This window comes from Schistocerca serialis, chromosome 2, assembly GCF_023864345.2.
Source record: "Schistocerca serialis cubense isolate TAMUIC-IGC-003099 chromosome 2, iqSchSeri2.2, whole genome shotgun sequence".
NCBI classification, from domain to species: domain Eukaryota; kingdom Metazoa; phylum Arthropoda; class Insecta; order Orthoptera; family Acrididae; genus Schistocerca; species Schistocerca serialis.
This window is the reverse complement of record NC_064639.1, coordinates 827469494-827541582: the sequence shown is the minus strand read 5'-3', so window position 1 is coordinate 827541582 and position 72089 is coordinate 827469494. Positions and strand designations below refer to the sequence as shown.

At 37.8% G+C, this 72089-nt stretch overlaps 1 protein-coding gene across 1 annotated transcript; it reads left to right on the top strand.

Annotated features, from left to right (window-relative positions):
• The first annotated feature begins 54516 nt into the window (after window positions 1-54516).
• LOC126458087 (signal recognition particle 9 kDa protein) lies at window positions 54517-70496 on the top strand. The gene is made up of 3 exons (XM_050094904.1): window positions 54517-54741; window positions 55410-55478; window positions 69650-70496. Exons 1-3 carry the CDS (start codon window positions 54670-54672, stop codon window positions 69773-69775), a joined length of 267 nt encoding a protein of 88 aa, XP_049950861.1. The 5' UTR covers window positions 54517-54669; the 3' UTR covers window positions 69776-70496.
• Window positions 70497-72089: the final 1593 nt, after the last annotated feature.

Genomic DNA, 72089 nt, shown 5'->3' with positions numbered 1-72089 from the left:
ACGAACATAAGTGTTTTGTAACAATTCCTATGTATTAATGTATGTATAATTCTTTCATGAAAACTACACCACTGCGAACAAACTGAAAGAGTAAAGACTGATTCTACAGAGGAATTGCAACAACATAGCCTGGAGCAGCTGAAATTAGAACCATGCATATTAACTGTAAGACTACAGTGTAGTTGGCCTGCCAGTAAAGTATGAATTTTAGTGAAGTCATCTCATGTCACTAGTGTTGTGTGTAGTTTAAAGATAGTTGTTTGTGACAGGAGAGATTGGAATGTAGATAGAATTTTTCATTGTGTAGTGTATTGTGTACCAGTTCATATATTTTGTGTGCAACGAGTAAGACGATAGATATTGTATCCAACTTAGAAGCCATAAATATGGTCAAACTACACAGGCAACATGAATACTGAGGAACATCAGTTAACCAGTGCAGTAAATGTAGAAGCGAGTGCTTTGGACAGCACAAGCAATCAGTTTGAGGAAATACCCTGTGAAAATGTGGGGGTGGGGGCACAGGAAGTGTTGCCACCGTCCACCAGTCCCCAAGCAGACGTAGAAAAAGAAGTAGTACAACCACCAGCAGAGCAGGAACCAGATATTGGTAATCTGCATGGTGGATATTCGATTCAGTCTACGTTAGAGCGCATGCTAAATTATCAGGCGAGTTAGCGCATCAGCAAGCTGAGCGGGACCGCCAGCAATGTGAGCAGGACCACCAGCAAGCGGAAAAGGACAAGCAATTGGAAGCCTTTTTCTGTCAACAAGCTGAGCGTGTCCAACAAGTAGTACAGTCTTTAGAACCCGTGCAAAAGGAGATAGCAAATATGAAACAAACCTATGAGTCAATACCTAAAGCTGTACAGGACTTGACTGCGCAAGTAAATAATCTGCAGTTAGCGAATACTACCATTGTAGATGAAACGGGCATTTTATCTAACAGAATCGAAAAATTAGAACAAGATTCTACACAGCTTGCCGAACACAAACTGAACGAACAAACTACTAAAATTGAGGCTGAGTTTAATTCCTGGTTAGAAGCGAAAGACTATGAAATCGAGAAAGAATTGATTCAAAGGTAAAAGCAGCTTTTGACAAGAAGGACTCTGAATCTTTTAGCGCTCTAATAAACAGCCAGGTACAGAGTGATGTTCAGACTATCAAACAAATACTAAGTGATGATATTCCGCATTGGCAGATGAATATAGCTAAGCGGGTATCACACTTGGAAAAAGGTTTAGCCGATAGTAACAAACGTGCCGAAAATGAAGTGTATCGCCAGTAACCAATGTTTTTGGTAACGCACTAAGGTATGCGCGATGCAATAATGAGGAGTCTTCGTGCGACAATGCGAATAGCTGCAGCTACAGATCAGAGCAGGCAGCCCAAGTACCAAGCGCAAATGCGTACAATTCAAAAATATTGGTCGAAGAAAGTCTAATTAAGAACCGACAATTCCAGACTTTCTCTACCGAAAGAAACTCAGTACATCCGGTAAAAATGGAAATGTCGTGTGGCTAGGGCCTCCCGTCGGGTAGACCGTTCGCCTGGTGCAGGTCTTTCGATTTGACGCCACTTCGGCGACCTGCGCGTCGATGGGGATGAAATGATGATGATTAGGACTACACAATAACCAGCCCCTGAGCGGTGAAAATCTCCGACCTAGCCGGGAATCGAACCCGGGCCCTTCGGATTGACAGTCTGTCACGCTGACCACTCAGCTACCGGGGCGGACAGTACATCCGGTAGTGTTCATTAAAAGTTTCAGAAACATCTTGCCAAGCGCATGGAATGAAGCGCAGAAAATACAGTATATCATGTCATATACTCAGGGTGACGCAGAATTATGGGCTACTGAAGTAGCGGACAGCTGCATGACATGCGGGATTTGAGAAGGCATTTTTAGCAAAATATTGGTCGCCTTGCATCCAAGAGCGGCTTAGGAAAGAGGTCTATAATCCTGAACCTTATCCAACTCGCCCGCATCTCGTGGTCGTGCGGTAGCGTTCTCGCTTCCCACGCCCGGGTTCCCGGGTTCGATTCCCGGCGGGGTCAGGGATTTTCTCTGCCTCGTGATGGCTGGGTGTTGTGTGCTGTCCTTAGGTTAGTTAGGTTTAAGTAGTTCTAAGTTCTAGGGGACTGATGACCATAGATGTTAAGTCCCATAGTGCTCAGAGCCAATATCCAACTCGTCTTGGAAACCTGAGACGATATTTTGAAAAATACATTGAAAAGCAGATTAGATGGGTAGATCACATAACTAATGAGGAAGTATTGAATAGGATTGGGGAGAAGAGAAGTTTGTGGCACAACTTGACCAGAAGAAGGGATCGGTTGGTAGGACATGTTCTGAGGCATCAAGGGATCACCAATTTAGTATTTGAGGGCAGCGTGGAGGGTAAAAATCATAGGGGGAGACCAAGAGATGAATACACTAAGCAGATTCAGAAAGATGTAGGTTGCAGTAGGTACTGGGAGATGAAGAAGCTTGCACAGGATAGAGTAGCATGGAGAGCTGCATCAAACCAGTCTCAGGACTGAAGACCACAACAACAACATTGAAAAGACGCGTACGAGCCTATATCGTTGAGAGACATTGTTAGGCTACTTAAATCTCATTTACCTACCCACATTAAGGAAAAGCTAATTCACGTTCCCGAAAACGACGTGGAACATTTCCTGTCAGTACTAGATTCGATTGACCTAATAAAGGAAGACGTGAAGTCAGCATGCGAACACGCAAGAAATAATGGCTCCGGATGCACAAACGGCAGAAATGGTAACGCACCGAAGCACAACCATAGAAATGGTGGGGGCGGTGGTAAAAGGCGCGAGTATCAGCCGAGTAATAGCAACAACCGAAATCAAAATGGTTATGGTCACCCGTCAAATAATAAAAGAACGTAGATTTGACGGTAGATATGATTCCGGACAAGCCGGAGTCAACCGCTGGAAAAATGCGCGAAGTCAGTGGCACGACAATTACAATGAAAACAATCGTAACTGGAATAATAATCACCGAGCGAACCAAGACCGACAAAATAACGAGAGGTACGATAACAACTGACCACCGCTGCAAAACACGCCTATTGCGCAGCCGTGGCGGCCAGCAAATCAAAATGTTCATATTATAGAGGTCACGGACAACAACCGTCCAAGCACCTCGCACGAAAATAGTCCAACAAACTAGAATCGGTCACGATATGCTCTCCGTCGCTGGCCGTGGGGTGGAGTGAGAGCCTCACTAATGATAGTATACCTGGAATCAAAATGCTGCGTTATAATGACGGAATTAGTATGGAGCACGACCCCCTAATAGAACCGCACGAATGTGCAAAGAATAATGAAAACATACAAGCAGTCCTAGAAGCAAAAATCTACGATATTGCTGTAAACATAATCACTGACACAGGTGTCTCGGTCAGTGTGATGAGAGCAGAACTGTATAAAGCACTTTGGAAGGGACGAAATATACCGACTTTCCTAGTGAATAACTGCAAGGTGTCTGGAGCCATAAGCGCACAGAGCCAGTTAATTAAGCGCCAGGTGCAGGTAGAAATTTGTAAAAAGGGCGTAGCCATAGTGAGCTTGTTCCTTGTTGTTAAGGAGTTAAGGGTATCCTGCATTCTGGGGGTAGATTTTCTCGGTGAGAGGGACACAGTGGTCGACCTCTCTGCAGGAAAACTAAGCATGCTTAATAAAGGCAGAAGGGTTGAATTGTCAATGATGCGATCGAAAGAGGTACTTGTGCCATGTTGTAACAGAATAAATATCAAGGGTAGGAATCAGTGTGTACTGTACTCAGAAAATAATTCAACAACGACGGATCTTTACTATCCAAATAAAGAAAGTAATGATTTTGAAGTAAATGTAGATACATTCCAGAATAAAGTCCAAGAATCTGAAAGTTTAAATAATATTCAAAAGCTGCTTTGAGAATATGCAACGGTATTTTCAGAACGACCAGGGGTAATTAGGGGTTATAGCTATCATATCGAGGTAACGCCCCACAAAACTTATTGTCGAGCGTCTTACCCCATCCCATGGTCGAGAAGGGAGGCAGTGGCAAAAGTGATCCGAAGAATGTTAGAGTGGGATATCATTGAACCCTCTCTCTCTCCGTATAGCAGCCCTCTTGTAGTGGTGGCAAAAGCCAATGGAAAAATTCGTCTGGTCTTAGACGCACGGGACATCAACAAGATTATTGTACCCGTAAGAACATGTCACGAAAATTTAGATGAGCAAATACAGAAATTTCACGGTTTGCAATATTTAATCTCGATTGATTTGCAGAGTTCGTGTTGACAGATCCCACTTACGCCACAATCGATTATAATACACAGCATTTATGTTCGGAGGGAGAAGTTATTAATTTAAAGTACTCCCCATCGGATTGAATGTAAGTGCCGGAGTGTTTATTACCGCACTAGACACGGTACTAGGACCAGACCTATTAGAACGAATTACATTATACGTTGATGACTTGGTAACCGCAACCGCTGCCTGGGATGATCATATGGAATTAATGCGTAGAGTTTTAGAAAGATTTAAACAGGTAGGTGTGACAGCAAACCTCGAGTAATCGAAATTTGGGGGCAACAGAATTAAATTTCTAGGCCATATTGTCACGCTGCACGGCATCAGCCCAGACAATAAAAAATTAGAAGCAATTTGAGAATTCCTGACACCAAGATCTAAGAAGCAATTAAAGGCATTTATTGGACTTACATCTCTGTTTACGAGATTTGTCCCTGAACAGTTACTAAATGATGAATCACTATTAAATTTACCGCAAAAAAATGTGCAGTGGGTCTGGACTGATAAGTGCCAGCAAGCATTTGAAGCTATCGGAATGGATCTACATTTTGCAACACCCAGACATGTCAAAAAACTTTTGTCTTGCAATGGACTCGTGTTCTTATGGCTTGGGCGCGTGTCTGTTTCAATAGGAGGAAGGCAGCGATTCGGCTGCAATAAAAATTATCGGATTTGCTAGTAAAACTTTGGTAACTAGCTGCAAGGGAGCTCAGTCAGCGACTGAACTGGAAGCGCTCGCAGTAGTCTGGGCTGTAAAAAAGTTTAACTATTTTCTATACGGAAGGGAAAACAAGGTTTACAGTGATCACCAGGCATTAAGTAATTTAATGCCCTGCGAGTTATTGCACCCAAGATTAAAGAGATGGATGCTAACCTTATAGGAATATCATATAAAAATAATGTATATAAAAGGTCGAGCCAATAGCAGATGCTTTGTCACGACTGCCGGAGGGCTTGCCAGAGTTAGCTGAGATGTTAGAACAATCAGCCAAATACGAGTGCTTCTAGTGCAGGACCACATGCATAGGTAGGATATTCTACGTATGTGCAAGAAAATGCATGAATTAGAAAGAACTGATTTTGTGTGGGGAGAAATCATTAGCAATATCAAAACCGGTATCAACAACAAAGGCCAACAAAGTTACAGAATTGTGAATAACATTTTGTATCATAAACGCAATGTAATAGATGTATACCCAGTCAGTCAGTCCGAACAGTAATATGGCACACGCACTTGACATGGGGCCACGCAGGAATTAGAAAGTGTGCGGAGCTCATAGCGCGATACTGCTACTTTCCAAAAATAAAACATCAAGTACAGGCAATAGTGAGGACTTGCATTATTTGCCAGAAAGCAAAACATAATAACAGATCGAGAAAATTTGAACTCCATCCTGTAGTCCCGCAACAAGCACTCCAATTAGTATCCTCGGATATAGCAGGACCGTATCCCATGGCTAGGGGAGGTATGAAGTACATACTAGCAGTATTTGACATTTTTCTTAAGTATGTGGAAATTTTTCCAATCGAATCAGCCATAGTTAAGAGCACAGTCAGGAGGATTAATCAAGAATACATACCTGAGGTAGGAAAACCCGAAGCCAAGATTACCGATAATGCGACCTACTTTACTGGCCATACCTGGAAGAACTACTTAAGAGAACAAGATATACAGCATATCCTTGTAGCCAGATTCCACCTCAAAGCTAGTTTAGTCGAAAGAAGATTTAAAGAATTAAATAAGTTCTTCAGGATCTACATTTCAAATCGACTTTCAAAACGGGCTGAGTTGATCCCGAAATTCGTAGAAATACAGAATCTAACATCCTACTCCAGTACAGGATACCCCCTATAGATATAATAAAATAAGATAATAAGACACTGAATGAATGGTTTGTGCCTCTTCCGAAACTACCCACCAAAGTGGAGACAAAGGAGGAGAGAGTAAAAAAGGTATGGGATAACCTAAACAGCTGTGCTGCAAAGAGGAAGAAAAAATATGTTCGGGGTGGAGGGACACCCAGAAATATAATATAGGAGACTTGGTACTAGTTCGTAACCACCCCAAATCGTCAGCCACAATGAAACAGAACAGTAAGTGGCAATTAATACATTCAGGACCCTTTGTAGTAGTAAAGGTGCCACATGGATGTAGTTATCTGTTGGCACGTCCACAAACTGGACAAATCAAAGGACTATACCCACACAAAGACGTGAAATTATTTATACAATCATTTGTAAATAGTAGCTGTAAGAAAATTTCACATTTGTGTCTGAGAATATAAGTGTGTTAAGTTTTAAGTATGAATCTGTGTATATTCAGTTCTGAATAGCAAGACGGTAAAGAATATTTATGGTGTGAGCAAGGCTCACAAGAAAGTGTAATAATGCACTAGATAAAGACTTGCCTAGAAACAGATTAGTGTCAGCAAAAAAATATTTCATGCTCATCAAGCAGTGAACAGTTTCTTGTTCATAAAGTATAATACAATTTCTTGAGTCATTTTTCATTACTGTGTGTATAAATAATTGATGATTAATTTGCATGCAGTAATATAATAGATTTAGTTGTATTAGGTTAATGTAATACCTTGAGAGGATATTTATTTAAATGAAAGTAACTTTGATTCATACGATGATTAGGTATTACCACCAATAGTGATATGAGAGTGACACTTGAATAAGTTCAGTCTAAACCGAACCCATTTTATATGTAGTACACTTTGTATGTACCAGTACTTCAATTGAAGCCAGTATATTTCATACACATCTTTGAACATTGACTGAGCATTATGCAAATTGACTCATTCTATGCGGAAACTACTCTGTAGTCCCGTAGGTCAGATTATTCATGCAAATTTTGTCACCAAAAATAAAGTATTTATTGAACAATATGCCCAAGTCCAGTTGATATCCACATGATAAGATCAGTTCACTAGAGTAGTGATAACTTGGCAAGCTACACAGAAAAAAATAATGTACAAATCCATACACCTTCATGCAATTGCAAAAAAGTTATTTATGCATTGTAATAATGTTAAGAAAAGTGCAATGGACACTGTAAATGCAACGAACTCACAATGAGTGAAAATAATTGTGTAAAGAAGGGGCAACATGCCTTCCAGATAGACTGTGTGTATACATGCGACCTTGCAGACAAACGGAATATTGTGTGTAGAAGGGACTGTTGGAACTGCATCAATATATACGTGGAAGTAAATCGAATTCTGAGTTATAAACTGTTATAATGCTATGCTCAAACAATAACAAACTTACCGTGTGTAAGGAAATAGGTAGTAATCCGTTCAGAGACGATAACAATAAACATCGCTCGACGGAAACAATTAGTGTGTGTGAACTGAAATGATTTCGCGTGCTGATAGACGCTCTGACAGAGCATCGCCCGTGAAAACGAAGTAAAAATGTGTGGTGCAACTTGCGCGTGATAAACTCTTAGCAGCAGTGTCACAGTGCAATTCGGTTGGCAGGCCATGAAAACCGTTATCAAACCAAAACATTCTGTGCAAACCAGCGAAACGACGGCTTACTGGTCAATAGACGTTTTTTTCATATTTGCAATATAATTTGACATGCGTAAATTGCCCCAGTAGGACATCTACAATGAACAATTAAGTGGCAGAATTATAACACTACTTTGAAATATCTAATGTACAATACTGTACTTTCACCAAAACATAAACTTGAGCATTACCACAGGTGTGGAGTTTCATAAACGTACAGTGTCGAAATGGACCGATGGCAACATTTTTTGACGAATAATTCTTGTGTTTTGCGCTTCCGTTGTGAACACTTGACAAGTGTCACACTTCATTCGTGAACTGAGAGAACTATGTTAAACTGCGAAGCGAGCGAAATGACCATGCCTCCGGCGGAGTTTTCCCAGGTTTTCTGAACGCACATAGCCCAGAAGCCGGGAGCCAAAACTGTAGTGACCCTGGGACTAGGTATACCGTCAGCTCACAAAATGGAGGAGTGACATACATTCCTCAAGAAAGCATTGGACATACGAACAAACTACTGTGTGAACATTGTGAACAAACTGAGCTTGATGTTCAAAACACCAAGTGATATACAATGACTGTGTTGACGTCAATGGCAACATAATGATAAACATTTGCCAATTTTAGTCATATGCTGCCAGGGGGCATTGTGACGTCTTCGAAACAGACAATGATAATTCAAAGAGATAACAAAGATGCCTATAAATACAAAAATAACAAAGATTGCCTATAAATAGTGGAGGTTAAAACATTACTCTCTCTGTCTTCTTGTAACCGTTAAAGTTGTAAGAGCCTGTGACGCTCGCTTGAACGCTTAGGTAGCCTTCGTTTGTCCTTTGATCGAGAAAGACGCCATTGGAGGCTGATAATTGTAAAAGGTATGTATGTTCAATTTATGTTGATTTTTTGAATATAGAAATTGTTAAAATGATTACCTGTAATGATTTATTGCTAGCTTGCCTAAGATTTCATTCCACATTCTTAGCACTTTTCAGCATATTAGGAATTTTTCATGGCACAGAGCTGTGCAGCGATCACGGGAGCCGCTGCCGTGGCAAATTCAAATTAAACTGAATGAAAGCAGTTTTCCTGCAATATAGCAGGAACATAATGATGCATTAAAAAAAATGGCTCTGAGCACTATGGGACTCAACTGCTGAGGTCATTAGTCCCCTAGAACTTAGAACTAGTTAAACCTAACTAACCTAAGGACATCACAAACACCCATGCCCGAGGCAGGATTCGAACCTGCGACCGTAGCAGTCTTGCGGTTCCAGACTGCAGCGCCTTTAACCGCACGGCCACTTTGGCCGGCTATGCATTAAAATTACCTCTTTCAGCTTCCTGGAGACTTCAGAGGGAAATCGTGGTTTTCATTATGTCATTTTCAGGTGGGCGTGAGCAGGTGCTATTATCTTATCAATTACATAAATAATTCATGAGTGATAAAATTTTACTTGTGTGTGATCAAAGACTGCTGTGCAAAACCTGTTCTGGCTAATAACATAATAATCAAATTTAATTTTTTTTGTTTCATGCTCTCATATTAGTCATGGCAGTTAATAGTGTTCATATATTAAAAAAAAGATCCACTGCACCTTTAAATTTAGTGAACATAACATACTATAACTTCCATATAGGTAATAAGAGTAATTTTCTGTGCATTCAAGAGATGAAAGTAGCTAAGGGCATTTTTTTCATAATTAGTTACAGTAATGATACCATGTTCCATATATAAGAAGCCAGATCAGTGTAATATAAAAATAGTTTGCAAATTAAAGATCGTACATCCACAGCAGTTAATTTTCAGTGTTGTGAGTATCCCCACATAATAGGTCAAAGTTCATAAAGTTAAAATATTTTCAACTGCAGAAACTAGTAGTGAGAATCGTATTTTATCTGTTATGCTTGCAGCAATAAGCAATATAAAATTAATTAAAATTTTATGTCATATAAACTGCATATGAAGTAAAAAGGGTGTGCGGTGGGGATTACACGACACTCCCTAAGCACTCTGTCTTCAAGTCACAAGTTGCCCATAGGGACCATTCGACTGCCGTGTTATCCTCAATTGAGGATGCACATAGGAGGGGAGTATGGTCAGAACACTGCTCTCCCAGTCGCTATGATGGTTTTCTTTGACCGAATTCGCTACTATTTAGACAAGTAGCTCCTCAATTGGCATCAAGAGGCTGGGTGCACCCTGAAAAATGGCAACAGTGCATGGTGGCCCAGATGGTCACCCATCCAAGGGCCGGCCACACCTAACAGCACTTAAGTTCGGTGATCTGATAGGAACCAGTGTATCCACAGTGGTAAGGCTCTTAGCAATAAGCTTCCTATCTCCCTCGTGTTTTTGTCAGTTGGGTTGCTCAATGATTGGTGTGCTGAGAGTAATAGATTGTTTTATATTTTCCTCTGCTATGAAATTCTCCCTTGATTTAGAAGTAAACTGAGCTCCATTATCAGAAAGAATAGCCTTAGGATTCATACATTCCCAAAGTATTAATATTATACTTTTCCTGATTGCTTTCTTTGTGGCATATAATTATATAAATTTAGAAAAGGTTACCATAACAAAAAATGTAACTGTAATATCATTTTGGTTTTGGCAGCTGCCCAAACAAATCAACTCCTACCAGTTCCATCTGTTTTTCCAGAACTCTGTAAGTATGATGTATCCTCTGCTAGTCTGGTTACTGAACTTAGCACATTGACATCTGTCACAAGTGGCTAAAATTTTTCTGACTATTCCAGTGAAGTTGTAGAAATATAAATTTTCTTGAATCTTTTGGATATGTTTCACAGTGTCCAAAACTGTAATGTACATATTTCATCATACTGTCTATATACTGTTCAGGCCAACACAACTACCATTTAGCACTATATGGACTGTTTCTCCTAAATGACACTTCCTTGTCCACCTTTTACTTTCCTTTCTTTCCTGACCAACTTTTTACAAGTTCCCAGCTTTCATCAGAGTTTGGTTTCTCCTTTCTTCGCTCCAAATTCTCCCAATCTCTTTTTCATTTTAATTCCTTTCTTATACATATTTCTAAAATATATCTGTCCTTGATTCCTGCTTTCTCCATATTCAGTCCTCAATGGTAATTTAGATTATGTATCTGCTATAAAATTTTACTTCTCCTTTATGTATTTAATTGAAAATCCAATTGTTCCAAGAAAAGTGCACAACTTCTGATTCTACTGTGATACTTACATTCCTGCAGATAATTTAAAGTCTTGAGATCAGAATATACAATTATTTTGTGTCCCAGTAAAGAATGTCTAAATTTTATGAAAGCCAATGTACTGCTAAGAGCTCCTTCACAGTCACAGTATGATGCTTTTAATGCATTTTTAGTGTTCTGTTTGCAAATGGGACAGAATAATGTACTACTCAACCACCTACTACTTTTTCTTGAAATAAATGATATCCTGTTTCACTCTTACTAGTGCCTGTCATACCACAAAACAATAATATCACATTTGGCGTGTTCAAAATCCTGCTGTAACAGAAATGCCTTTTTTATTTCATTGAAAGCTTGCTGGCACTCATTACTCCACACCAAAACATATTCTTCTTTGAAAATTTATTCAGACAAGGCGATTCCAGTGCGGTATTCTTACATATTTTTTGTAAAAATTAACTAATCCAAAGAATGGTTTTAACTACTTTTTAATTATGAGCAGAAAATTTTACTTCAGTATAAATCGTATCACTACCAGGCAAAATTCTGACGTCAATAACGGTTGACCAAGAAATTTCAACTCCTTCACAGCAAATTAACTCTTTTGCAATTTTAAAGATTTACCTTCTTACTTTTTCTCCTTACTTTTCTTAGATTAGATTTAGATTAGATTAGATTAGATTAGTACTAGTTCCATGGATCATGAATACGATATTTCGTAATGATGTGGAACGAGTCGAATTTTCCAATACATGACACAATTAAGTTAATTTAACAACATACTTAAGTTAATATAACAACTTTTTTATTTTTTGTGTTTTTATTTTATTTTTTTAATTTTTTTAAATTTATTTTTTAATATTATTTTTGTTTTTTTGTTTTTTCTTAATTTATATCTAAAAATTCCTCTATGGAGTAGAAGGAGTTGTCATTCAGAAATTCTTTTAATTTCTTCTTAAATACTTGTTGGTTATCTGTCAGACGTTTGATACTATCTGGTAAGTGACCAAAGACTTTAGTGCCAGTATAATTCACCCATTTCTGTGCCAAACTTAGATTTAATCTTGAATAGTGAAGATCATCCTTTCTCCTAGTATTGTACTTATGCACACTGCTATTACTTTTGAATTGGGCTTGGTTGTTAATAACAAATTTCATAAGAGAGTATATATACTGAGAAGCTACTGTGAATATCCCTAGATCCTTAAATAAATGTCTGCAGGATGATCTTGGGTGGACTCCAGCTATTATTCTGATTACACGCTTTTGTGCAATAAATACTTTATTCCTCAGTGATGAATTACCCCAAAATATGATGCCATATGAAAGCAATGAGTGAAAATAGGCGTAGTAAGCTAATTTACTAACATGTTTATCACCAAAATTTGCAATGACTCTTATTGCATAAGTAGCTGAACTCAAACGTTTCAGCAGATCAGATCATCAATGCGTTTCTTCCAATTTAATCGCTCATCAGTGGACACACCTAAAAATTTGGAATATTCTACCTTAGCTATATGCTTCTGATTAAGGTCTATATTTATTAATGGCCTCATACCATTCACTGTACGGGACTGTATGTACTGTGTCTTATCAAAATTCAGTGAGAGTCCATTTACAAGGAACCACTTAGTAATTTTCTGAAAGACAGTATTGACAATTTCATCAGTTAATTCTTGTTTGTCAGGTGTGATTACTATACTTGTATCATCAGCAAAGAGAACTAACTTTGCCTCTTCATGAATATAGAATGGCAAGTCATTAATATATACACTCCTGGAAATGGAAAAAAGAACACATTGACACCGGTGTGTCAGACCCACCATACTTGCTCCGGACACTGCGAGAGGGCTGTACAAGCAATGATCACACTCACGGCACAGCGAACACACCAGGAACCGCGGTGTTGGCCGTCGAATGGCGCTAGCTGCGCAGCATTTGTGCACCGCCGCCGTCAGTGTCAGCCAGTTTGCCGTGGCATACGGAGCTCCATCGCAGTCTTTAACACTGGTAGCATGCCGCGACAGCGTGGACGTGAACCGTATGTGCAGTTGACGGACTTTGAGCGAGGGCGTATAGTGGGCATGCGGGAGGCCGGGTGGACGTACCGCCGAATTGCTCAACACGTGGGGCGTGAGGTCTCCACAGTACATCGATGTTGTCGCCAGTGGTCGGCGGAAGGTGCACGTGCCCGTCGACCTGGGACCGGACCGCAGCGACGCACGGATGCACGCCAAGACCGTAGGATCCTACGCAGTGCCATAGGAGACCGCACCGCCACTTCCCAGCAAATTAGGGACACTGTTGCTCCTGGGGTATCGGCGAGGACCATTCGCAACCGTCTCCATGAAGCTGGGCTACGGTCCCGCACACCGTTAGGCCGTCTTCCGCTCACGCCCCAACATCGTGCAGCCCGCCTCCAGTGGTGTCGCGACAGGCGTGAATGGAGGGACGAATGGAGACGTGTCGTCTTCAGCGATGAGAGTCGCTTCTGCCTTGGTGCCAATGATGGTCGTATGCGTGTTTGGCGCCGTGCAGGTGAGCGCCACAATCAGGACTGCATACGACCGAGGCACACAGGGCCAACACCCGGCATCATGGTGTGGGGAGCGATCTCCTACACTGGCCGTACACCACTGGTGATCGTCGAGGGGACACTGAATAGTGCACGGTACATCCAAACCGTCATCGAACCCATCGTTCTACCATTCCTAGACCGGTAAGGGAACTTGCTGTTCCAACAGGACAATGCACGTCCGCATGTGTCCCGTGCCACCCAACGTGCTCTAGAGGGTGTAAGTCAACTACCCTGGCCAGCAAGATCTCCGGATCTGTCCCCCATTGAGCATGTTTGGGACTGGATGAAGCGTCGTCTCACGCGGTCTGCATGTCCAGCACGAACGCTGGTCCAACTGAGGCGCCAGGTGTAAATGGCATGGCAAGCCGTTCCACAGGACTACATCCAGCATCTCCACGATCGTCTCCATGGGAGAATAGCAGCCTGCATTGCTGCGAAAGGTGGATATACACTGTACTAGTGCCGACATTGTGCATGCTCTGTTGCCTGTGTCTATGTGCCTGTGGTTCTGTCAGTGTGATCATGTGATGTATCTGACCCCAGGAATGTTTCAATAAAGTTTGCCCTTCCTGGGACAATGAATTCACGGTGTTCTTATTTCAATTTCCAGGAGTGTATTAAGAACAACAAAGGACCCAAGACTGACCCTTGTGACTGCTTATTTCAACTTTCTGCACTCTTCCAGTTAGGTACGAATTAAACCATTTGTGCACTGTCCCACTCATGCCACAATACTTGAGCTTGTCTAGCAGAATTAATAATTCCAAATGCTTTCCCACTTTCCTGTGATAAAAATATCATCTACATTGATAAATTTTATTGTAATTCTTTCTCCACAAAAAAACTAAGCTGCATACAGATTTTGCAACATACATATTTAATCCAAAAGACAGAACACAGTATTGGTTGGTTGGTTGGTTGGTTGGTTGTTTGGGGAAGGAGACCAGACAGCGAGGTCATCGGTCTCATCGGATTAGGGAAGGAAGTCGGCCGTGCCCTTTGAAAGGAACCATCCCGACATTTGCCTGGAGCGATTTAGGGAAATCATGGAAAACCTAAATCAGGATGCCCGGACGCGGGATTGAACCGTCGTCCTCCCGAATGCAAGTCCAGTGTCTAACCACTGCGCCACCTCACTCGGTGGAACACAGCATTGATAAAATGTACCTCACTATAGAAAAGCTGGCTACTTTATGGAATTGGGTTCAACTGATATCTGATGAAATTCCAAGGTAAGACCAAGACTAGTCATGTAAGCTTCATCTTTAAATTTGTGCAATAATTCATCTATATTTGCAGGATGGTCAGTTTCTCTCTCTACTATTTTGACTAAGTGTCTCGAATCTAATACAAGTCATATTACATGTACATTCACTGTACACCAAGTAATCCTACAGGATCAAATAAAATTCAGTTCAGTTCCTACATTTCTTTTACATGTCACAACAAGTGTGTTATTTTAATCACTACAACTTCTTTACGTAAAGACCCCAGCTTTCCGTCTTTTGTAGTTCCCTTTCTACAGCCTCTCTTTTTGAGATATGTATGCCATAAGGTTTAATAAAAATGGTTAATGTGGTCTTGTCTTAGGTTTGCACTGATAATTCTTCTCTCTTCCAGGTTTCCCATAAAATACAACACAACACTCCACAAAAATTTCCTTAAAACCTCATTTCTCAAAGCCCAAGGCTTTAACTTCAACTGAGCTAAGAAAATGTTGTATATCTCCCCTCTGTTTAAGATAATTCTCCTCTTCTTCAGTGTATTCTCTGTCATGTATATACTCCACTTACCCCTGATTTGATTAATGCTATTTACACTATGTACAATAATCAGTTTTGTTTGAAGGGAATTTCACTTCTTAGTTCAGTAGAACTTACTTTCTTATTTGTCCAACAGAATCCTACTTTAGCTTTTAAAATCCAATCCATTGAAAAAATAATTTCCTCCCTCAACTTGGAAGTCACGAAGCAACCTTGAGCAAATAGTATGTTGTTACATCTGAATGATAGTAATATTTATTTGTTCATTATTATACTACTGCATTCTATCCAGCAGATCCTCTAATCTTGTTCCCTCTTACAGTTAACTCAACAAAATCTGAACTGTGTGTTCAATTACACCTTGACTATTCTCACAACTTTTAATCATCACACCTTTTCACTAATTTCACTGTAGTTATCTAAGACACCCTCCTTACCCTACCCTTCTTACTATTACTATCTAACATAACTTTTTCTCCCCTAGGCACATGTTTGTCAGATTCACTAACCTCGACAGTAGAAACAGTAATTTCAACTGTTGCATCTGAGGATTGTGTAACCCAGATTCATCAAAGTTGCCATCAGGTCTCTCCTCACCCAGTGAAACTTCATTGCTTGATACACTGTAAAGGTTTATTAATGAATCTGCTTCTAGTTCTATGTCTACATTGTGGGTACCTCTTTTCTGACTTTTCCCCATCCCTATTAATGTTCACTGACTTCCAAAATTTCCTAACAAAATACAATCTATTCATTTCACATATATCGCTATCTCACTGTCTGTAAGATCGTTATTTTCTCCTTCTCTTTAAATATGATAATTAGCCTGATTTCATCTATTTTCCGTTGCTCCATACTGACAGGTTCAGAATGAGATTATTCCCATTCATTATCCCTATACTCATATTTACTGTTGGTAAACATCTATTATTTCCTTCCCACAATTATCTTGCTTTTATGTACTCTACTCTCATTTGTGTTTCTATCATTTTCCTGTGATATTCTTCTATTCCCTCTTCCCTGATGATCATTTCCATTTCCTACTTCTCTCCTACCATAATTAGCTATTTTGATTCTAGCTGTCCACCTTATGCAGAATCTCATCATTTCCACTTTGGTTTATTTATACCTGTCTCTAATGTCCTGTCTAGTCTATCTACATATTTCGAAACTTATTCAGTTCATCTAGCCTATAGACAAAAACTCCATCGCACTTTTCCTTGTAATCTCCACTTTAACGCTTCTGTTTGTGTAAGATCATCAAATGGTTCAATTAGGTGGGTTAATCGTCTCAAATGCTTCTCACAAAACTCTTTCATACTGCCATCCCCTTCTCCCTAATATGGCCCATTTAGCAATTCACTTTTATCATAGGTTGTTCAGTTTCTACCTAGAATTTTTTCACAAACTGCTTTCCAAAATCACAGTAAGTCGTATCTGGTTAGCCCAAGAGAAACCAGGTGGATCATGTTCATTATCTCCTGAAAAACTTTTAATTGGTACATTGTCCCACATACCACTACTGTTACAATTGAAACTTTTGCTAACAAAACTTCCTTCCAATACACCTACATTTTCCACATTATATTACATGCACCCACAATGGTACTTATAACTTTTTCCACTTTGACAACTTCAATATTAATTATCGAAATATGTTTATCTGTTTTAATCTCTAAAGTATTGAACTTATATCCAAGGTTTTGATTATTTGGAGCCATTTCAGTTATTAATAAATGGCTCTCTTGTTCATCACACTGCATGTTATTTCAAAGGCTCTGCCAATTTTCTCGACTGTTTTGCAAAAACAGACATAATGTCTTACAGGATAACAGCAATCAGTGGTTTTATAATGTTACTTAAAATCTGTCTTGATTGCAAATTTTTTATTCATATGACCGGTTTTGGTTCATTCAGAACCATCTTCAGATCTGTAAAAATAATGATACTAATTTACTATTTCACGGAAGCAAATCTTTTTCATCCTATCTAATCAACACCAAATGTACCAGAACGTACCTGATATTTCAGTTACAGGAGTAACCCGTCCAAATCCAGCAACTTTCACATGCTATGTCACATAAAATTGCTTGGCAGAGTGCACGTCATTTATATTAATTATAACACTATTACCGACAGGTGGCGTCTGGTACATTTGTTACATTTCATTTGCACATACTGTATTCAGTAGATCTTCTTTTATATTAAAATACTTAATTAAAATTGTAGATGTCAAGCTTAAAATCTGTACTTATCAGAATTAAAAAACAGTAAAATTATCATTTTTATACGATCTAAAAAGCATAGGGCGATTTATATATGTATGGTGCTGGTGTGAACTTGTTTTCTTCTCCGGTCTGCTTCCGTGGTTCCGCCATTTCGGTGTTGTGCCGCGGTCCGCTCAGTCGTCTGGTCCATCACCGCGGGCAAAAGGGCCGCATAGGAGGACCACGTTAACGACGCCAGGCGCTGCACGCGTCTTCCAGCTTCTCCACTGCGCACCATCTCTTATCCCTCAGCCTGGATCTCCACACGCAACAGTTGTCATCATAGTAGGTCGTCATAAATGCTAAAATAGGCGTTATGATTGAATTCGCTTTGCTTGTTGAGGATTAAATCTGGATCTTTATTTTTGTGGGTGTATATTTCAATTTTCTACGATGTATCCAAAGCATCTGAGTGTGTGAATCATAGTATTCTTCTAGAGAAATTGAAGTTTTATGTGATTGATGGTACAGTCAAACAATATATAATGTAATATCTGACCAAAAGAAGGCAGAAACGTTGTAATTAGTAATTCAAGCAATATAGTCTGGGACATTATTCTGACTCGAGAAAAATCATTTATAGGCAACCCAAAGGCTGAGTCATAGGTCCGCTAGTTTTCCTCATATATGTTACTGATCTTGCATCTAATACACAACAACGAAAATTGTTTCTTTTTGCAGATGACAATAGTGTTGCGATCAGTCCAAGCATGCATACAGAAACAGAATAAATAGGAAACAATGTTATTAAAACTATGATTGACTGGTTTTCAGCGAATGGGTTTACCATCAATTTTAAAAAGACACGACATATTCAGTTCTTCATCTCTAGATGAACTACATCAATGATAAGTGTAAATGTGGTGAGGAAATAATAAATATTGTGGAAACTTCAAAATACTTAGATATCTGTGTTGATGAGAATTTGAACGAAATAGAGCAGACTTTGGAACTTGGAAAACAACTTAATTCAGGCATATTTGGCACTTAGAATTATTTCAAAGCTTGGGGAGAGGCAAATCAGAAAGTTCACATATGTTGCATATTTTCATCCAGTAATTTCATATGAATTAAGGTTTTGTGATAACTCATCTTTAGGAAAGAAACTCTTCATTGCTCAAAAATGTGCTGTAAGAATAATATGTAATGTTCACACATCATCATCTTGTAGACGTCTGAATTGGGATCCTAACTCCTGCTTCACAGTATATTTATTCGCATGTGAAGTTGAATTTATGTAATACTCTCCAGTTCTAAAGGAACAATGATGTACATAATTACAATACCAGTATAGAAAATGGCATTCATTACTCCACATTAATGTTGTCTTTAGGATAAAAAGAGGTGTGAGTGTCTGCAGCTAAAGATTGTGATAAATTTCCCAGTGATATAACATGTCTGACAGACACCAAAATAAAATTTCAAAACTAACTGAAACAGTTTCTAGTTGACAGCTCCTTCTACTCCAAAGGAGAATTTCTATTATTGTAATGTGTGAAAGGTGGTAGGTAGGAATTACTAAACTCACATCTGTATAATAAAAAAAGAGAGAGAAACACTTTACAAATGTTCGACATGTAGACATATTTGCAAATTAATTTGCGTTGGGTTACACATCACTATGAATTATTGTGCTTATGATCTGTGGAACGCGAAACTAACTAACTGACATTGTTGTTCAAAAATACTTCTGTCTTGCTAAGACTTCTGTCAAGTATCAAATTTCATTTAAAACCGGTTTGTTCTTAATTGTCCTGCCTTTCCATTTTATAAACTATTAAAATTACCTCTCTGAGATGCGAAAAGTCATTTCAGGGGAAATTGTAGTTCACACCTATGTCCTTCTAGAGGAGTTAAGTCATTGTTGTATCTTAGAATTAAGGCAAGAACAGCCCATTGTGTAGGAAATGGTATGCTCTTATGTGTAGATGTTGCAGGCTTCATGGACACAGCATATCAGCTTGGCAGAATAATGATGGAGTGGCACCACTTGCTCATGACGACACCTACTTCTGGAATGCACATCCCAAGGGTGTCCTATGGCAATGGAACACAAGCTACGAATTATCCATAAAAAGTTATAAAAACGTTGGAAATTATACTATTCTATTAATACTAATAAATTGCGCAACAGGAGATGAGATCTTCTTTTGTGAAATAAGATGTACCTTTGTAACAAGAAGAGAAAATAAATGTAGAGTTAATTGAAGAAAGGTTTTTATCATTTAATAAGTTGAAGATTACAAAAACCTTTATCTTTTAACTTTACAGGACAGCCTAAACAGCCAGGAGAAGACGTTTGATGTGACACAGCACTACAGAAGAGAGTAACTGGTTTGAAGGAAAAGCAATACAAGATCAAGGAGATGGATTTTTATTTTGTACATGATGGCTTTTTATTTTCTTACATTATGGAACACAAGTGAGAAGACTAAATTTAGACTTATTCCACATCACATCATTACGATTTATCATGCATATCAGAAATGGAACATTAAATTAACTAATTGTCATTGCTGTTCAAAACTATTTCTGCCCTGCTAAAACTTTCTTCAAGCTTCAAAATGTCACTGAAAATTGATTTGTTGATAATTTTCCAGGCTTTCCATGTTGTAAACTATGTGAATTAACATTCTGAGACTACATGCAAGCTAACCACTATTTTTCACTACTTTACAGAAAAAATTGAAAATTATAGTCCTTATCTTTTTAGATGTTCACAAACTCAATTAATGCCAATCATTTACTTTGCTTTGGTTTCCTGTCTGTCTGTATAGTCACATTCTTGACCAATAATTTAATTACTGTTGTCCACATTCTCCCACACAATTTTGTTTTTTGTTCTGTTTGTGAAAATATACTTCTATTTCTTTGACATAGATGTGGAACTGAGAAAAAAATTGCTGTGACAGTCTTGATGATTTCAGAACATCTCAGCTCCCACACCATATTATACCGTTTCACTTTTTCTGGGAATAGTCTTCAATATTGTATTTAATTTTCATATCTGCTTTTTGTCAAACAATTAGTGCAGCTCTCCAAGAATAAATAATCTTTTTTCTTTTGGAAAACATCTAGTATCCTCATACAGCATTATCAAGACATTTTTGTGGTACATTAATTATTAAATGACATATCTGACACATTAAGTTAATCTTTCATTTATTTATTTCTATAAATCATACACATATCATCACAAACTCTCATCTAGGACTAATTTGAGATGACTACTCCCACTGGTGTTTATACATCATGCAACAATTACAAAAGCCTTGTATGTATTGTTTCATCTGTAATTAGGTAAATGTACAACTGCAATTTATGTGCATTCTTAATACTGATTACAGAATATAGTATAACATAGATGCCAACAAGTTTCATACAATTAGTATGTTGAAATAAATCGGTCTTTACACCAAGATTCCATAAAATGTTCACTGATAACGATATATTGACTAAATCCTTTCATTACTTTCTAATTACACCTTGATTTTTGATGATAGCATGGTTTTGGTGTGTTGGCATTGAGTTCTATCACTATTACTACGGCTTTTGTATGCTGTTCTTAGAAATCATATTTTCAGTGTGTGTTTCCATTTGGTCCAATATGTTTTGAGTTTGTTGTACAATAGATCCATAAATTAATTGGATTTGTAGATTATGTCATAAATTAATTAGTTTTCATAGATTTAGTAATTGCAAGACAATACAATTGGAAGTGATCTATGTATATAACCCCGTATGAAGGAAGTGTGTTGGATATTTTCCTCCATAGCACAGGCAATTAATGACCCAGTGATACACAGAGTTGTAGAATTTCAACATGTATAATTTATTTTACACAGCACGATACACAAACATCTTACAATCATAGTCGCTCAGTCCAAACTAACTGTTTTGGGAGCAGACACTTCACATTGCACTGCCATCAATGGTCAATGATAGTCTTTGGGGCACTAACCCCATAGAGCGCTCTCCCCACTCTGAGTAGGGTGGAAGGCACTGAAGGAGGAAGGAGAGAGGAGGGCCTGTCAACAACCGATGAGTGGTGTTTGTAGCTGCAGGTTCTGAGCGAGTTCATGTGACCAGCAGTCCCATGGCTGGCATTTCTGTGAAATGTGACTGGATCATTTCTCATTGCTTAGAGGTGATGTAGACGCTGTTGGTAGAAAAGTGGTGATCGTCCGCATTGGCAGCTGTTGATTGGAGACAGTGCAAAGGTGATAGGGAGCGAGCTGTGGTGGAAGGCATAGCAGTCAGCTGTATCATGTTGTGGTGGGGCCTAATGACACTTCCTCATCTGCCAGAGACTGTGACATGTCAGCTGTGTGCAAAAGTTGCCACCCTGTCTGGGTCACGTTTGTGATGTCAGTCATGGCAGTGGTTGGCAGGAAGACTGTTAGCTGCCCTGTCTATGAGAGATACGATGACAGTGCCACAAAGTCTACTATGTTTCGTAAGCAAAATTTACAGATACGTTTAGTAGCAATGGGTGTAGTCATCAAATCTGGCATTTTATATGTGGCTTCTCTATTTTACTGCTACTTATTCATGCTCAAATTCTCTAAAGTCCATGGTGGATATCAGCTGGTGGTGGTGGTAGAGAGCTAGTGGCAGGTGTGTCACATGAGGTGTTATCTTTTGGAGATGACTCATGTCGTTGGAAAAGTGAAGGGTCCATGCAGGCTTTAATTTGTGGGTAGACACGGTTGTTATCTTGTTGTTTAAGTTTGATTCAGATGTGTGGCTACGCTCTTGCAGTATCCGAAACGATCTGTTATAAGGTAGCTGCAGTGCTGGCCATACAGTATCATCTTGTATATATCTTTTGACTTTCTGTACCATATGTGGTAGATCAGATGAGCCAGCGGTTGAAGTAGGCAACACAAACTCGATTAGCAACGTCAGAATCTCTGCTAATGTTGCCTTTAAATCGTCCTTGCATGCCATGCCGACTCCAAGAAGCGCCTACAGGGAGAGCCTCTGTCCATTCTCCTCCACGTCATTCACCATGGTGCCATCGTTCCACCAGGTTGCTGCTTTGGGGGGTAGTAAACTTTGGATCGATGGTGAGTGAGCGATAATGCACAAGTTGTACAATACATTAAAAATTGAAGATTTAAATTGGCAGCCCTGATACATATTAATGGGAACCAAATTGGGTATAACGAAAGTGGAGGCTGTGAATTCCGCTGTAATATTAGCAGTTGGGACGGTCTCTGCCGCCGTCCACGGTGGCCGAGCGGTTCTAGGCGCTCAGTCTGGAACCGCGCGACTGCTACAGTCGCAGGTTCGAATCCTGCCTCGGGCATGGATGTGTGTGATGTCCTTAGGTTAGTTAGGTTTAAGTTGGTCTAAGTTCTACGGGACTGATGACCACAGATGTTAGGTCCCATAGTGCTCAGAGCCATTTGAACCATTTTTGGTCTCTACCCAGCAGGTTATGCAGTTGATCACTGACAATATGTACCCATATGCTTCCGATTCTGGTAAGGGTTCCACTAGAGAGAGGTATACATATTGGAATCGCCCACATGGAACTTGTCGAGGTGAGTCTTTACACGCCAGCCTACTTTGCTGTGTTGACAGTCTTGACAAGCCCAGATTAAGTATCTCTGCTTATTTAAACAGAGATCGCAGTTTGGTTCGCATTGTGAAATAGTTTAAAAATATAGTTGTATTACAGACAGTTATACTTTGAGCGGTGTCCATTATCGTTGATAGCCTTTTGCCAACCAATTACGCAAAAGTTTCGTTTATCTGCGCTGTGGCGCTTCTATTTGGATTTTATGACTCTGCGTAACAGTGTTCTGTAAAATTGTGATTGTGGTGATGCAGCATTGTAATTTCCTTGTTTTCGCGAGCTGTTAACTGCTGACATGACAACCATGTTTCCCAGAAAGCTTACCCTAAGATTTGGATTTGACAAAGCAACCCGTAATGTTCAGCCAAGTTCACTAGAAATTCATGACTGGATCGTTGACGTTATTGGCATTACTTCGGATCAGACCCACACTGCTTATTATGAGTTGGAGCAATACTGCTTTTCTGTGAAGCTGCTTTCCCCGTTGGTGCTGGAACGGATTTTGCAGAAATTTGAAGGAAAAGCTACATTCCGCCATCGCGATAATTCGGTGAGTACAGTTACCATTTCAAATGCTGATGTCCATTATAAACAAGTCAGAGCATTTAATTTGCCCGCTGAGGTAGAAAACTGCTACTTAAAAGACGCATTATCTAAATACGGTGACATCAGGCAAATTCGTAATGACCGATGTTCAAGCCAGCATAGATTGCAATGTTTTAGTGGTGTTCGTTCTGTCGATATGCATGTCAAACAAAACATTCCATCTCATATTTTGGTTTGTGGCTACAAAGCGCACGTTATATACAATGGACAGACTTTGACTTGTCATATATGCCTGGCTGATCTTGTGACTGAAAATCAGATGACGGGTGGTGAAGTTTCCAGCATTACGGGGAATGTAGACGACGGGCGACAAAATACTCTTGAAGCATTTCCACCTTTACTCGGGAAAGACACTGTAGACAATCCGGCTGGAAAAAAGTAGTATAGCCACTAACAAGAGACGTCGAACTTGTGATGGCAGTAGCACAAATGAAGAAGATATCAACCTGTCGCTGAAAGCTGTAGGTGACATTCAGAAAACAGTACTGGAAACTGTTTCAGACAATATTGTCAGCATAGATTCGAACTCTGAGTTAAGTACATCAGTAGACAAATCGAATACCCTACCATCACCCGAACAGGTCGAAGTGACATCACAGTCCCATTCTGTAGCGCTGGACGCGCCAGTAGATCGCAATGCGCTGGGCTTGGTGACGCCACAACCCCGCGCTGCAGTACCCGTACGTCAATCAATGCATACAGATTCACTCGCGGATGCAACTGAAAGCAAACGTGACGAGGTAGCGAGTGATTGTCAACAACAGGCGACGTCACAGCCCAAATCCCAAGACGAAGAAGCGGAGTTTTACAGCAATAACACACAAACAGTAAACGAAAGTGTTCATAGAAGTGATGGGGCATTGGAAGAATGTTTGCAAACTGCTTCCGCGCCGCCTTTGGCAGACGAGATGGTGGCACACGACAGCCCCTCAGATCCACTGACACCGCCCTCGGTGGAAAACTACTCAGAGGGTGAGCGGAGCAGACATTCGGTGATGGCCAGTGTCAATGCAAACCGCAAGAAAAGTAAAAAGAAAGGTTCTAATGCAAACCGTGACGGTGGCCTCCAGTCAGATTCTCAGGAAGTTTCCGGCATGGAGTGGCATGAAATGATAGACTAGTGGGAAAAGGTCACTCCCCTATGTTACAGTCATATACGATTACCACGTTAAACATTAGTAGGATACAGTTGGATGTTAAAATAGCTGCTCTGAAACAGTTTCTGTATGAGTCAGCGACGGATATTGCTCTCCTACAGGAAGTGGTATTCCCACAATTAAATTTTTCCAATTACGTTGATTCTTACAATATTTCCACTGAAACGAATGTTGGCACGGCCATTTTAGTTAGAGAAGGCATCCCCATACATGACGTTGATAAATTAGAATCAGGGCGAGATATTGGAATAAATGTAGCGGGAGTTACTATAGTCAATTTACACGCTCCTTCTGGTAGCAGTAATAGAGCTGCAAGGGCCACATTGTTTAATGGAAGCGTAATTTATTTACTGAGGAAAAACCCGCTCCAACTTATAATAGGGGGAGGTTTTGATTGTGTATTGAGTCGAAAGGATCAAATCCCCAACTTCAATTACTCAACTGACTTGAGACGTCTTGTTGTTGATTTAAAATTAAAAGATGCGTGGGAAATAAAATACCCAACAATGGTGAACTTCACTCATATTATTGCGAATTCCTGTAGTAGAATTGACAGAATTTATGTATCGGAAAATTTAGCAGATAAAGTACTGAAAACAGAAACTGTTCCCGTTATTTTTTCCGGTCACAGTGCCTTGTTGACCTGCGTAAATTTAACACCACAACCTACCCGAAGAGTAAGAAGCCAGTGGAATCTAAATATATCGTTATTATCAGAAGATGCCCTAACCAGGGCTTCGGAAATGTGTCCCCGTTCACTGAACAACTTTCCAAGTGTGATAGAGTGGTGGACCCAACGAGCGAAACCGAAGCTAAGGAAAGTTTTGATATCTTTTAGTATAGATATGGCCAGAGAAAGGAAACAGACTGTAGAATTCTACTACAGCGTGCTCAGGGACCTCTACAATCATTCAGATGCAATTCCTACAAGATTAAAAGACATCAAGAAAATAAAAGCAAAGTTAATAAGTCTGAAACGTAAGGAACTGGAGGGACTTAAAATAAAATCCAAAGCAAAGTCAGTCACTGATGATGAGACTGCTGCATTGTACCACCTTGTCAGACACGCCAAGAATAGAAGAAGAAGTTTCATGGATGAACTCCAAATAGATAATGGTACTATAATCACCACACAGAAGGAAATAATTAAAGAGATCTCAGCGTACTATGAACGTATGTATGCGTCAGGGGAAACAAACGAAGAAGAATACGATGAGCTCTTTGCTACATATCTTCCACGAATATCGCGAGATGATGATGAGAACATTTCTTCACACATTACCAAGGAAGATGTATTAGAAATCGTGTGCAGCTCCCCTGCTAGAAAATCTCCAGGACCTGACGGACTGCCCATTGAATTCTATAAACGATTTTGGACTCTAATAGGAGAAAAGTTCACCGAAATTGTCAATGAAGCCTTACAAGGAAAGCCAGTGCCTGCAGAGTTCAAACAATGCAAAATCGTGTTGATCCCAAAGAACAGAGGCCGCAAAAAAATAAACAACCTACAGCTGATTTCGCTTTTAAATTCAGATTATAAAATTATAGCTCGAGTAATTAACAAGCGCTTTACACCATGCACTGCTGACATCATAGGCCAACAGCAGACGTGTGCTTTTAGAAGGACGATTTTACAAACTGTGGCTTTGTATCGCGATATCATTGTGCTAGCGCAGGCAAGTAACATAAAATGTGGACCGCTTTTCATAGACTTCCATAAGGCATTTGATCAAATTAATCACAAATACCTGATAGAGACAATGTGCCGAATCGACTTCCTGCCAAAAACCATCGACATCATCAAGAACATGGCAATGGGTGTTACTGCACAAATCTCCGTTAACTGTCAACTGACAAAAAAAATTGAAATAAAAAGGGGTGTTACCCAAGGAAGCCCCTTATCCATGCTCCTGTTCGTTATATCGCTGGAACCTTTCTTGAGACAGCTACAGCACAGGCTGACAGGCATTACAATTCAAGGGACAAAGACCGTGGTAGGTGCTTACGCGGACGATGTAGGCGAAATCATCAGAGACCAAACAGATGTGACACAACTGGAGATTATACTTGCAAAATACTGTTCCGCATCAGGTACAAGGGTAAATGAAAATGAAAGTAAATTTCTAAATATAAAGCGGCTTGCTAACTTGCGCATTGAGTGGGCGAACCATGTTAATGAACACAAAGCTCTTGGAATGGCATTGACAACGTCCCTTTTAAAAATGATAGCAATAAATTGGCGGGAGGTGGCAAAAAAAATCAAGGGAGCTTTGATTGAAAACTGTGAACGTAGCATAGACCAGTTCCAGAGAATACTGTTCATCAGCATGTATATTTTATCCAATGTCTACTACATAGCACAGGTTCTCCCCATTCCATCAATGGTGGCGAAGACGATCATGTGCACCTTAGCAAAGTTCTTGTGGAAAGGGGAATTGTTTCGAGTGCTGGTGAAGACAGCAGTTTTGGATCCAAGCAATGGAGGAATGGGTCTAACCGACATCAAGTCTAAAGCGATGGCATTGTGTGTCAAACGAACTTGGAGCATAATGTGTAATGATCCAGGGTGCATTACAGCAAAACTATACTATATTGTCAGGCCAGAAAGTGTAGAGCCGCCGATAATTATACAAAAAATAAGTTTTAAGCTGAAACACATTAGGGAGTATTATCGTGAACTAAGTTATCTCAGCAAAAAGCTTTTAAACTCCAAAAACGTTACAGCAAAGGCGATTTTAGGTGAATAACGGAAACATGAAATGAAAAATAACATAGAAACCAAATATGCTGGAATAGCATGGAATGTGGTCTGGAAAAACATCAGTAGTGATGTTATTTCGTCTGACGTGAGAACAGCGTGGTACAAGGTAGTCAATAACATCATCAGTACTAATGAGCGTCTCTTTGCCATCGGTTTAAGTGACACAAACCTCTGCACCAAATGCAACCTCGTTGATAGTGTGCCTCATCGTTACACTTGTGGAGATCGGATTATCAACTGGAGGTGGACCAGGGAGAAAATTGTTCAAATAACAAGAACTTCAGCAAACAATGTACCGACTAACATTTTCTTCAGGCCAGAGGAAAGTTACTACCCTCAGGCAAAAAATTATGCAGTGATTTGATTAATGGGCAAATATACAAGTTATGTTTTTAACAATATTGGGAGTGATGAACATATTGAATACAAGATGTATATGGAAAATGAATTCGAGAAAATACTTAAATATCAGAATCAGAATAAGAAACATGGTAACATGCCCCGAATTGTCTTCAACCGAATGGGTATAGGTTAGGAACTGGATTCCTAGTAGAGAGGGAATGGGTTGGATCACGTTCCTGACCCTAACCTCACCTGAAAGTCACACATGAAAAATAAATCAGTAGTACAGCAGATACAAGAATATGGCGAGAAACATCTGGTGTCTGATGTAAGGAAGATCTTGAACTCCCTATAGATGCGTTTAGAAGGCTGGAACTGACAAAAATAACAAGGCAGTGAAATATTTTGCGATGTTGCTGTTCGGGACTTCTCTTCTGTCCATGTAATTTACCCTGGAAGGAACACACATCAAGGATTTACTGGATGATTAATTTGGGTCTGGGAAATGATGATGAGGAACCGGCTGCAGAAGAAGAAAATGTGCATGCTGATCTGCCACGAGTTGAAGGTGGCAGTGAAGGTGCGAAATTGTGCTACTGCTAAAGACTAATTTTTTGAATGCCGTAATTCATGACTGCAACTATCTGTGACCTTATTTATGTCATTTCATTGCAGCCATTTTTGTTACTGTTTTTGGTGAATTAAAAAGATGACATGAAAAAATCGATCTACATTCAATTTTGATATTAATGTATTTATTCTTGATGTTAGTTGATTCATCCTTGAGCAATGTATCAATTGTCTGGTCACATTCCTGATCTTTGTTGAAGTCGAGGGTGAGGGAGATGGTGCTGACTTACAGCAAGTAATACACGATGAAGTTATCTGCTCCATGGAGGTGGCAGCCATCTGTAGAATACTATGCAATCAGATAAAGATATCGAAACTGTCTTTGGCTGACCATATGGCGCTGAATGGCATCTGCTAGAGATTTATGATTTGTAGAGATAATCACGTGATGGCCCTCAGTATCCTCAAAAAAAGTATCGTAAGACCTAGTAAACCATGAGTAGTTTGGATCACAAGCTGGCCATGTTGTCTGAGAGGCTGTAAGCTTTCTGGAGAAAAATCATAGAGGATGTGTATCGCATACTACTTTGTGCTGTCGTTGGTCGTAATTGTATCTTATGCCTCTGGCACCCTGTGTGGAAGAGCAAGCACATCTGCAAATGCTGCTTGTATTCCTGGTGTCCATAATAGTTTACACTTGCTCTGCTTGTGAGGGCCCCTGAGGCTAGATCCTCTGCAGCACATGGAGATGTCGTCTATAAAAATTAAGGATCCCAAGAATCGTCGAAGGTCATTTGTGCAAGGAGATGGCAGCAGTCGAACCAGTTATGTGCTGTCCAGTGTCAGCTTAGCCCCTCCACATTGACTGAATGCCCAAGAAACATGACCTCATGTTTACGTAATTGTGACTTGTCTTCATTTATGGTCGCCCCTGTGTCATGGAGGGAAGTGGGAAAGCGTTTGAGGTGAACTTTTGTGGCTCTGTTGATCGTGGGAAGAAACTATAATATCATCTAAATATGCATAGCAGCAGTCCAGTTTAAACAATACCCCACCAATGAAAAATTTCTAGGTCTGTGTTGCATATGTGAGGTCTCATGCTGTCACCAGAAACTCATTAACATGAATAACGTGATGATGGCCTTTTTAGTAACATCGTATGGATGCACAGGTGTCTAGAAATCTGACACTTTACAATCAGTCACAGACAAAAGCAGTTGTCCCCTCAACCGCATGGTTGAAAACCTGTATGTGTGGTGCATGGTAACTGTCATAAATAGTGTGTGAGTTAAGTGTTTTATAGTCTCCAGTAATCGAATAGACCATCTTTCTTACCTACTAATTTAATGGAAATGCTGTCTGATGGATGTACAATGCCTCTATGCAACATGTCATTCACTATAATCCCGTTCATCACAAGAATAAACCGGAAGTAAACATTGCACTACGTATTCTTCCATGTTTGCTGGAACCTCATTGGATTTCCGTTTCATGTGGGACTGCAACCAAACTGTCTCGAGCACTGTCAAGTACGATAATAGGGGTACATTTTGTGCTGTACATCACGCGCACATTGACTTAGCGATTATACAGGACAATGTTATGTTGGTAATCTGGCTCCTTGATTCTTTTGTTTGTATACGTCGAGTATGACGAGTAGACTGTATTTGCTCTTGATGTTCACTCTCTTAAGTGTGCTACATGTTATGTGTTGTTATCAGAATATAAGTATTATGAACAATCTGTTATTTATCTTTTTCAATGCCTAACCTTGCTCTGCTAAGAGGTTATGGGCTCAGAATAGTAAATCTGTGCAGTGAAGTATGTTTGTTGTGTGGCTAGGAAGATAAATAACTGAAGAGGCGTGTTAGGTTATGTGCCCACGTTGTGTGTGATACTTGTTTTGATTTGTGTTTTGTCAACTTCATCAGTATTTGAACTCTCGTTTTTCAGAAGGAATCAGTCACGTATTGTAGTGCTTTGAATTTGAGTGTCTGAAAATGGCTTCAGATGTAAGTTTGATAAAAACCACTTCTCCAGTAGTAGACAAACTGAGAAACAAGGATGATTATAAAACATGGAATTCGGAATGAAACCCATTCTAACGCACGAGAAATTATGGCATTATACCATAGGTGCAAATACTGCTACAACTGCAAAGAAGGATATAGATGCATGGACACTTATTCTTTGCATGCACACGTGGAAAACACAACAAAAGCAAAGGAAGCTTGGAATACCTTGGAAAACCTGCTTGCTGGTAAGAATAAAAGCAGATGGATGAATCTCTGGGATGTTCTGCTGGATACTACATTATCCAAATGCGAAGGAAATATTCAAAATTACGTTACTCACATTTTGGATGTAGCCAACAAACTGCAGAGCATGGGCAAACCAATTGATGATTGGCTAATTGCACTGATTATGCTTAGAGGTTTACCAAAAGTTTGTTTACCATACCGGATGAGTATACAGTCCAGTACAATGGATGAAAATTTCACATCAGAAAATATCAAAGCAAAGTTGCTGAATGGTAGAGTGGACGAATACTTCAAATTGGACAAAGATGACAGTGATAATGTCTTATTTACAAGAAATCACAACAGGGTTTCTCAAAAGACAAGCAAGCAAAGAAGAAAGTGAAATGTTTCAATTGCTGGAAGTATGGTCACTTCAAGTCCGAATGTCCTCAGAAGCAAGAATCGTCAAAGAAAGAATCAAAGGGAACAGAAAAGTCATTGTTTTGTGCACTTGGTATGTCAGATTTCAACCAGAATAAGTGGATCATTGATTCCGGAGCATCATTACACATGACATCAAGAAAGGAATGGCTTAAAGATTTAGAAACAGAAAGTACCAAATAAAAAAATTATTAAGTGTGCTGATAATGTTGAATTAGTGAGTGAAGGTAAAGGTGATGTTATTGTCAATTCATCGGATATATCTTCAATAAAGAATAATAAGGCAGAGGAAGAAGAAGAAGTCAGCAGTGCTGAAAGTGACAGAGATCGAGACCCACACTACATTCCAGATGCTCAGTATGTAGCAGACACAGAAGAGACTGAGGTGCAGCCGATGGACCCTGATGTTTCAGAAGAGGATCAACCAGTCAGAAGGTCAGACCGTGTACCCAAACCCAAGGAGTACCCAGATTATGTCACCTATTTGGTAAGTGATTTTTCTGGTTTGAGTGAAGACCCTGTGAACTTCGAGAATGCCATGCTGAGAAGTGACAAAGAAGACTGGATACAGACCATGAAAGAGGAAATTAAGTGTTTCCAGAACAATGGTGTTTGGGAACTTGTGGATTCACCAAAGAGTAATAAAAGTATTGTAGGTAACAAGTGGTTATTTAAGCTGAAAAGGAATTGGGATGGTACAGCACTCCACCATGCTAGACTTGTTGCTAAAGGGTTTACACAAAAATATGGTATTGATTATTGTGAGACGTTTTCACCCGTTGTGAGACATAGTACTCTTAGAGTACGTACTGGCAGATTAAAAGTGTCTGTTGGACCAGTATTCAAAAGTGGGACCTTTGCCTTTGTGTGTAAATGCTATATGGAATGAGCTATCAAAGCAAGATTCACAACACGTCCTCACAGTTCACTTTTGAGAGTACCTCGTCTCCTACCTTCCAAACTTCCTGCATACTTTGTGGGGCCAACACTCCTGGAAGAAAGGATACCTCGAGTACTATCTGTTCCTGTAAGTGATTGCAGGAAATACTAGATTGAAGGATATACTTGACTGTAAATGCCTTGGTATAATCAAAAACGTTGTTGGTAAATAAGTTCCCTAAATCATACTTAATCATCAGAGAAGACTTAAATCGCCTAACAGTCAGTTAAAATAATTACGATTTCGTTAGTGGTGCTTGTGACAAGACATCCTGTGCAACATTACTGAACGCCTCCTCTAACGACTAGATCTGACATCTTTGAGGATGACCAGATCTAAACTGATGTCAATAACCTTTAGACAGTTGTAGCAACAATGATCACCAAAGTACATAGGGCAAACAAAACAAATAGAAAGCTTTATATCTTCTGTAAATTATGAGGATAAAGAAGCAGCAGTGTCATATCTCAATGAGAAACTTCAAATGTTTAGCCAGGACAGGAGCATTTAGAGAAACTATGTCTCAAGTTTAAAACAATATTTGACCTTATGCTGGATAGATTTCTACCCAATAGATCAATTCATGATGAAAGGCTCCTGAGGCTCCTCTTTCTAAAGAAAGAGGAACTACTGCATAATAGGTGTACAATCAAACATATGGCTATACATAGTAAGATGATGAGTGAAACACATTTGGATGTCAAGAGAGGAGTGTGTGAAACCTTCAGTGACTTCATAGCAGAATATTGCGGAAAAATGCTTCACAAAAAACCAAAGAAATTGCTGTTATAGAAAGGGAATTACCGGTACTGGCACCGTCACTCACAGACGAGACTGATACTGAAATTGAGGGTGGCAAAGCAAAAGCAGAAACGTTTCTCTCTGTTTTCAAATGTTCCTTTAGAGTGGTAAATCCAGGTGTGCTGCCCTAATTTAGTTCTTGCACAACTGATCAACCTCTCAATGTTTTGAACAATTGACAACAATGTCAACAGTACAAAGTTACTACCTACTATTGCTAACAGTCAGCCAATGTGAATATTAAACTTAGAAAGTGTGGTATGTGGTGAAAATGTAGAAGAGAAAATACTCATTTCATGAATCGTTAAAGAAAAAATTTTCGTCTTCTAAAGAAAGGGACATAAACGATAAAACTGAGTGTGTGGTATACAGATCAGTGTTTTCAATAGGTCCTATGAGACAAGCGATAAAAATTGTCACCTCCAAAAGAAGAAGCTCAAGGAAGTGCCATCGGCATCTACAAGTAACAAGAAGATTAATTCGTTTTTAAGAGAAGTACATCAGGAATGTCTGCATGAAAATGGCTGCTGATGAAGGCAAGTCTACATGTCATGCTGTCTATCACAATCATAGCATTCAATCAAATACTACATTTCTTCTTTGATTTGTAACCTTTTTGACATGACTGAATATTGTTTTTCTGGAACTAAAAGTGAAGCAATTATTGTTAATGTGCTTGCCCCCATGTTTTTATAGTAATATCTGATGAACTACAAAAAGTAAGATACGTTTCTATAATGACTGATGCATCAAATCACAAAGCAATGGAAATGATTCTTTTAGCGGTTCGATATTACATTTCTGGTTTCGGCATAAAAGAAAAAATTTTGGATACCAAATATGTTTCAAACAAAACTGTAGCGGCACTACCGTTTAGGATAGCGAAAGTTAGTTTTGTGCAATATTCTGAGCACAAGTTACAGCCAGGTGCTGGCCGTATTGCAGTGAGTTACGCATATCAACAGTTGTGAAGTATATTAGAGCCCTCAGGGCCATCAAATTGCTGAAAGAGTATAAGTAGCAGTTTTGCATGTCGCAAATCACAGGCAGAAGGGCCCACTGGCCAACCTAGTGTGTTATGAGTACGTGACGCGAAGCGATGTGTATGGCAAAACAGAGACATACAGCCACATATAAATAAGTGCAGGTTTCTAACGAGATTCATTCAAGTGTGGCAGCTCTCCTGTCACACCATCAGCTACACACCGCAGCAGATGGGGCACCAGCATTCCAGTCCACGGTAGGTCGCTGGTTCGACCCTCTGAAGCCAACACGGGGTCCATAGCCAGCCAGCGGTGGCTCACTTAATGGCTCGATACCATGGATGGTCTTCCTGGCTTCCAACACACGCTGGAGGCATCCCAAGGCGAGGGCCGCAGATTCAGATGCTGGATAGTGGGCGCTTCTTGTCGCCACGATCTCAGCCACGCCAGTGGGCAGCATGCAGCTGGCCACATGCAGCTCACACTGAGTGGCGCTGAAGCGGCAGGGATGCAGACTGTGTGTGCAGGGTCGCCAAGGCAACCATTCCGAGCCAAGCCGTTTCGCAGATACTGAAGTGGTGTCCTCAGCATTGTGGGGCCCAGTCATGCAGACGAAGAGGAATGGGGCCACTGTATTTGGAAACAAGAAATCAATTGGAAAGTTCGGATGAGCCTTAATACAATGCCTTCTACCTCTTCCCACTACAAAACAGTTGATGCAGAAATTCAGTTTATTGAGAAAATTTATACAAAGTATTGTTCAATGAACAAAGTAATTGCATTTTCTGCAGATAAGGCAGATACCAAATTTTTGGGACCTACCCATAATGGGACAAAGAATGTTTACCAAGATGTTCAAATAAAATTGAAGAATTCACTTATTGGCGTTGGCAGTGGTCCTCACATTTTGCACAATAGTATTTAATCAGCAGCATATGGTCTGCCAATAGATGTTGTGGAGATTCTGTCCAAAATTTACAAATACTTTAAAATGTAAACTGTTAAAACCCATGTCTTTAAAGAATTCTATGAGTTTAATGGTGCTGAATACCAGTCCCTGTTAAGTAACAACAAACCACTTTGGCTGTCCCTTCTTCCTGCCTTGCGGAGGGTCCTTGATATTTTCGAAGGACTTAAGACATACTTTTTGTTCCTTGACAACTGCCCTCATATGGTGCTAAATTTCTTCTCTAATAGCACTTTCCATTATGGCTTAGCAGACCAGTTAAAAGTTTTTGTTGCTAACATTAAACAAACACAGAATTAAAGTATCTCACTCTTTGAAACATTTAGGTAGACTGAGAATCTTATAAAAAAATTAAATTTCTAGAAATATTGACAGATTAATAAGAACAGAACTTAAAGAAATTTTGAGAACGCTTTTGGAAGAAGAAATTAGGAGAGCTTCTGTAAAGTTTGGAAGGTAGGAGACGAGATACTGGCAGAAGTAAGGCTGTGAGGACCGGGCGTGAGTCGTGCTTCGGTAGCTCAAATGGTAGAGCACTTGCCCGCGAAAGGCAAAGGTCCCGAGTTCGAGTCTCGGTCGGGCACACGGTTTTAATCTGCCAGGAAGTTTCACAGAAAAAGAGTTTTTCAAATAATACAAAAAATTTTTTTGACGAATGTGTGAATTACATAAAATGGTGTGTATTTGGTCAGTATTAATTCATGATCTGTCTTGAATTTGTTGACACGATCTGCCTCATTGGACTCATGTTCAGGATTCTCTTAAGTTTTTGTCACAGTATGGTAGTTCTCTGTCTGATTTCAATGGGAATTCGTTACTTGATGAGTTTGAACATGTGGAGAACATAATGAAACAGCATGTCAAAGGAAGGATAATAAAGGAAGTGCCTCTAGAAGAAATGTGGTATGCAATATTTTTGAAAAGTAAAAATTGTAACGTTTCTTTCGAAAATATAGAGAAAATTGTTAATTTTGTGTTATGTCTGCCAGGTTCAAAGGCTGCAGTAGAAAATATTTTCATTTTGATCAACATGTACTGGCATGATGGAAAATATCATGCTAATTTTGATACAATGACAACTATTATTATTGTGAAAACTCATTTCAGTACCTGTTTTACAGACTTTTGTGATTATCTGTTTCCTAACAAGAAAATGTTAGAATCAATTAATTCTTCCGGTAAATATAGCAAAAGCAGATCTTAGGCTAAACTGTATAATTTCTTCCTTACTACTGATTAATAATGTTACAGTAGATAACTTTTAGGATTAACAAATTGTATCTATTTAAAACAGTAAGTGACTCAACAATGCTGAAAATATATCCACACTATGGCAATAATAAAGTATATACTGTATCTTTTTTATTTCTGGAGAAAAGTATTTTATTTATGTGTAATATTCCTACATTTTCCTTTCTGATTCACAAAATGAAGATACATTGTTGTTAAGGGGCTTTCAGTTGCTGCATCATCATAGGCCTATTATCTACTTCAAGGTATCACGAAAACTAACAAGAAAGGTAAATATAAGTGTAGTAATGAAGTTCAGTATAAAGTATAAACACAAGTGCCCCTGTTTCTTGTCTTTGAAAGCTGGTCACCCTACCCATTTTACACAAGTTTCTCAGGCATTTTGATAACAGAATGTATTTTTTCTAATGAAACACTAAATGCACAGTCGCATTTATCTCAGGCGTTTTATGTTCCTTCACATATCGCCTTTTCATCTCACACTCCCATGCAAAATGCGACGTATTTTTATTTTTTTAAAGTAAAAACGCTCCACAAAGAATAGTGTTTTTCAGTCTTTAGAAGTGTAGATTTTATCAGATTGAATTGCCTTTTTGTTTTCCTTACTGATCGTCTTCAATGCATACACACGCAAATGTCGTCATCACCCATTGTCAATTGGGCCTCTTTTGGACCTCTTCTTTGATGAGACTTTCTGTCAAAATTTACATATTTTGTTTATCAGTCAACATGTTGTCCCCTGCTGTTTTAAACTATTTTTGACATTAGGGCTACATCCAACGAACATTCTGCAACATTTTGGAGCTGCAGGACTAGGTTTTCAACTCTAGATGTGTGTGAAACTACTAAAATTATTCGCGTTTACCTTATATTCATAGGTTTGTACTTGTATTTGTATTAACGTTAACTTACTTGCTTTTGCTCGTTGTTCATGCATGAAACTTCACTTATGCTGCTGTCTAACAAATTGACAACTTTTGCACATGATTTTCGTATATAAATGTGGAAATCAAGAGCATAAAATTGGTATTCTTTCTTAGCCATCCCTTCACAGCGGCATTATCGGTTTTAATTGGTTGAACTCGTGTTAGAATTACAACATCAAAAATTCTGTAGGTTTTGAGAATTATAGTGATATTGAACTTCCAGGCTTAATAATTGTTCTCACGTGATTTCGCCATAAGCTGTGTAGCATTTTCTTCAGCCATTGTGTATTATTTTTAGTTCGAGTATGACATGATCAGGATATAGGAATTATGTCTTATAATGACAGCTGACAACGTTTTTCTGAGGCACTTCAAACAATACAACTTGTCCAATTGTATTAGGCAACCTGTATGATACTTAAGCTCTCAGCCTGACAAGGCGCTTGAAAATTTATAGTGAGATATAATGTTTTCATATCAACTAAATTACTGATTTGACCAAATTGTGTCCTTTACAGTGACTTACTTAAGACTAAGAACACACATAATGATAATGATCAATGTAGGGTAAATATGTGGGCATCTCTGAAAACAAGGAAAGTAACCATTAAACACACTGAAATTAACTGCAAGCAAGCAGTGTTAAAGCAGTGATAAAGGTTGGCTTATTCGTGAAATGAGATAAATATTAGTTTTAAATGTTTGAGTTGCGGTCTCACAAACAGAATTTCAGTTTTAATATTACTGTAACTTTGCTGGAATCTTATGATCAGTGGGTATAGTCATGGGTATAGTATATACGAATACACAGATCAGCAGGAACGTTATGACCTATGACCGATATAAACTGGTCCAGGTGACAGCATCATCACCTGGCGGGGAATGACTGCTAGCCAAACACATGCACTGTGCATGTAGTATCAGTGAGCGTGCTGTCCGTGTGTAGAATGGGGAAGATGCATGATCTATGAGAGTTTGAATGAGGATATCACAGACTGAGCACATTGATAAAACAAGACAGGGATCATCAGGCTTTAACGCTGGGCAGAGTACAAGTGTGTCTGAACACACAGTGCACCGAACACTCCTAACGATGGGCATCTGTGGCTGACTACCCACGCATGTGCTAATGTAAACACTATGACATCGGCTACTATGAATGAAATGGACCTGTGACCTTTGGCACTGTATGTTGGCACAGTGGGAAAGCACTGGAAGGTCTCATGAAACCTGAAACCTTTTTTCATCATCCAGGTGAGAGAGTGCTAATTCGTCGTCGTCCAGAGGAACAGCTCCTTGACGCCTCTACTGTGGGACGGAGACAAAATGGCGGCGGCTCCATTATGGCCTGCGGATTAGATCAGATTAGATTAGATTAGATTAATACTAGTTCCATGGATCATGAATACGATATTTCGTAATGATGTGGAACGAGTCGAATTTTCTAATACATGACATAATTAGGTTAATTTAACAACATACTTAAGTTAATATAACAACTTTATTTTTTGTGTTTTTTGTTTTTCTTTATTTTTTATTTTTATTTTTTTTATTTTTTAAATATTTTTTTCTTTTTTTTTCTTAATTTATATCTAAAAATTCCTCTATGGAGTAGAAGGAGTTGTCATTCAGAAATTCTCTTAATTTCCTCTTAAATACTTGTTGGTTATCTGTCAGACTTTTGATACTATTTGGTAAGTGACCAAAGACTTTCGTGCCAGTATAATTCACCCCTTTCTGTGCCAAAGTTAGATTTAATCTTGAATAGTGAAGATCATCCCTTCTCCTAGTATTGTAGTTATGCACACTGCTATTACTTTTGAATTGGGTTTGGTTGTTAATAACAAATTTCATAAGAGAGTATATATACTGAGAAGCTACTGTGAATATCCCTAGATCCTTAAATAAATGTCTGCAGGATGATCTTGGGTGGACTCCAGCTATTATTCTGATTACACGCTTTTGTGCAATAAATACTTTATTCCTCAGTGATGAATTACCCCAAAATATGATGCCATATGAAAGCAATGAGTGAAAATAGGCGTAGTAAGCTAATTTACTAACATGTTTATCACCAAAATTTGCAATGACCCTTATTGCATAAGTAGCTGAACTCAAACGTTTCAGCAGATCATCAATGTGTTTCTTCCAATTTAATCTCTCATCAATGGATACACCTAAAAATTTGGAATATTCTACCTTAGCTATATGCTTCTGATTAAGGTCTATATTTATTAATGGCGTCATACCATTCCCTGTACGGAACTGTATGTACTGTGTCTTATCAAAATTCAGTGAGAGTCCGTTTACAAGGAACCACTTAGTAATTTTCTGAAAGACAGTATTGACAATTTCATCAGTTAATTCTTGTTTGTCAGGTGTGACTACTATACTTGTATCATCAGCAAAGAGAACTAACTTTGCCTCTTCATGAATATAGAATGGCAAGTCATTAATATATAACAAGAACAACAAAGGACCCAAGACTAACCCTTGTGGAACCCCATTCTTGATAGTTCCACAGTTTGAGGAATGTGCTGATCTTTGCATGTTACGAGAACTACTTATTTCAACTTTATGCACTCTTCCAGTTAGGTACGAATTAAACCATTTGTGCACTGTCCCACTCATGCCACAATACTTGAGCTTGTCTAGCAGAATTTCATGATTTACACAATCAAAAGCCTTTGAGAGATCACAAAAAATCCCGATGGGTGGTGTTCGGTTATTCAGATCATTCAAAATTTGACTGGTGAAAGCATATATGGCATTTTCTGTTGAAAAACCTTTCTGGAAACCAAACTGACATTTTGTTAGTACTTCATTTTTACAGATATGTGAAGCTACTCTTGAATACATTACTTTCTCAAAAATTTTGGATAAAGCTGTTAGAAGGGAGATCTATCCCCCTTTTTATGCAAAGGTATAACAATAGCATATTTCAGTCTATCAGGGAAAATGCCCTGTTCCAGAGAGCTATTACACAGGTGGCTGAGAAACTTACTTATCTGTTGAGAACAAGTTTTTAGTATTTTGCTGGAAATGCCATCAATTCCATGTGAGTTTTTGCTTTTAAGCAAGTTTATTATTTTCCTAATTTCAGAGGGAGAAGTGGGTGAGATTTCAATTGTATCAAATTGCATAGGTATGGCCTCTTCCATTAACAGCCTAGCATCGTCTAATGAACACCTGGATCCTACTATATCCACAACATTTAGAAAGTAATTATTAAAAATATTTTCAACTTCTGACTTTTTGTTCGTAAAGTTTTCATTCAATTTGATGGTAATACTGTCTTCCTCTGCTCTTGGTTGACCTGTTTCTCTTTTAATAATATTCCAAATTGTTTTAATTTTATTCTCAGAGTTGCTGATTTCAGACATGATACACATACTCCTGGATTTTTTAATAACTTTTCTTAATATAACACAGTAGTTTTTATAATTTTTGATAGTTTCTGGGTCACTACTCTTTCTTGCTGTCAGATACATTTCCGTTTTCCGGTTACAAGATATTTTTATACCCTTAGTAAGCCATGGTTTGTTACAAGGTTTCTTACGAGTATATTTAACTATTTTCTTGGGGAAGCAGTTTTCAAATGCATTTACAAAAATGTCATGAAATAAATTATATTTTAAATTGGCATCAGGTTCACGGTACACCTCATCCCAGTCTAACTGCTGTAGGCTTTCCCTGAAATTTGCAGTTGTTAAATCGTTGACTGAACGTACTACTTTGGAGGACTGTTTAGTATTGCTGAATGGAGCTATGTCATATATTGTAACTAGCTGTGCACCATGATCAGAAAGACCATTTTCAACAGGCTGAGCATTTATCTGGTTAAACTTATCTTGGTCTATAAAGAAGTTATCTATCAGTGAGCTGCTGTCCTTTACCACCCGAGTAGGAAAATCAATAACAGGTGTCAAATTGAAAGAACCGAGTAATACTTCAAGGTCATTTTTCCTATTACCCTCTTTCAGAGAATCTACATTGAAGTCCCCACAAATAATAATTTACTTCCCCCTGTCTGACAGATAGCACAACAAGGAGTCCAAATTTTTCAGAAATAGATGAAAATTTCCTGATGGGGACCTATATACAGTTACAATTATAAATGTGCCTTTATTTAATTTAAGCTCACAGGCACATGCTTCTATATGTTTCTCTGCACAAAACTTTTTTGTTTCTATACTTTTTGCACAATGATAACTTTTGACATATATGGCAACTCCTCCTTTCTCCATATTTTCTCTCATTACATGTGCAGATAGCTTATATCCACTTACATTTACCTTATCCATATCAGTAACAATGTGATGCTCAGACAGGCATAGTATATCTATTTCATTCTCAGCTTCTAAATCTTCTAAACAAACCAGAAGCTCATCTACTTTATTCTTTAAGGTGTCTAGAATATTATAAAATATGTAGGAGCCCAGAAGATACCTACAAAAGAGGAATGCAATAGAGGCGAAGTTCGGTAGATGCCTTTACCCAGCAGTGTGTGTCAAGTGGCTAGTGATGATGAGCCTGCATAATGACAGCAATACCCATCCAAATAGATTCACTTGATCCCATACAGGGAACGTTGCTACTAGAATACTGACTAGAGGGAGAAAATATTATAATTCACAGAACTGCTACATTTTGAAACGTTATGTTATCAATTGCAGTGCCAGTTTATTTTATTTTATTTTACTTCCTGTTACATAGATCCACGACCAAACATATCACCCTGATGTTTACTATGACATACATTTGCAATAAGTCTGTGTATATTCATCTTACACTTGAATGTAAAATAGTTTAAGTTACAAAGACAAACAGATGTCAACAATGAAATTCATATTCAATATCTTACATTTCAGTCACTCATCATTATAACATTGTCATAATGAATTGAAACATATTTCATACAGACATTATTTAGGTATTTTAAAACGTACTTAAGTCAGTCATTCTGAATTTGATGTCGGTTGGAAGAGCCTTTGTGCCATAGTAACGAACTCCATTCAGTACTTGGCTGAGGTTTTTCAACTCTTGGTTTAGATCTTACTGATTTCTAGCATCATTGTAGTGAAACATTTTTCTTCACTTTGCAAAATCTAAAATTCTTGGGAACAAATGACATAAAAGAAATAATGTACTCAGATGTCATGGTCAGGAACTCCTAAGATCGGATCTGCTCATAATTCTTATCATTTGCTTTCATATAGTAAAGATTCTCTTCTTTTATGTGGGGTGTGCCATATAATACTACCTGATAAGCCATAATCGAATAAAGAACCCACATACACAAGTTTAAGGCATCCTTATCATCAACTGATGCAATGGTGCAGATAACAAATATTGCCAAGCTTAACCTTCGAGCAGGCGCGCCATTTTTCATAATATGAGAGGGTGCTTGGCATACTTCGTACACAAGGTAAGAACATCTGTTTTTTATGTTACCACTGTAAATATGTATGAGCAAAACCACTGTTTCATCTTAGTATAATAAAAGAACGATAAAATAAACTTACATATATGACAGAAATCACTATTTTAGTAAGCAGTAATAAAATTAAGTTTAATCATTTCACTCTGTTGCTGCGCACGTGTGTTACCCCACATTAATGACTCATTCGAAGCATTAAACAATGCAGCTGCATCAGATTCCTACGAATTGTTTATTTCATTACTATTTACTTCGTAGATAGCTGCCACAATGTGGGTTTGTACTCCTATCTCAGAATCGAGGTCTTCTTTTGGCTCAGATCGTAAATTTTTTTCTCACCTAGCTCGCTGTTTATTATATATTACTGCTACTCACTTGAACATAGGATATCACAACTTATCATAGTATTTAGCTGAAGCAGTAACGAAGGGATAGGTACAGGTTTGCTTTGTTAAACGACAATGGAATGGTATAAAACGCTGTTTTCTGTTATTTGTGCTCTTTATACATAGGCGAGCCCGCTTCATGGTTAATTTTTTACACATGTCAATGCATTTAATGTATTTAATGTAAAAGTCTGAAGAATCTGGAATACTGTACTGCTGTTAACATTACAGGCTTTTTAAAATTTCTTCCTCCATGTTTGGTTTGTGAAACTGCCTCAGTTGAGTCGTGCTGACATTAAATATTACACCATTTGTAGCGAACCAATCCAGAACCTCCTCAAATATCATGTTCTATATGTTGCTGCTACATAGTTGGTCAGTCAAAATGTTTGTGTCATCTGCAAAGAGACTAAAGCACTATTTTATGCTTGTACACATTGGAAGATCAATTAATATAATTAACAGCAGAGGACACAATATAGAGCCGTATGGGACTCCACGTGTCATGATGGCCCATTCAGATGAAGCAGTTGTCCCTTCTGCATCATTCAGAGTTACCTTTCTCCATCTCTTACTAAACATTATTCCTATTTCATTCCTTTTTTCCTGTTAAACCATAAAGTAAAATCTGTTGGTTCACTCAGAAAAGGTCTTAGGAAGGTCACAAAAATTCCAACTAAAGACATTTTATGGTATAAGGGTTCTGTCATTCCTTTAGCAAATGAGGAAATGGTCTGTCCAGTTGAGACACCTTTTGGAAACCTAACTGGGTTGTGCTGAGGATACTATATTTGTTAAGATAGCTAACAGTCTCAATAACTAGTTTCTGTAGCATTTTTATAGACTTATTAATTATGAAACATTATATTAATTAGAAACTCTTTTTATAACGTTTATCTAACTGTGATTTGGTAATATATTTCAGTTTCTTGGCGACGATTTCTTTCTTAAAGTATTCGATGGATATGTGGGAGAGAATGTTGTGTCAGTGGGGTTTTACTTATTTCATTGATGTAACTAACGTTTCAATTTGATTTACTGAGACAAGAGGAGACATATCTGGCCACATTTTGTCTGTATAATGTTTTGCACAAGTTTCGTAGTGTTTCTACACTTCTTTTGAAACTGATCTTATAACCTGCTGTTAAAACTGGAGTATTAAGTATATCTGGAGCAGCCTCCCCGTCATATACAGTTTCTGTCACTGACAATTAATTTTGTATTTTCCATCGTCTGTTTGCTACTGTTACCTGCTTCCTGTCGCTCCTTGTTGTTTTGATACTATTCTTTGAGTTCTCAATTATAGATTTTAGGATCTTGCTTTTGGATTTTTCAATGATTTTTTAAAGAATGTTACAGTACAATTTTTAGCGTAGCCTTTCTTAGGGATCGTTAGAACTTCTGACTGAAGCCTGCAATGTTCTCTTTGTTTTAGTAGTAGTAGTAGTAGTAGTAGTAGTAGTAGTAGTGGTAGTAGCTTTATTGATCTGTAGCTCAGAAAGACGACAAGGTGTTAGTATTGTGCTATGCTTAGCTTGGGGGTAAGTATTTCTAGAAAAGGAAAAAAGAAAGAAAAAACATAGTGTGAAGATGTTATGTGGAATGTTGGATGCATTTATTATTATTATTTATTTGTATAACTTTCTTTTTACCAAACGCCTACTCTGTTTTATCTAAGTAATCCTTCAACGTATAAAATGTATTGCATAACAGGTACTTTTTAGTTGCCTTTAAAAATAAGTGTGTTTCTGTTATTTCTTTAATCTCTTTTGGTAATTTATTGTACAGTTTTAGTCCTTGGTAGAAAATGCTGTTTTGAGTTTTATGTTTATTTTTTCTTGGTAAACGTAAGTAGAGTCTAGCTATTGTTCCATGGTCATGAACAGAGCTGTTTGTATAGTAACTACCAATGTTATTTTTGATGTATACAACTGACTGGTAATGTATTCACATGGAGCAGTTAAAATACCCAGTATTTTGAACGGATCTATACAATGAGCTTGACTACTATTTTTGGTTATTATTCTTGTGGCTCTTTCCTGGAGTATGAAAACTGTGTTCATATTTTGAGAATGCCATGCCTAAGAATTGAGAGTACATTTGAACAGTATGTAACTAAAACATACTGCATGTTACACACTCATGATAGGATTCTAAGGGCATGACATGCTGATAACATTCTGTTTGCAAGTACTTATGTTTGTTCACACCACTTCGACTGAGAAACAATATTCTTTCCTAGAAATTTTGCATTTGTTACAGAGTCTATAGAGGTGCCATTTACATTTAACATTGTGATTTTTCCTCTTCAAATTGAAATTCATGGTATTAGTTTTCTTTATGTTCAATGTCACTTTATTGCTTATTGACCAATCATAAACTTCCTTGAGAGTTTCATTTGCTTTCTCTGCAAGGAGTTATCTCGTTTTCTCAGTAACTATAATATTGCTGTCATCAGCAAAGAGAATTTTTCACCATGAGTAACACTACTGGAAAGTCATTGATGTATATCAGGAATAGTATTGGTACTAATATACTACTTTGTGGAACCCCTATATTAATGTATTTTAGTTCTGAAAAGTGTTTTACTAAATGTTTAGATCTAATTGAAGTGTGTGTTATCTCTACTCTCTGTACCCTATCTGTTAGGTATGATCGAAACCAGTCATTAGCTACCCCTCTTATTCCTAATGTTTCTAATTTATTTAGTAGAATCTTGTGCTCGACTGTATCAAAGGCCATAGAATGATCCAAAAATATGCCTGTGAGACACTCACCTTTATCAAGAGCATCAAGTACAACTTTTGTGAATTCCATTACGGCTGGCTCCGTATTTTTGCCACTTCGGAAACCAAACTGTGATTCCCTTAAGAGATTTTATTTATTCAGTTAATTCATTAATCTGTCTTTCATAACTGCTTCTATTATTTTTGAGAATGGTGACAGCACGGAAATGGGCTGGTAATTTTCTATGTCTTCTGCATTACCTTCCTTAAGCAAAGATACAACTCTTGCCTGTTTTAACTGCTCTGCAAATGTCCCTGATGTGAAGGATTCATTTATTACATTCGTTAAGGGGCCTTGTAAAATCCCTATCCATTATTTCAGTTCACACACTGATACTTCATCTAAGCCTACTGACTTTTTATTTTTTAGATTTTGAACAGTTTTATTGACTTCATTCTCTGTGGTCGGAAGTAACATCATCGTTTTTAGTGCAACATTATTTACTGGTGTTATATTTGTTTTGGGGAGTTTTTTGTAACTTCTCTGCAATACTTGAAAACTGCTCATTTACATAGTTTCTAAGTGGTATGGGTCATTTATTACCTTATCCCTCCTCCCCAGGAGTATGTTAGTCTGTGTTTGTTTGCCTCTCCCCATTTCCTTTTTAATAACATCCCAGACTGCCTTGCTTTTGTTCTCTGCATTATATACTATTTTGTCATTTAATGACTTTTTGTAGCAACCAGCACCTTCCTACAGGTCTTTTTGCATCTATGATAGAAATTTAAGAATTCTGGATCATTGTGACTCTTTTTCATGGAACTGAGGTAGTTAAGTGTTTGGGAGGACTTCTTAATACCTGCTGTTATCCATTTGTTTTTGTGAAATGTTGATACAGACAAGCATACTTTTGGAAATGCCTTTCCGAAGTTCAATTTAAATAATATGGAGAATTTAGAGAATTTCATACTCATATTGGTTTCCTTATACACTTCATCCCAGCTTTGTTTCGCTCGTTCTTTTGAAAAATCTTTTATTTCGATTTCTGATAGATGTCATTTGTAGGCTTGTAGTTTAGGGAACGATTCGATGCCTGATTTTACTCCTGTTATTTGCGGCCACATGGTCAATTACTGATGCAGTCATTGTAGTACCCATGGCTGCACTATTGACCAATAGGGACATGCCAAAACTTCGAAGGATATTTACGAGTGTTTTGCTGGATTCAATTATGATATTAGTGTTGATGTTAATGTCCCCACACAGAATTATGTTGACCTTTGTACTTGATACTTTATCTAGAACTTCTGTTAACTTCTTGAAAAAAGTGTCCACACTACCACTGGGAGAGCCAGACACACACAAAATGATTAATTTTTTGGTGATGTCAAGCCCTGTTAATACAATAGCTGATATTTCAAAGTGTTTGTCTTCACCTACTGTACTGAGGTCATGTCTTGATTTGAACTGCGTTCCTTTTCTGATATAAATACATTGTCCTCCACCCCTTGAAACAGTTCTGCAGTAAGAGTTTGCCCTTTCACACAATGATAATACTACATGTTGAATTTCTGTGTCTCTACATCAGTGCTCAGTAACACGAACTACTGTGCAGTTCAAAGGTTAGAGCTCAATTTCTAATAGTTTAATATTTTTTATTGATTGCATGTTTTGATGGAGGATTGTTAAGTCTGTGAAATGCCTCAAGTTACTCTTTCCAATGGTTTGTTTTTCTTTGTGACATCTGGTATGTGATATATTTGAATTGTGAGTGACTATTTCAGTATTTTTTAAACTGCAGGAGATACTCTGTCGGCAGGGGAACCTGTTGTCTTTTCCGACCTATGACAACAGGTATTTGACCATGTGCGGGCCGAGATCCACCCCCTATACTTTCATGAGTCGGGTGTACCAATCTTCCCTTCCTAGTCCTGTTTAGGTATAGGCCATGCTTTGTGCAACCCCATCTGGTGATAGACCCAACGGGCACCAGAAAAACATGAGCAAAGTTGGCTGTCCTCAAAGCCATCCTTAAGCCCACACTGATTCACATCACAGCTCCATCAAGGTGTGGTCAATCATGATGCCGGAACAGCTCAACAAAGTGTATGTTGGAGCCATGAGTTAGGGAAGCTATCTTGTCCAGGTCACCGCCTATGTCACATGTCCCATTCCTGTTAACTTCTGAACCTCTTAATCTCATGTAATTTGTCATGTGTCGAAGTGCCTAAGTCACACATGTAGCTTATTTTACGAAAAAAAACCCTCTGAAATATACCCCACAAGTAAAAACGTACTAAAGTTTATATTCTCCCCAAACTACAAGTAATTTTTCATGTGAAAAATATTCCAATTCTTATTATCTTAACTGAATAATTCTATATGTTGAGTGTAGAGGACTGTGCAGATAGATTAACCTGAACCGTGTATTTTTTGCCAATGTCTATACAAACGTCATGGACACTACGTTCCTTCATCAACCTGGAACTCAATTTCATCTTTAAGTAATGGAAATAGAAGTAGAAGTTCATTGTCTCATAACATACAATTTCAAGGTATTGACTTTAAGTACAGGAGATTAGTCAAAACACAAAAACTTCATGTGCTTCTTTTGAGAAGTTCAGATCTAACTACAGCAGTTTACGTGCAGCTATATGCTTTTATGTTAGAGGATTGTAACTAATATTACAAGTTCATATTTGCTTCTGTCAAATGTGTGCAAGTATCTTTAATGTATTTGTTCTTTGTATTAGATATCTGTGAAGTTTTAAAAAATATATAGTTCTTCTGTTGTTGATCTTGCGTTAAGTTCTGGCACTTTAATAAATCTTTGCGCGATCATTTAGAGGTTGGGTATATATTTATACTAACATGGTAGCAGAGGAGCGTGATTTTGATTAGCATCGATTTGATATATAATTGAGACGTTTTTAATAGTGTCAGAATCGACTAATTCAAGCAAACGGCTTGTGACGTGATCACCCTTTTTGCAGACAGTTTAAGAAGTTATTCGACCTGTTTGTAACAGAAAATAGGGACAAAACGTCATGACTGAAGAAAAACAACAGGTTGAAAAATTAAATGCGAAGAAAATTGGGCTACCTGGCGTATTCTCATGAAGGCTGTCTTGGAATGTGACGCCAATTACGATGTTGTATGCAGATCTTTTGTGAAACCGGAAACAAATGTTGAAGATTATGTAACAAAATTAAGTGCCTGGACGAAAGCGAATTCAAAAGCGAAGAAACGTCTTGTTTTGTTACTGGAAACAAAACCGCTACTTCGAGTAGCTACATGTGAAACTGCAAAAGATGTTTTGGATAAATTACACCAGATTTATGATATTCAGTCTACTGAAAATATCGACTTGTTGCGACATAAGTTTTACAATATCAAATGGCAATGGTCAGGCGGTATGCAAGGTCATTTAGCAAAATTTGATGAAGTACAAATAAAGATGTCTATGCTAAATAAACCAATAGAGGAAGCTGGTTTATGTGCACGTTTGCTTCAGACACTGCCAAAAGAATTTGATTACATTTACGTAACTTGGCATGATCTGCCACAAGCTGACAAAACATGGCACAAACTACAAAAAAGATGTTTGAATTATGAGGTGCGAATTCAAGACAGAGAAGAAACAAATGTAGCCGCTGCAATGTTTTCAAGAACCAAGGGAAGTGTGCCTACACAGCAACGAAGCAAAATTAAATTGGGTAATGCGAAAAAGGTGCAAAATTCAAGTAACCGCGATGTGAAGAAATGTTTTTCAGGTGGTAAGTTTGGAAACATTTCGAAAGACTGCAAAACGGGCATAGTGTGTTTTAAATGCAAAAGCAAGGGTCATATATCCAGGAACTGTCCTAGTGGTGGTGGTGGTGGTGGTTCTGCAATGTTATCAGCTGTGAAAACATTGTCACGAGAAATTCCAGAAGAAACTTTGTTGAAAGTATGTAATTTACCTACAAATGTAGATGTATCAGAATGTGATGAGTGGTATATCGATAGTGGCGCGATACATCACGTTACAAATCGTCAAGACTGGTATGTTTGAAACACTCCTTTTGATGTACCACAGAAGATGTACAGTGCTAAAAATAATGTGCATATTGAAGCATTTGGGAGTGGTCGTATTGATGTTGAAACTTTTAATGGAAGAGAGTGGAATAGACGACGTTTTGAAGATGTATGGTATTGTCAAGATGGTGCTTGTAATTTATTATCTGTTAAAAAGGCCGGAGAAATAGTATCAAAAATGATGGTAAAATATGGTCATTTTATAGAGACAATATTCCAACTGCTATTGCTCTATCTAAAAGGAAGAATGAACTTTATCGCTTGGCAGTGAAAGTGATAAAACAAGGAAAGTTCTGTGTAGTAAAGGAAGCTTCTGATACTCTTCAATTGAAAGGTTTGGGTACCAGAACAAACATCTACAATCACTTTTGACTGCTCATGATATTAATGTACGGTTAGGCAATGAATTATGTGAAGGTTGTATTCTAGGTAAACATCATAGGATAGTTTTTGGTTCACGAGTTGACAAGTCAACTAGCCCAGGTGAATTAATCTTCGCTGATGTCTGTGGTCCAATGGAGGAAAACGATTTAACTGGCCATCGATATTTTCTTGTTTTTAAAGATGACTTCTCAAGTTTCAGAGTGATATATCTTTTGCGGAAAAATGATGAGGTAAAGGAGAAGTTGCCAATATTTATTGAGTTGGTGAAAACACAAACTCAGTGTACCATTAAAGAATTGTGGACTGATGGTAACAAGGAGTTTGACAATAATGATGTGAGGAGATATGCTGAGTCAATTGGATTGAAACTTTCTTTGACTGTGCCATACATACCACATGAAAACAGGATTATCTGCCAAATGTTACGTTCATGTCTTCAGTCAGCAAAGCATATTCCAAAAGCTTTATGGGGAGAAGCTATACTTGCAGCTACTCATACTCTGAATCAAACTGGGCACACGAAGGTTAAAGGAAAGACACCAATAGAATTATTTCTGAGAAGGAAGAGTCAGTTTAATCATCTAAAAGTATTTGGGACTGAATGTTTTGTCTGGATCCCAGCACAGAAAGGAAGAAAGTTTGATGCAAAATCTCTGAAAGGTTATGTAGTTGGTTATGATGACTGTGGCTATCGTGTATACCTTCCAGACAGGCATTCAGTTATTGTTAGCCAAGATGTAAAATTCAACAATGAAATATTGAAGCAATCATTGAAGAGTGATGTTACCAAATTAGTTGATATATCGACTATGAATGATACAGAAACATCTTATTCTAATGACGAAATATCACAAGAAAATATTACAAGACTGGATCATCAAGATCATGTAGAAGCGACTGAAAATGCAGATGGTCATCGAGTTTCGAGAGACAGACAAACAATTAGAAGGCCGATACGCTACCTAGATGAACCTGAGTGACCCAACATGATGATGCTGAGAGAAGTTCCAAGGAACTATGATGAAGCAGTAAAATCCTCAGATGTAGATAATCGGAAAACTGCAATGGATGAAGAAATGGACTCACATCAAAAGATTGGTACTTGGAAATTATTTGATTTACCAGCTGGAAGGAAGGCTATTGGAAATCGATGGGTGTTTGCAATTAAATTGGATAATAACAATGACACTGTATGGTACAAAGCAAGGCTAGTTGCAAAAGGGTTTAGCCAAAGGCCAGGGCTAGATTTTTATGAAACTTTCAGTCCTGTGATTAGGTTTGAAACTCTGAGAGCCCTCTTGTGTGTTGCTGTTCGAAGAAATTAGAACACCGAGAAATTAAGACATTAAAACAGCATTCTTGAATGGTAAACAGGAAGAAGAAATTTACATGCAACAACCATAAAGTTATGATGACGGCACAGGCCATGTGTGCAGATTGCTTCGAAGCTTGTATGGACTGAAGCAAGCAGCAAAATGTTGGTACGAGTCTTTAAAGTTATACCTTAAGAAATCAAATTTGCAGAAGAGCATTGCTGATCCTTGTATGTATTTTAATGAAAATTTAATCATTTTATTTCATGTGCATAATGGACTGATAATGGGACCTGGTGAAACAGTTGATAATTAAACAAAACAATTACATTAGGAGTTTGATATGGTATTAGGTGAAGTGGATTGTTATCTTGGCTTGCAAGTCCAAAGATTTAATGACTGTATGAAGATTAATCAGACTGCATATGTGAAAAGAGTGTTAGCCAAGCATCATATGACTGATGCAAAGAAAATATCATTACCAATTGAGCCTGGGTGGATACCTGCTAATTCACCACCAGCTACTGGTACTGACACTTACTGAGAAATTATAGGCAGTCTCACATATTTAACATTGGGGACACATCCGGATCTAGCTTATGCTGTAAATGTTGCTTCAAGAACACAAGATTCGCCTACTGAAGCACACCTAATTTAATTAAACGAATTCTTCGCTATTTGAAGGGTACAATAAGTGATGAAATTCTGTTTAGGAAAATAAACAATTCTGCTATAGAAGATTATAGCGATATTGATTATGCAGATGAAAAATTGACTAGACGTTCAACAAGTGGAGTCTTAATGAAGTTTTGTGGTGGACCAGTAATGTGGAAAAGTAAACTACAGAAATGTGTCGCACAATCATCAATTGAAGCTGAATTTGTTGCTGCCAGTGAGGCAAGTAAATCTCTAGTATGGCTTGATCTTTTATTGAAAGTAATTGACATTGTTGAAAATAGTTCAATTCCTACTTTACGCATTGACAATAAAAGTGCTATTAAATATATCAAAGGCGCAGGATTCTATGAATGCTCTAACCATATGGAAATGCACTATCAGTATGTACGGCAGTTAGTCAATGAGAAGAAGATCAATGTCTAGTATCTTTCAACACAAGATCAGGCAGCTGACATTCTTACCAAGGGCTTATCAGCAAAGAAGCTATCAAGAATGAAAACTTTGATTGGGATGGAAGTAACTAATGAAAATAAAGATTGAGTTAAATTTTTGATTTGGTGATGAAATGTGAACCTGCAGGAGAGTGTTAAAGGATTGTAAATAATATTACAAGTTCATATTTGTTTCTGTTACATGTGTGCAAGTATCTTTGATGTATCTGTTCTTTGTATTAGAGATCTGTGAAGTTTTACAAAATTTATAGTTGTTCTGTTGTTGATCTTACATTAAGTTCTGGCACTTTAATAAATCTTTGCACAATCATTTAGAGGTTGGATATATATTTTTTGTTCTAACTAGGACAAGGAGCTGTTTGATTCATTCTGTGAGAAATTCAAAATTGTTAACTACTGAAGCTTTTAATCTCATATAAGTTGTCATAATGTGTCGAAGCGCCTAAGTCACTTATGTAGCTGATTTGACAAAAAAAAAAACCTCTGAAATATACCCCACAAGTAAAAATGTACCAAAGTTTATATTCTCCCCAAACTACAAATATATTCCATTTCTCATTATCTTAACTGAATAATTCTATATGTTTGTGGGTGTAGAGGACTGTGTAGATAGATTGGCCTGAACCCTGTGTTTTTGGCAATGTCTGTACAAACTTTATGGACACTAGGTTCCTTCATCAACCTGGAACTCAATTTCATCTTTAAGTAATGGAAATAGAAGTTCGTTGTCATAACATACAATTTAAAGCCATTGACTTTAAGTACAGGAAACTCATCAAAACACAAAAACTTTATGTACCTTTTTTTAGAAGTAGCTATATGCTTTTATGTAACATCACTTTCACTGGATGTAATTTACCAATAGCACAAAGAGTACTGTAATTATATTTTATAATCCTGGTGATGGAGGAGTAGTTACTGGAACTGGAACGGAGAATCAGTAACGGCTGTCAGGTATTTGGATACAATCTAGTTATCTTAATGAGTCTATTATTGGAGCAAGATCTATGCAACACCAGTGTCTATGTACATTTTGCAAGTGTTTGAAATAGTTTGAAAATAGGGTGGCCTATAATGTACACGTGTTGGAGGAATTCCGGATTATTGATTTTAAGACTACTACTTTGGTACAAATGTATGAGTTTAGAATAAAAACTGTATCTGCTGCCTGTTACAATTAGTGTTTTGCAAATAAATAATGAGATATTTAAATTTCACACATGATAAACGAGATATCCTATATCAGATTTTTCCATTGTATATATGAAATTTTGTATAAATTGCACACATGAAAAGCCTAGTGTTTGGTAAGAGGGAAAAAGCTCGTTGTCACAATATAAATCTTTCCACAATTTTCTGGGATAGCAAGGTTTGAGACGTTCGAGACTGTAAGTAAGGGAGACAGCTCAGAAATGTAATATGTAGTAATGTCAGCAGGTTAAAGAGAAACCTGTATTTCCCAGCTTGGAAGTAATGCTAACTTTTACGAAAACTTTTGTTATCGTGCCTCTGTCTTGAAAAATTTCATTTGGCGATATTAGGCTTTTATTACCGCCCTATTTTGTAGTGAATACGTTCCAACTACATATTTCGTTTTTCCAAATGAAAGTTTTAGTAAAATGAAGCAACGCACTATAAGCAAAACCCGCATACAAGACAGGAGTCTATTTTATACCTGTAAGCTTTCGATGTCTGCCACCAGAAAGAGCTTCGAGCTGCAAAACCGAGGCCAGGCTAGCGCAACCGAGTGGTTTACCAGATTGGTAACAAGATTTGTTGTCCCTACACCCAAGCCCACAATCTGTTGAATATTGTCTTTGATCGAGCTCCACTGTGTCTCTCTTTCATTGTGGTAGTAAATATCTTTGATCTGCACACATGTCATGTTACACTCGAACAGATGTTTATCCAATGAGGTGCATGTGTTGGCGATTTTCTTTGTAGTCCCGGGCTTGACAACGTGAATGATTATCGTGAAAAAACAGTAGTAGTTTTGAGCAATGACGTATCTGAAATCCTGGGAAGAGTTTGAAAAACAAGCGGAGAGGTTATATCTCCAAGATCCCATGAAGGTGCTCTTCATAATTATTAAGAATATTTAATTAGAAGTGATTCTTCCCATGGTGAAGACCATTTGACTTATCACGTTAGATGCAGACTATGTACTGTTAAGATGCATTCGTATGTAAGTGTTGTGGTGTTGCTATTTTCTTCTTCTATCTAGCTGTCCGGCTCATATCTTGCCTGCCTTCTTTCCTTCAGTTTCATGTTTATTATCTCAGACAGAAAAAGCCATTGTTTACAGATTCGCGGCACTGGCCGTTGCATTTGGCAGACCGTACTCTGTGAACCCAACATATTTTCTTTTGTGTAGTTTTCGTTTTGTCAGGAAGAGCTCACTAAAAATAAAATGTATTTGAAAACCTGTAGAATTTTGTAAGCAGAATTTTTATTCGTACAGATAATGCAACAAGAGCGTACTTACAGTTGATTTCTTTTGTAGGCACGCCATAATATATATCATTATCCCAAACTGTAATTAATGAACTTAGAAGTTATTGTAGAGAACTAATATTACTTTGGATTTCCTAATTGCGTTTTCATTATTTCAAACCAGTGCAGAAAACTATGTAATTTTGTAAAGAACTTGCTGCTCCTTGTTTAAATTGCTGGGCTGTATATACTAGCATAGTTTTATAGAACAAAGAATTGATAATATATATATTGTTTCATATTTTAGGTGCGGTACACAATGAAGTATATACACAAACAAGGGTGCCTGAAAGTGAAGCTGACGGACAATGTTGTTGTAAGCTGATTATCCTTTTTTGCATAAGATAGTTTAGTTCATCTGTATAATTGTTTGGGAAATATTATTTTACAAATCTGCATTAATATGTAATATTACTTACTACTATAATGGAATTGGGAACATTAGACTTCATACACATTCAAAACTGTCTTATTTTGGCTGAAAATTAGATGCTAGATTTTCAGTTATGGTGCTTCTCAGTTGCATTTGTGTGTTAAACTCCTGGTGTTTGTTTAAAGTAACTTCTGATAATATTGCGACTTTTCACAATACTTGATAAGAGACGTGTTTGTGATGGATGTAATGCTGATTAAAATTGTAGGGCCAATCTACAGCTAAGTTATGTTTTGCCAGTTAAGAGTAATGGAACAATTTTTTTGGTGTAGGCAGAAGTAAAGACCTTCAGTTATAATTTATTTATGGCAAATCACCAGTGAAGACATCATTTACAACTTTTATGAAAAATGCTGAAAAAAAACTTTTTCCATCCTGTGCTTTAAAATTTGTTTAATCATAACTTTGTGCAGAGAAACAGTACACATCATCTTGTGCACTGCAACTTTTTGGTCCTAGTATTAAGTATAAATAATAGTGAAAAGCATTTGGAAGGTAAGTCTGTCACTTAAAGAGAACACTGTGAGAAAAAACATCGAATCCGACAAACTTCAAATTCTCATGATGGTACAGAATCAATTAAATCTCAACGTGATTTTTTGCTGAAATGAGGTACTTCATAGCAATCTTAGGTGCAAAGAAGAATGGCCTAACTCACTTTATTCATTGGTAAAAATACAAAATAAAAGTGTGAGTTGCACATACACCTATAGTCAACACTATGGGGAATTGCTAAATAACAATGTGTATTCCTTGAAAAAATTTTCTTAAATATTCACGGTTGACATAGGTCAAAAACGTAAGAAGTTGAGAGTTCAAAACAATTATCAATGTTTTTTTTTATTTGACTGTTAAATGCCGCTTCGGTGTAAAGAATTAAGACATAGCTTGAATGCATGGATGTGGTAATATATCCTTATACTCTTAATGTAAATTAAGAAGACAACAAATAAAACAAAAGATGCGAGCAATAACAAGACATTAATAATTTTTTATATATATGTACCAATATACATCAACATAAAGATTCTGCAAAGAAGTTTCCTAAACAAATTCATATATAAAGAAAGAAATAGTATTTTTAAAACTTTTCCACCTTGCGTACATTGGTTTTCTTGACACCTTGCTGTAAAAACAAAGTAAATAAACTTAAGGGTGTGAGATAAGATATTTTTGTAGTGCTTATTTTTAAGTTCACTGTGCACAGTGGCTTTGTAATTATGGGACATCCATCTTACTTATAACATAGAAGGGAGACTAAACAGCATCTTTCCTTTTGGGCCATGTAAGGAACTGTGATTCAGCAGAAGAAATGCAGTCAGTCTCAACATCTTTAAATTCATATGATGTGGGAAATGTGTCCTATGTACCAGATTTTGTCATATTTGAAAGCCACATATTGCTCCACTAATACCTGTTCCAACACAGCATTTTCACTAGCTGCCATAGCAACAGTGGTCCCATTTGCACTTGTTGAATGTTTCTTTGTTAGCAGTGAGTAGAAAGGCAGTGCAATCGTATTTGTGGAATAGGCTATTTTCACAAGATAAAAATGTGGTAAGAACAGAAAGGAATGCTGATAGTGGAAATCTAGCGGTAGTTGACACATTTGTGCTCCACCCTTGCGGTGATATGTGCAATGACAAGATTCTTTTTCTTGCTCCCTGCAACATCATTTGACTCACTCAAAACTAAGGAATTGTAGAACTTTTGTAATTGGAGCCGTATATTATATCTAATTGTCAACTATCCATCATGAGCTACAACCAAAAGCACAATAAAATTATTCTTGGCAAATCTTAGTGCTGATTTCCTCTTTAGAAGATATTTAGCAGAGACACTTTGCCCATCTGGCGCTCAGTGGCTTGACGGATAGCACAGTTGACTGCAAGTAGTTAGCAAACAATTCACTTTTTTGGAAAGCATTGCAAGTAGTGAAGGTATCACCATGCTCCCACAGTATAACAAGGTGTAGGATGATGAGGTTTTCTGTACAGAGAGATATAAAAAGCATGTAGCACATGCAGGTAACAGTCGTAAAGATTGTGGTGTTGGTGAATGTAAACTAAAATCAGTGTCCAAAAGAGGCTTGCTTCAGCTTTATGTAAAGTGATGAAACTTCAAAAGTGTATACAATGAGGATCCTAGCTCAACAGTGCGAAGATAAAAAGAACATTGTTTGTAATAAAGTAAACTTATGTGGTCACATTAACTAGAAAATATCTTTTTGAACACGATGTGTGTGAACAGCGATGGTAAATGTAAGTGCATGTAAACAGCAAGGAGAAAACAATATTCTCTTCCTGTCCAGTGTGGTGAAGTTTTTTAGTTGTGATTTGGTTTTCATAAGAGAATTATTTAGTAATTTTACAAATAAGTTAAAAAATATTCTTTCCAATTTTATTTGAACCAGTGATTGGTCATCATCTTATAAAAATCGATGGTCTACTGCTCTAACAACTGAGCTACCAAACATTTTAGCTAGATTTGGCTGACACGATAATTTTCACTAAGAGTGTAATTTCACTGAATGATGCTGTTCTTTCTTATAACAGTGGGAAATCACACCTTGGAGGTACATTAATGGCAACTTCACAGTGCAACACATTTTTAATTACGTTCATGAACTTGTGTGTTGACATGGTGGCAATTTGCTGGCACAGTTCAACCACACACATTTTACGCGTCTTCTTGTTTTCTGGAGCACTCAAAAACAACTTTTCAGGAGTTTTTATATACATCTATTTGTACAGTATGGTACTACATACCATTTGTAACACATTTTCCAATATGTAAATTCGAAAATAAGACGACATTGTGAATGACCTTTATTATAGGGGCAGCGAGCTAGCCAGTGACCCACAGGTATCAGAGGACTTGAATGGAGCATTTTAGTGGGCTTTCAAATTATTTGAATTTCCTTTCCATATTTGTAAAAGAACACTGAAATTCAAGAGGAAAAAAGGCATATTAGGAATGTAAGATGACATAATCATTTAAGACAGTTTCTAGAAAACACATACACCATTTTCCTCACTGTACTGTCCCTGTGTTCGAAGAAACCTTAATTAGATTTGGTCACCTGTGAACAAACAGACGGCACATTAATGCCATCTGTTTTGTGTACAGCTCTTCCAGATTAACTAAAGTAAGAGTTTTTAAGATTATTATCATCATTTATCTGATTCTTCTTGTTATCTACCATGACAGAAACATAATCCTTTTTCTAGCATAGTCTCAAACCATTCTCATTTTCGTAAAACATCACTATATTAAGTTGTGTGTGTGTGTGTGTGTGTGTGTGTGTGTGTGTGTGTGTGTGTGTGTGTGTGTGTGTGTGGTTTTTTTTTTTACTCTTGAGTCTCTTTGTCGTGCTTTTCTGTGACTCTGCATCTGCACTATATGGTAAGTAGCAACTATACTTTTCATAATATTATCACTGTCTTGTTTCACAGTTTCCAGTAACTTCTTTTGACCACTCCTGCATTCTGGAGAAAAAATTACATCTTTAAAATTTCTTGCTACACACATGGGCTCTGTGATGCCAAAAGTAGCTGCTACTCTGACAATGCTCCATGAAGGTGGGGCATTTGTTGAAACTTGAATCTCTTCACAGCGGGTTGAAATTTCATTACATCAGAAAAAAATGTTTGCACTATTTGCATGGGCATTCCACACAATGCAGGGTATTAATATTTTCTCTGTTTCTTCAGAGGAGATCAGACTGGATGTAGGTTTCGAGGTACACAGACACAGTGCAGTGAGGGCAATCAGGAACACGATTGTACTTGAATTTCTGGCTTCTACTACTAACACCTTTCTGATGAAGAGATGTCCAACAGGTGCAAATGGGGCCACTATTCCTATGAGAGCTTGTGAAAATGCTTTGTTGGAACAAGTAAAAGTGGGGCAATATGTGGCTTTCAAATATGACAAAAAACTGCTACATGGGACACGTTTCCCAAATATCACATGACTTTAAAGATGTTGATTTCGTGAATCGCAATTCCAGGAGAGATGTTGTTTGGGTCCTGTTCTCCAATGTTATACGTGAGATGGGTGGGTGCCTGTGCATGTATTTTGGCACTTTTGGGCAGTCAATGCCGAGGTTATCATTGCCCTTATAAATATTAAAAGAAACGATGGATGTCCCATAATTACAAAGTCACAGTGCAGTTGTATAAACTTGACAATAAGTGCCATGAAAAGATCGTGTCTGACGCTTTTAAGTGTCTTATTTCTGGTGCTGTTTTTCTGGGGAACGCATACCCCTAAACTTTTTCGTCGCAAAAATCATTTTTTTGCGACATTGAGAACTTGGAAGAGTGCCAAAGATTTACTTCACGGACGTAAATTTTTTATTTAATTTTTTCGTGTTGGTAACTACAATACGAATGATACCAGTGCAGTTTTTGGTGGGAAAAGCAATGTCATAGACTTTCAAGCATTTCGAAGCAGCGGCAACAGTTCTCGACAACTGAATCGCTGGCAGCCAGTTCGACAAGCATTTAGTGCCCTCGCCCGCTAATAATGGGTGATGGTAGTGCTAAACGGATATGCGTACAAACGCCGGGCTACCGATAGATGTCTCTATGGTCCTGCTACATGATGTTGATGACGTCATGCCTAAAAGCAGACGTGTGGTATCCAATGCTTCAGTTATAAGCAATTTTCGCTGCATCATATCCAATGTCGGAGTACCCTCAAACTTTTTTAGAAAAAAAAGCACTTCTTATTTCATTTTTGGATCAAGATGTCAAGAAAACCAATGTTATATACAAAATGGAAGTGTTCAAAAAACACAATTTCCTTCTTTTTATTTGAATTTGTGTAGGAAACTGTTCTTTGCAGAATTTTTATTTCAGTGTATAACGGTATATATGTAAAAGATGGTTAATGTGTCATTTAACAGTGAAATACAACATATACGCTACAAAAAAGATTCATAATTGTTTTCAGCTCCCACCTTCTTACATTTCTGACATGTGTCAACCACAAATATTTTAAGAACAATTTTTCAAGGATTACACTTTGTTGTTGTTTAGCAGTTCCCTGCAGTGTAGTGTGTTGGTGGTATGTATAACTGGCATTTTCATTAAATAAAGTTATTTAGGATATTCTCCTGTGCACCTAAGATTGCTATGATGTATGTAAACATTTCAGCAGAAAATCAGGTTGATATTTGATTTTATAATTTCAAGCGAATTTGAAGTTCATCATATTTGATGTTTCTTTTCAGCTGTATTCATCTTTTAGTGTTTTAACACTATGGCCAGAGAGTTAGTACACAATATATCTGTACTGTTTCCCTGTACAAAGACATGCTTTAAAAAAATCACAAATTTAAAGCACAAAGTGGAAAAAGCGTCCATGAAGTGGAAAAAAAATGTAAATTGTGTGTTCTACATTTTACACCTGATATCCAACTTAGTGGACTCCATACTAAATGAATAGAAAGACTGGGGTCTGTAGGCTGACTAATTACTAAGGAAAACAGAGAAATCTATGCCTGACTAATGACTGCATATGCATCCTTGAGCTTCCGAAATGAATTTATCAAAAATGGTTAGTTAGGAAAGTGCTATTTGGCTGTTATACTATTAAGACAGGTAGGTGTCCACATCTGGAAATATGATTCAATTCTGAATTGGTCACCTGTGAGATTATACGGAATGATCAATCATCATCCTCCTTGAGTCTCTTGATAGAAGATCAAAACTACATGAGATGTGGTTGGAGCTGTAGGAGTGAAATTGCAGTGATTTTTTAGCCCGGTCGGACTGACACATTTGCCATATGGGATTACTTTTATTGTGGATGTGAATGCTACTACATTTTGTTTTGTGCAGTTTGCGCAATGTAGTACTGAGTGTTAAAGAGAAAATGAAGAAAGATTAGGAGTTAACATCATAATGGCAACAGTTTCATTAGAGATGGAACACACAAAACCTTTAAGAAAAAGCTCATTTCACTTGTACATACATTCCCTAAACATAGTGTAATCATTGCAGGAGACTTTTATCATCTAACAGTCAATTGGTATAATAGTAGTTTTGTTACTGGTGGATGTAACAAGATATACTGTGATATATGATCGAACAGCTTCTCTGAAAACTACCTAGAACAGATACTCAGAACTCCACTCATGATGGAAATATTTAATGGCAACAAACAGGCCTGACCTCTTTGAGGAAGTCCACATCAAAACTGGTAAGAGTGGCCATGAGGCAGTTATATCAAACAATGGAAACTCCAGGTAGGAATATCAAAGCTGTGGCTAAAAGCTTTATGCAAGTGGCTGTTAATTATGCCTCTCTGCAACCTGACATGTCTTTTTTAAGGTTAGGTTAGATTAGATTAGTACTTGTTCCATAGATCATGAATACGACACTTCTTAATGATGTGGAAAGTGTCAGGTTAATAAAAGGTGTCTATATGAGATATTACATTACACAAAATATTACATGACACTCAATTTATTTATTTATTTATTTATTTATTTTTGTTATTACTTACTATATCCAAAAATTCATCTAATGAGCAGAAGGAGTTGCCATTAAGAAAATCTTTTAATTTCCTTTTAAATGCTATATGGCTATCTGTCACTTTTGATGCTATTAGGTAAGTGACCAAAGACTTTTGTGGCAGCATAATTTACCCCCTTCTGAGCCAGTTAGATTTAACCTTGAGTATTGAAGATCATCCTTTCTCCTAGTGTTGTAGCCATGTACACTGCTATTACTTTTGAATTTGTTTGAATTGTTAATAACAAATTTCATATATATATAGTGAGGCTACAGTGAAGATCTCTAGCTCTTTAAATAAGTGTCTGCAGGATGATCTTGGATGAGCTCCAGCAATTATTCTGATTACATGCTTTTGTGCAATGAATACTCTTTTACTCAATGATGAGTTACCCCAGAATATGATGCCATACAAAAGCAGAGAATGAAAATAGGTGTGGTAAGCTAATTTACTCAGATGTACATCTCCAAAATTTGCAATGACCCTAATAGCATAAGTAGCTGAACTCAAACATTTCAGCAGATCCTTAGTGTTTTTTTTTTCCAGCTCAACCCCCGATCAATGCAAACACCTAGAAATTTTGAATATTCTACCTTAGCTACCGATTTCTGATCGAAGTCTATATTTATTAATGGTGTCATTCCATTTACTGTGTGGAACTGTATATACTGTGTTTTGTCAAAGTTTAATGAGAGCCCATTTGCAGAGAACCACTTAATGATTTGCTGAAAAACATTGTTTACAGTTCCACCAGTTAATTCTTGTCTGTTGGGTGTGATAGCTATACTTGTATCATCGGCAAAAAGTACCAGCTTTGCATCTTCGTGAATATAGAATGGCAAGTCATTAATATATATTAAGAACAGCAGAGGACCCAAGACCGAACCTTGCGGCACCCCGTTTTTGATTGTTCCTCAGTTTGAGAAATCACCAGTGTATTTGCATATTATGTGAACTGTTTATTTAAACTTTCTGCACTCTTCCAGTTAGGTATGATGTAAACCATTTGTGCACTATCCCATTCATACCACAGTACTAGAGCTTATCTAGAAGTATTTCATAAGGTCAGTAGCAATCTGTCTTTTTGTAATGTTCAGCAAACCAGACAGAAGCAGTAGTGTCACGTCTCAATGAGGAACTTGGAACTTTTAGCTTAGGACGGGACAGTTCATGAGGGAGATCTTCCATGGTATGAAGTCATAGTAAAGAAAATTCTAAAGAAACAGACTGCTGGACAATGGGTATAAAATAAACCATAGGGTTTTAGTGAAATGCTGAATCGAACAGCTTTTGCTGTCAAGAGAGGACTGTTTGAAACATTAAATGACTTCCATTCCAGAATATTGTGGAAAAATGTTTCACAAAAGTAAAGGAAATTCTTTTCATACAGAAAAGCTGTTAGTGGCATGAAAGCTAGCATCCAATCTCTCATGGACAAGACAGGAGCTGAAGTTGATAGTAGCAAAGGAAAAGCAGAAATGCTTAACTGTTTTCAAATGTTCGTTTAAAAAGAAAAAGCAAGAAGTCTTGGCCCAGTTTAATTCTTGTGCCACTGAAAAGTTGAGTGAAATAGATATTAGTGTGAGTGGCTTTAAGAAACAGCAGAAATCATTAAAATTGAACAAAGCCCCAGACCCCAATTGAATCCCTATCAGATTTTACACTCTGTTTCTGGCTGAGATATCCCCTCTGTTAACTACAGTCTATCATAGATCCATGAAACAAAAAACTGTGCCCAGTAGCTGGAAGAAACACAGTTCACATTTGTGTACAAGAAGATAGCAGGAGTGTTGTACAGCCCTCCATGTCAACCAATATGGATTTAAAAAACTTAGACCCTGTGAAACTCAACTCATACTTTACTCGCATGACCTCCTGAAAGCCATGGATCAATACATTCAAGTACATGCTGTATATGTCAATTTCCAAAAAGCATTTGACTTAGTACAGTACTATGCTTATTATAGAAAGTACAATTGTATGGTGTGTCAGACAAAATTCGTGAGTGGAATGCGGATTTCTTGGTAGGGAGGACACAGCATGTTATTGTGGATGCAGAATCAACAACAGATGTAGAAGTAAGTTCGATTGTATCCCAGTGAAGTGTGTAGGGTCCTTTGCTGTTCATACAGCAGATAATAGTAATCTCACACTTTTCAGAGGTGATGCAGTTACCTACACAAAGTACAGTCTGAACAAAGCTGTACAAATATTCGGTCAGACTGTAATAAGATTTCAAAGTGGTGCAAATGTTGGCAGCTTGCTTTAAATGTTCAGATATGTAAAACTTTGCACTTCACAAAACAAAAACCATACTATTTGGATATATCAGTGACTCACCATTGGAATTTGTAGACTTACCTGTGTGTAACAGTAGGGACATGAAAGAAATGATCACATAGCTTCAGTCATATGTAAAAAAGGTAGCAGAAATCAATTTACTGGTAGAATACTAGAGAAATGTAATCAGCCTACAAAGGAAATTGCTTACAAATGACTTGTGTGACCTGTCTTAGAATATTGCTAGTGTGTGGGACCTGTACCAAATAGGACTGGTGGGGGTATTGAACATATACAGAGGAGGACAGCATGAATGGTCACAGGTTTGTTTGACACGCAGGAGGGTGTCACAGAGATGATGAAAGAACCAAACTGGAAGACTCATGAAGATAGGGGGAAATACATTTACATATTACTCGCACAGGGATCATGAAGACAATATTAGATTGGAATAAAATGTTCCCAGTTTTTGAGCTGTATCTGTCAGAAAAAAAGTCCTTGAGCTTTTGACATCTATCTCCATCTTTGTCAATGGGAGTAAAACCACTGACCACTGGGGCTGGCAGCTCCAGCTGGCACCACGTTTCAGACTGCTATTCCTGCCTCCCTACAAGTGCCAAACATCCGGCTTTGGTCCCTTTCAACATCTGAAACCTGCCCCCATGCTCTACTGAGTATGAGCCTGGTCTCTGTTAAAATGGTTGCTGTTAATCCTAATCCTATGCCATCTCTGTAATGTAATCCCAGTATGTTAACACATGAGCCAGGCCTCTTGTGTTTTCAAACTGTATTTTGTGCCTGTTTTACAGGCAATGCTCAGCTGTGGCTGAGTTGTCAAGTTCCATTTGTTTAATATGTCGTTTGTGTTCAGTACAATGCTCTGCATCTGTGCAAATTGTCTGACCTATATAAATGCTACCGCATTTGCAAGGGGCATCATGGACACTGGGCACATGAAGAGTTATGTTGTCTTTAACAGTGCAGCGTATCTTGTATCTTTGGAGTGGGCCGAAACACTGGTCTCAGTCAATGTCTCTACAGCACACACCTTAACTTTCTGCTCGTTGCCCCACAGTAAAGCAGGAAAGCTGCCAGCTTGTCATCTTTTGCTCATTCACAAGGCATCCTTCGGTGGCACCTGAAAGCATTTGCTGTCTTCCATCTCAGTGGTAAATTTAATGTTGGGGTAAAGTGCTGCAGTGCATTTTCAGTGTGAGGCCTCATCAGGAATGTCATTAACATATCTTAGGAAGTAAGATGATTGCAATGGTAGTGTGTCCAGAGCCTGCTCCTCAAAGTGCTCCATGAAGAAATTCGCAACTGCATGAGACGCTGGTGATGCCATCGCTGTGCCATCAGTCATTTCATAATATTCATCGTGATATAAGAACATGGCGAACAACTTGACGGTTATAGGTGGAAATTGTTGGGCCAAAAGACCCAATGTGTCTTTTACTGTCACTTCCTTTTTATTGAGACATGCCACTGTGAAAGATTCAGAGAACAAAGATTAGATTAATAATAGCATGCACAGAGGAATACTTCAATAGGATGGAAGCCTTAATAACTGGTACAGTGGGACATACCCTCTGACAGGTACTTCACACATTTTTGCAGGTTACAGATGAAGATGTAGCCAAGCTGCTGTGACTAGACATGTTTGTACAACCGTATTTACATCATGGCACATGTTATGTGGTATTTATTTAATTATTCAGTTACTGAAGCTGATAGTGTTGTATTGTAAATTTATTAATACATTCACAAAAATTAACCAACTCTGTATTGCAAGGAAAAATTTGTGCTGTTAATGTTCCATGAGATGCGTTCTACCGACTTAAATATTATCAGTTATCGGAAATTTCTCTATGCTACTTTAGCACAGCAACTTCAAAACAGAGCTAAAGTGATTCAGGTTTTTTATGACCTGATGTAGAATCTAGAAGCTAAAGCAAAACAGTTAGATTTTCTACACAAAACATTGACCTTTGAGCACATGGTCTAAAGCCTTGAGCTTTGTATTAGAAAATAATAATATTGAAGTGCAGACATGAAACAAACTTACCTCCCTTTGGTTAACCATCTTTCGTGCAGTGGTCAATTCGTTTTCAAAATTACACTTATTCACATTATAGATTACTGTTCATGTGGACCAGAGATCGTATTTGCATTTACAACAAAAATGCCACTCACCTCACCTCAGTTTGAATGACTGACTTTTTCCACACAGGTTTTCTATCGTTCCTTATAATTTCATGCAGTTGTGTGAAGAGTTATCTAACTTGGATAAAAGTTAAAATCTTTTGCAAAAATGCCATCAGAATTATCTGTAATCGAGTAACACAATGTAATATTGCTTTCACTAAATGATGTGCACTGGGATTTAGAAAAATGTGTAAAAGTTGCCACACTTTTGATCAGGTCATCCACTTTTTGGCAGCTTCACTTTCAAAATGGTTAAAGCAAAACTTGTATGGAACTCTACTAACACGTTTATTACCAGCTTCATTCTGCCAGTTACAACACTGTTTTTAATCTCTGAACATACTTGAATTGTTTCACTGTTTATATGAAATCTTAACTGTTGGGTTGCACATCACTTAATGCTCTGGGTTTTCGTCGGCAGTTTCTGGTAGCATGTATTGGAAGTCTTCGTAGCAATCGGAAAAAATTCGTATAGTTCACCACCTGTGCTGCAAGGTTACGTAATATGCAGAATATATTGTAGCTTGAACAGGAGTCAAACTTGGGCTCCATAGTTATTTGAAATTAACAGAAAAAGAAAGAACAGTTTGCCTCTTTCTGTCATACAATGTTAAGAAGTGACAGTATTGCGACTCATAATGTACCATAGGGGAGATGGTGAGTTGGAGACAGACACAACAAAAAGACTGCTAAACAAGTAAGCTTTTTGTCAAAAGGCCTTCCTGTGTGTGTGCGTGTGTGTGTGTGTGTGTGTGTGTGTGCGCCCACACACACACACACACACACACACACACACACACACACACACACACACACACCGTCTCAGACTGTCAATGCCAATTCTAAACTGGATTTTCAAAATGTTAAGGTGATGTTTATCAGTGAGCACCTCTTTCCATCAAATATTAGGCAAAATAGCCTTTTATAGTACACATCTGTTGTGTGATCTGCCCGCTCTTGAAATTTCTAATTTTTATCTTTCAGTAGTAGTTTTCCTCTGTCCATTCTTTCATGGTGTTTATTCCAATCCAAACAATCGTCTCCTGTTGTTCCATTGAGACTGCATGTTTGTAATTCTTCTCATATTGTTTCATTTATAATTCTACCTGTTCTCCTACAGTCCTTTACATTTTTAAGAAATGACCTTTCTTGTACCAGAACACTATATTGTATAGTAAAATTGTTGCTCTGTTGTGGATAGACACTCGCTGATGACATTCAGGGATATCCGTATCTTCCTTACTTTCACTGTGCCAATAAACAACTGTTTTTGCCTTTTTTGTGTCAGGGCATGAAATAGGCTAATGTGGATTTTAATTTATAAAAAGTGACAAAACAGTTCATAATCCCTCTAAAAACTACACAAGATGATCCAAAACCATATTAATCATGTTTGCTCAGGTGTTACTATTATTTTGATAAACAAATATTAATGATATTTTTCAAGCAAAGAAACAATCGTGATTGGACACAATGAAGCACAAGTACTGAGTGTGATGGGAGATGGAGTAGAAGCCAGATCACCACAGGGAAAGGGCTTGAGATAGTGTGCTGTTTGTATCCTTTAGATGAATGTAAAGCATTCACAGCAAGTTTAAACTTGGCTCCATGTTGGGAGCCAAATCCAAACAGTTACAGGGAGTAACTAGTGGCTAGTCAAAACATATATTTGATGTATGAGCCATAGGCAAATCACTCATTTAAAGCACTGGTTTGGAAGAGATTGGTGCCCAGGGAAGCTGCAGTACATCATTTTTCCTTCTTCCTGCTCATAATTTCAGAGTTGTTTGTGTTCCTCTCTCCCTCCTCACCACTTAGCTTCTACTCAGTGGCATGTCCTTCCTCTCCTTGTCCTGTTTCGTTTTGTTCCCTTTCTCCAACACTCGCTGTCCCCTATTCTGTGACTCATTCATTGGGTATATGGTCACTCTCATACAAACATAGTCCACCACCATAGCTGAGTGGTCAACATGGCAGAAAGCCATGTGACGGACCTGGTTTTGATACCCTGCTGGGTCGGAAATTTTCTGTGCTTGGGGGCTGGGTGGTGTGTTGCCTTGATCATCATTTCATCCTATTGTCACGGAAGTGACTTGCACCAGGCAGCCAGGATTGCAGCTGGTGGGGCTCCCAGCCTAGCCACATGTGTAATCATATATATATATATATGATATATATAAAAACAAAGATGAGGTGACTTACTGAACAAAAGCGCTGGCAGGTCGATAGACACACAAACAAACACAAACATACACACAAAATTCAAGCTTTCGCAACAAACTGTTGCCTCATCAGGAAAGAGGGAAGGAGAGGGGAAGACGAAAGGAAGTGGGTTTTAAGGGAGAGGGTAAGGAGTCATTCCAATCCCGGGAGCGGAAAGACTTACCTTAGGGGGAAAAAAGGACAGGTATACACTCGCACACACGCACATATCCATCCACACATACAGACACAAGCAGACATATTTAAAGAGTAACTCTTTGTCTTTAAATATGTCTGCTTGTGTCTGTATGTGTGGATGGATATGTGCGTGTGTGCGAGTGCATACCTGTCCTTTTTTCCCCCTAAGGTAAGTCTTTCCGCTCCCGGGATTGGAATGACTCCTTACCCTCTCCCTTAAAACCCACTTCCTTTCGTCTTCCCCTCTGCTTCCCTCTTTCCTGATGAGGCAACAGTTTGTTGCGAAAGCTTGAATTTTGTGTGTATGTTTGTGTTTGTTTGTGTGTCTATCGACCTGCCAGCGCTTTTGTTCGGTAAGTCACCTCATCTTTGTTTTTATATATAATTTTTCCCACGTGGAATGTTTCCTTCCATTATATACATATATATATATGTACATACATGTGTACTCTCTTTCTGCACACACAAGCAGTCTGAATCCAAACATTTATTTCTACATATTTAAAACTTTCATGTAGGTTTTGGGTCAGTTTTAATATTTGTGTACACACCAATGTTATTGATTGTTGTTTTATATTCCTGTTTAAATATTTTATATTTGATTTTGTTGTGCACATATTTGAGTAACTATTTTTTTGTTTCAGTGCCTTCAGTACAAAACAGAAATACAACAAGACTTAAAGAAAATGGAGAAGTTTATCAACAATCTAATGCGACATATGGCATCAAAAGAACAGAGAGCAGCTGACAGTACAGCAGTTGGCTGCTGAAAGTGTTGTGCCTTGTTCCCATTAGCCAGTTCAATGAAAGGGTTTTGCTTCTGCTGTCAGACTATAAATATAATGCAAAGACATTTCTCATGATTTAAAAAACAGGATAAGAAGTCCAAAAACTTAATTCTGTTAATTCAGATACTCACATAAAGGATCATAAATCAAATACCATGTTATAAAGAATACATTAGGTAATGACCTATCGTCCCATAGATTATTGATGCTTCTACTGCTTGTCTGATGCAGAAGCAACATCCATTGTATGAGCTGAGTGCATTTGTCAGTATTGATGTTTTAATGCCACTGAGTTTTTATGTGGACACTTGACAAAACAACAATGGACAAGAAAAAATGACATGTTAAACATTTGTGTGTGTGTATGTAAAGGAAAATGTGTTCTGAAGTGACTAGACTCTCTGCTGCAAAGAATAAAGAAGTGGCTACTTTGAAGATACTGGGACAGTAAATGAGTATGAGTAATTCATCAGGGCTGGCCGCAATTCCATTTAAATATAATTTACACCAAACTTCTGTGTTCATTAGTTAAACCACAAATGTGCAGAAAAAGTAATGTCATCGTTTGCTGTGTTCCCTGGACTAGTAATTTAAATGAGGTAGCTATAACAAATATTGTGCCTTACATGGGGAAACACAGCATGTAAAACTGAATGTGAACTTTAATTGGAAATTATATTAAATTTTTGTTTACTGAAGACAATTATGAAAATCAGCAATTAATTTATATTACAAACTGAATATCTACCCCATGATGTTTAACACTCTCTGAATCATTTATTTTTAAAATTAGTGAAATGTAGGGAACAGTAGGAACGTGCCTGCTTGGTAATGCAGTGATTATGGTGTGTAAAGGTCATTATGAGCCTCTATCACATTAACCATTAACTTTGACATCGTCTGTGAAGATTTTATAACATTATCTCCTGTGAAGTTCCCTGTTGGTTATTCTAGCCTCTCAAGTATGTATAGCTCTATTAAGCAAGAGAATGAATGCACACTGAACACTCTTCTTGGAAAATGCTTCATTTGTCAGAAGCAGAAGGCAACTCGTATCTCTCTCCCATAAGAGTTCAAGTGCAAGTGAAACTGCAATTCCAATGGCAATAGAAGATGCTGGATGATGAAAAGAGAGCAGTGTTTAAGTTATCTAGGTTTTTTTTCTGCTTCAGATGGAAAGTATAGACACAGTAACTGTTGCAAAATGGGACTACTTTCGATGGTTGTGGTATTTTTCTTGGCAAAATTGCAAGAGCAGCCACATAGGTGAATAGAGTTCATGAGCTAGATAAAAGCTGCAATGGAGAGAGCTACTAAAGAAGAAATTTCTTTTATAAAAAAGTAAATTTAAGATTTTGTGGGGTTACACCACTGAGTAATACAACCATTAAATTTTTTTATGTGCAAGTTCTGAATCTAAAATTCTTCAGTGTCTGCTACCTATCAAAAAACATATCATAATAATTGCATATTTCAGAAAATTTGTAGAATAATCACTATGACCAGCACTTCATTGCCAATTGCTAAGGTGCTGGATGGATGTTAGCTATGGCTGTAGATGTGTGTTACCTCTGACAACTTCCCTCAGAAAGAATTGATTTTGGTCATGATTATTCAGTGTGGTATACGGATTAACCAAGGGAGAGTTTATCACTATCTGCTTTATGTAGGAAGGATTAATGACTTAAAAGCACCAAGCAGAAAGTTTTATTTTGCCTTCCATAATTCTATAGACACTAGACAACAGCAACCGTCAAAGTTCGACTGGTTACTAGAAGTTTCCCATCCTCACCACATGACAGTGGATACAGAAGTTGTATCAATATTTTCAAAAGTGGATAGCTAGTGAAAATTGCTTTGTTGAAGAAGAGTGAAATTTTTCCTTGTGCATGACACAAAGGATCCCTGCTGTTTCAGTACTGTATCTTGTTGCTTCATTCCTCATATTTAGATACTGAAGAACTTTCACCAATGTTACTTTTTAAGGTTCAGGGCACAGCTGCACTTGGAGAATCACTTTTGAAAGTCTAGATTCCATATATGTTTTAGGCATGTAAATGCAGTGATTTTACTGAATCACTTCACACACACACAAACACACACACACACCATGTTAGCAGCAGGTGCTAGTTCATCTAAGACCTTTATTTTCAGAAGCGTTGTTCCCACAATTGTTACAGTTTTTACTTATTTTGTGGTAGGTTTTAATTGAACGATACTGTACTAAAACCTTCATTCTGCTTCAATATCATGAAAACTGTCTCCACTGTCTTGGAGTAGGGATGAGAAATAAATT

Excerpts from the sequence above, each read along its gene's own strand:
- LOC126458087 (XM_050094904.1), top strand. The coding sequence starts at position 54,670 with ATGACGTATCTGAAATCCTGGGAAGAGTTTGAAAAACAAGCGGAGAGG. Across the intron at positions 54,742-55,409 it reads ATCTCCAAGATCCCATGAAG|GTGCGGTACACAATGAAGTA; the intron begins GTGCTCTTCATA and ends TTCATATTTTAG. Across the intron at positions 55,479-69,649 it reads AGCTGACGGACAATGTTGTT|TGCCTTCAGTACAAAACAGA; the intron begins GTAAGCTGATTA and ends TTTTTGTTTCAG.